Source organism: Tiliqua scincoides, chromosome 6 (genome assembly GCF_035046505.1).
Source record: "Tiliqua scincoides isolate rTilSci1 chromosome 6, rTilSci1.hap2, whole genome shotgun sequence".
Lineage (NCBI taxonomy): Eukaryota > Metazoa > Chordata > Lepidosauria > Squamata > Scincidae > Tiliqua > Tiliqua scincoides.
The window spans coordinates 10,056,289-10,128,132 of record NC_089826.1 but is presented as its reverse complement, the minus strand read 5'-3'; the positions used below and the strand labels follow the sequence as shown (position 1 = coordinate 10,128,132).

Here is a 71,844-nt window from a genome sequence, read left to right as displayed (position 1 = left end):
CTACACAGCATATGCTTTAAATACTCCATAAATTACACAGCCATAACTTTCATATAGCCACAATTTATTCAGAATTTGGAACATATTAGGCACAATAATAATTAGTCAACTTTTTATTAACTCTCTAAGTGGCCTCGTCTGTAGATGTTTGCAACTGATAATATTACCCTCCATGCTGTGCAAGGTGTCACTCTGCGATTTCTGCAGGTCGAGTTGCTGTTCATGTCACAGAAGCAAGCCAGTTAATATTTCTAGTACGTTGGCAACCTCTAGAAGCATTTAGCTAATGATCGTGTAGCCCAGTGCCAAGCTCAAAATGATGCCCAAGAAGTAACGTCACACCTGGGCTTTTAAAAAAGTGAAAATTGGGGGGGAAACCTGCCTCCCCCCCCAGTAGCTTACCACCCACTTGATCTGCCACCTCCCCCCCCCAACCAGTGGCATAGTTAAGGCATCTATCTGCTACCTGGGGGTCAAAGAAGATTTTGTAGCCCCCCCCCCACAACAAAATAAAATGCACTTAATTAAGCAAATAAATAAAAAGTGTGTCCCTTATTGGTTAGAGACAGTGTGCTGGGGTGAAGAGGAATGGTTATTCTCCCCGTTAAATATAAGAGGAGCACCACTTGAAAAAGTGTGTCTTTACTCAGTTAGCAGGGGTAATTCTATTATGATACATGGAAATCCGAACGGATTCATAGTAACACCTTATTGGTTCCATGTTGTACCATCTCATTGACTCTCAGAACAATCAATCTCATAGGTCAGTTTTGAGTTAAGAAATTCCACATTTTGTTCCATAAGTCAGTTAACTTATGTTCCTTAACTTTTGAATAGATATTCCAGTGTGGTTTGTTTCCTTGCATTCTGCATTAAATTACCTTTCCAATGATATATAACATGATGGTATTATCCGTACATATCAAGGTTTTCGGTTTTGGCCACTAGTGTCACGCTTAGCTTGTTGCTCCCCTAAAGCTTGTTGCCTGGTGCAATTTCTACCCACCACACCCCCTTAGCTACACCACTGATTTATGTAGATTACTGCAGGTATGCTCACTCTGTCCTAGAAGACATAAGCAAAGAACAATAGACTACAAGGCAAGTCCCCTCTCCCTACCATAACAATTCCATCTTTTTGTGGGTCTTGCTTTTTTCCTTTATCTTTTCAAAAGCTTCAGTTTTCGCTGCTGTGACATAGATAGACCTCCTCTCATTCTGGGGAAGGGGAATGCAGCTACTCCCCCGTTGTCTCCGATTCGATGACATGGCATGAGAACGGCCTATCATGCAACAGGTGCTAAACTCAGAAAACTGTAGGACAAGAACCAACACAAAAATAAACCCTAATGCAGAGCTACAAGCAATGAACTGCAGTTCCATATGTGCAGACTCATTAGTCAGTCCGACTGAATTCCAACCTTGTTTAATTGGTAGATTAATCAACTGAACTTTCAGGTGATTAATTGACAGGGTCAATATTAATTTACTCCTTCCACACGTGTAGCCATGTTAATCTGTATTAGAAAACACTTTACTCTTTGTTCATTTTACTTTAATCATTTATTTTGTTAATTAATTACCCTACTTTTCTTCCCAAGAGAAGCTCAAGTATTTTCACACTCTGAGCCAGTGATTTTCAACCTTTTTCGTCTCAACCCACACTGAGAAGGTACTAAAATTGTCAAGGCACTCCATCAGTCTTTGGCAATTGACAAGGCCCACTGTACTGCTAGCAGGGGGTTCACATCCCCCAATGTCCCTACTAATAAATGACCCTCCCCCAAACTCCTGCAGCACACCTGCAAACATTTGCGGCACATCAGTGTGCCATGGCACAGTGGTTAAAAATGGCTGCTTTGAGCACAGTATTAATAAATGATTATTATTATTATTATTAACAGTATTTATATACCGCTTTTCAACTAAAAGTTCACAAAGCGGTTTACAGAGAAAAATCAAATAACTATAATATTATAGTAAATAAATAATAATAATAATAATAAATAATTATAACAAATAATAATATTGTAGATGGGGTGCAAAGCACTACGATTTACAGGGACCCTCACCGCAGCGTGCAAACAGCCCCTCTTCCTCCCCTTCGGAGCCAGGCGTTCGCCTCCGTTTTGCTCCCACCGCCCAGAATGGCTCCGAAGGGGAGAGGGAGGGGCCGCTTGCATGCTGCGGTGAGGCTCCCTGCAAACCATAGTGCTTTGCCCCCCTTCTAGCTATGCCATTGCCTATTGCGACCTCTGCTGAAACAGATTTTGCAAGGGTTTCAACCAATATAAGACGTGCCAAACCTGTTTGCCAGAGGCAAATGTATGATGAGCACACACATTGCAAGCAGGCTGCCTAAAAATCTCTTAAAATATTACCAATCTCTAGCTTAATTTAAGTGTGATTGATTGATTAAAAGGCATTTAAAAAACTGTCCATTCAGAGGGGGGAAATACACCTTTTTCCCCTACCAAGTAGAAGAATAGTTTAGACCAGTAATTAAAATCTAGGCTGGCATTTTCCTTCCTCTGCTTCTTAAGCCATCAATTTATTTTTGCCTGTCCCTTTTCCATTTATCCTGGCTTGAAGGATGTTGTCATTTTCCCTTTCAACAAGAAGAGATTCAAATTGGCCTCAAGAATGATGTTCGTATCAGAGAGGGATATTTCACAATGAGGGAAGAGCGTGCTTTGGAAAGCTTGGCAGGTCTTAATATCCCATCTGTGTGTGTGTGTGTGTGTGTTTCCAGTGGCGTAGCTAGGTCACTTGACACCTGGGGCCCATAAATTTTTGTCACCCCCTGTATATCATAATTATTAATAAATTTAATTAATAATTAGTTAATTAATTTCTCACACTTTTATACCATTCTTCCTCCTGGGGTACCATTCTTACTCCTGGGGTAAGTCTTTGCGGAGTAAGTCCTCTAAGCTCCTTACGACTGACTGAAGCTCTTTCCACACTCCTGGCACTTGTAGGGTTTGTCCCCTGTGTGGGTTCTCACATGCCGCTTAAGATCACCACTCCAACTGAAGCTCTTTCTACAGTCTTGGCACTTATAGGGTTTCTCTCCTGTGTGGGTTCTCTCATGGACCTTAAGATTATGACTCCGACTGAAGCTCTTTCCACACTCCTGACTCTTACAGGGTTTCTCCCCTGTGTGGGTTCTCACATGGAGTTTAAGATTACGACTGACTGAAGCTCTTTCCACACTCCTGACACTTACAGGGTTTCTCCCCTGTGTGGGTTCTCACATAGAGTTTAAGATTACGACTGACTGAAATTCTTTCCACACTCCTGGCACTTGTAGGGTTTGTCCCCTGTGTGGGTTCTATGATGGATTATAAGAATTCCACTCTTATATGATGGATTATAAGAATTCCACTCCAACTGAAGCTCTTTCCACACTCTTGGCACTTATAGGGTTTGTCCCCTGTGTGGGTTCTCACATGGAGCTTAAGATCACCACTCCGACTGAAGCTCTTTCTACAGTCTTGTTACTTATAGGCTTTCTCCCCTGTGTGGGTTCTCTCATGGACCTTAAGATTATGACTCCGACTGAAGCTCTTTCCACACTCCTGACACTTATAGGGTTTTTCCCCTGTGTGGGTTCTCTCATGGAGCTTCAGATTATGACTCCGACTGAAGCTCTTTCCACACTCCTGACACTTATAGGCTTTCTCCGCTGTGTGGGTTCTCTCATGGAGCTTCAGATTATGACTCCGACTGAAGCTCTTTCCACACTCCTGACACTTATAGGGTTTTTCCCCTGTGTGGGTTCTCTCATAGAATTTAAGATCACCACCCCAACCGAAGCTCTTTCCACACTCCTGATGCTTATAAGGTTTCTCCCTTGTGAGGGCTGTTCGCTGTGAAGAATTAGTCTGCTCTTTCTTTCTTCCAGTCTCGTCCCAAACTGATTCTGTTGTAATAAGAAAATGAATGCAGTAAGAGACCAAAGGAAGAAAATGCAGCTAGTTGGGAAACCACAAACAGCATTTTTTGTTTGACCAGAACTGGGGCCCAGAAAAGCCACAGTAACCTTTAACTGCAAGTGGCTTCATCAATATTATGTTTTGCTTATTTAGAATGAAAGGAATCTCAGAGAAATAAAGGCCACAGCTAGAGAGGAGGAATAAGCAATAGTAGAAGAGCAAAGCAAGAATGTGTTTAGTTCAGTGGTTCCCAAAATTTTAGCACTGGGAGCCACTGGAAAAGAAACTTTCACTTTACCAGTCGCTCAAGCCTCTGTGTCTATAATGGTGATTGGGCAGGAGTGCTCCCCACAAGTGGCAGGTTGTTGACCCTTGATGCGCATAGCCTAATCTGCCCAAGTTCCACAAACCACCGAAAATTGGGTTGTGACCCACTGATAGGCCACGGACCCACAGTTTGGGAACCGCTGCTCGAGTTGAGCATGAAATTTCAGATTTAGGATGATAGGAAATTGTCTCCTATCAAGCTGAACGATGTCACAGCTGAAAGGGTGCAGCAGATGAACCATACAAAAATGTATGCAGAATATGGATGATACCTGGCTTTCTGGAGGAACCTGAGCCTAAAAACATGCCAAGGCTGTGCAATGGTTCCTTCAGAGGCAGGGCAATCTCATCTATAAAAGGACAAACATCTCCTCCCAGATGGCTCTCCAGAGAAAAAGGTCCTCTGCACTGTCTTGATTAAGTTTCCGCTCGTTAGTTCCATATCTAGTCCACCGCTATCTCTTCCCAGCAGTGCTACAGACCGTTACCAGGTGTCCTTTCAGGCACACGTTAACATGCACACAGAAGGGAAATTCCTTTGGTATCTTAGGTAGGACTCTGTGCAGTGGCCAATGGCACAGCTCAATGTTCAGAAGGAAGAGGGAAGGGAGGAAGGCATGGGTGAAGGTGTAGCAAACAAACTTTTACTGTGACAATCATGTTGCAAAAGCAGAGAAAGGGAATCAAAATCAAAAACTAATTCTATGTTTCTTCGCTGTTTGTATTGCTAAGCCCTAAACGTAAGTGGTTCCTAACTAAATAGGAAAAGAGAGAGACAGAAAAGGCACAAGCATGGAGGCTGAATAGAAGGGGGCGAGAAGGAGGCAGGAGAATTCGAAGGTTTATCCAGGGGAAGCTGGGGAACAAAAACCCTGATTAGTGGGAAGGGACAGGAAAAGAGATTGGTGCTTAATGAGGTACCAGTGGGTCAAATGAAAGATCACAGTGACAGCAAGGCAGACAGATGAGCAAAGGAGAAAAGAACAGAAGACAAAAGAGTCTGATAACTCAGAGTTATATACCGTCTTCTCTCATAGGATACTGTTAATGCACATGCTCTGGAGACACATGCGCTCATGAGGGATACATGACTGGTACCAGTTCTTTGGTCACACGCTTGTGCAATGCCAGATCATGGGAATCCACTAGTGATTGCCAGTGCATTCTCCACCAATCTGTTCATCTACATGCTTTGGAGACATGTGCATATCACATTTATGCCAAAAACACGCATGTCTTGCAGTCTTTGGTTGTGAGGCACTCATCCACAAACGGCCACCAGAAGAATAAAAGGTCATCACTCGGAGGCCATCCAGTTCCAAATAACTAATTCATTGAGACTGATACTGGCCCACCTCACCCCAGCAGTGCCTTTTCTAGTCGCTGTCTGCTGGTGTTGCATCTTTTTAGATTGTGAGCCCTTTTGGGACAGGGAGCCATTAGTTTGATTTTTTTCTGTAAACCGCTTTGTGAACTTTTTGTTGAAAAGTGGTATATAAAGACTGTTAATAATAATAATAATAATAATAATAATAATAATAATAATAATAATAATAATAATAATAATAATAATAATAATAAATACTGTGGTTAATTAATACTGTGGCACTCTTTCCTCAATTGTATCTGGTCACTCTGTGAATACTGAATAAGGAGTTCATTCTGCCCTGGGGCAACTATCAGACACATTCTGGGTGGCCAATTTAGAGGCAAATTAGATCTCGCTATAACTGTTTTCTGGTTGCTTTTGGCAGATGGATGCAGAGCTTTAAAAGGTCAAGAGGGCCAATGCTCAGAGCATACAGCCTGCTTTCACAGGGACACCCAACTCTCAGCCAAGGTCTTCCAGCTAATTTATGACGTGTCCCCAGGTTGCGGCTACCCTACTCATAAAGAGACCCAGATCTGGGCTGGCCAGAAGGAGAGGATGTGGAGCCATCAGGCATACCAGGAGCCACGCCCAGGTTAAGCAGCCTGGCCACCAACTCCCCTCGACAATATCCATTGGAGCAGAGGTTCCTACCCAGCGCACCTATCAATGAAGGGCCAAAGGATCCTCCTTACCTACAAAGATCACATTTTCATAATTCTCTATCATGATTGCTTCATAGAATTGCCTTTGGTATGGAGTCAGCAGAGCCCACTCTTCACTGCTGAAATAAAGAGCTATCTCCTTGAATGAAATTGGGCTCTGAAAGAGAAAGGAGAAATGTCCTATTAGCAAGTCAGCCTAGACCAGGCTGGCAATCCAAAGGGAGAAGTGCATTCCGGTTTCCATTTAAAGAAACCTCTCTAAATTTGAAACACATTCTTACGCATAATCGCTCTGAACCTTTCATGTCATTTCCAGCTGCAATAAAGATTCCCACATTTATTGAAAGGAGACTCAGATAATTCTTTCCTTCCATTCCAGTCCCAAATTAACACCACAATCATATGCATGGAAGCCCAGAAATGAGCCCCACTGCCTCCAACAGGGTATATTCCCAGGAAAGCAGACCCAGGACTGAGAACCTTGTGCATTGTTTAGTGCTTTCATGCACTATGCCAGGGGTGCCCAAACCCTGGCCCTGGGGCCACTTGCGGCCCTCAAGGTCTCTCAGTGCGGCCCTCAGGGAGCCCCCAGTCTTCAATGAGCCTCTGGCCCTCCGGAGATTTGTTAGAGCCCGCTCTGGCCTGACGCAACTGATCTGAGCATGAGGGCACCTGTTTGACCTCTCGCGTTAGCTGTGGGGTGAGGGCTCCCTCCACTGCTTGCTATTTCACGTCTGTGATGCAGTAGCGGCAGCAAAGGAAAGGCCAGCCTTACTTTGTGCAAGGTTTTTTATAGGCCTTGAGCTATCGCAAGACTTTTATTCAACAACAACCCAAAACCCAGAGCCTCTGTGATCCAGCCTCAGTATTCTCAGTGGAAGAAATGGACACAAACACCCAGTGAACAGTTGATTACCAGCAGGAACAGGGGTATCAAACACAAGGCCAGCAGGCCAATATGTGGAAGCAATTTAGCTGGCCCCGGTTATAACTGGGTTCTCCCAGCTTGATAATTGGGCTCTCTCATATCTTGAAAATACAATCTAGATTTGCACATTTTCTCATCTGTCATTTGCAGCTAATGAGTTTTCATGTGAGAACAAAGTGCTAATTTCTGGCCATCGTATGCTTAATGATTTCCGGCCCTCAGTGGGCACTGTGAATGCTAACTTCGGCCCTCTGTACATCCCTTTGTACAGGGTGTTCGACACTTTGTCAAGGGTGTTTGACATCCCTTGGCTAGAACATTTATTTAACCAACAGGAGGGGTAAATGGGCATAGACCAGGGATGTGTGGTGGGTGGGGAGGCAGGTGAGGCAGAGCCTCACCTCTGGAGTCCTTTGAAAAGCGTCGCCACCTTGTGAGGGTGCCTCACATGGCGGCAGCACTTTTTGAAGGACTCCAGTGGAGAGGTTCTCTCACCTGCCCTCCCCCCCATCCCATCACACGTCCCTGGCATAGATAGGGGTAGGTAACACAAAGGTACAGGATTCATCAAGGCACATCTAAAAGGTCTCTACCAGTCCCTCTCCACTATTCTCTTCGAATGGCCGTATTGCCTTTCCTAGGGCAAACGCCCCTTTCTTAAAAAGCAGGTGATGGAATATCTTTCTTAGACCAGCAAATAAATCCTTAGAGGAGCAGGTTGAAGGACCCCGGCAGAAGAGAGCCCCCGTTCTGATGAGGCAGGCTGCTTTTATAGAGCTCCCTCAGGTGTTTCTAGAAGCAGAATTCCCCTATAAGTAAACTGACAGCACAAGTTCTCATTCTGGTCCACCTCAGACTCAGCAACTGCCTTTCTGGCCACCGACAGTCTTGTGGGGAAGTTAGACAGGGGTTTAAATAAGAACTCTGAGTGAAAGTGGAGTAGAAACTTTCAAACCACACTCAGAATATGTTTCAAGTGCTTTCTTTTATTTATTTATTTTTAATGCTGGGAAAGGGATCTTGGACTTTGCTGCCAGGCACAGAATTCTTTTCCAGTAATATCTCCATTTATACTGAATTCATAAGAACATATGAAGAACCCTGGGGGCTGGGGATAAGAATATGCCCCTAGTTTGGCTGTACTTGTCGTAAGAGGCGACTAAACAGCCACTGGGTAGATGGGACTCGTCAGCCTGGGAAGGCAGCTCATCTGAGAGAAGGAAAACTCTGATCCCAAACCTCCACTGCCTTGTGGCTTCATCCAGTTACGGAAAAGGCTTCAGGAGTCAACCTTGAGGCAAAATCCGGAGCCGGAGTCCCTGAGGCAGTTCATGGCTGAACACAGTCACGTTCTGGCAACTCCTGCGACGCCGCTGGAACCAACCGTATTGGCCTCTGCCTTTCCATTGGACCATTTCAGCGACGTGGAGAGGGGGGATTTGCTGCATGGGTAACAGCCTATCCTCCATACCTACTTTACCCAGGCTTCACCCACTGGAGAGGGCACTGTTCCAGAACCACCATTCAGAGCGTGACACCATAGTCTTCTGAGACTGAAGGATGCCAACAATGAAGAACCCTGCTGAATCAGACCAAAGGCCCATCTAGTCCTGTTTCTCATAGTGGCGCACCAGATGCCTCAGGGAGTACGCAAGACAATAAGAGACCTGCATCCTGGTGCCCTCCCTTGCATCTGGCATTCTGCGGCAGCCTACTTCTAAAATCAGGACATTGCACATACCCATCATGGCTTGTAACCTGTGATGAACTTTTCCTCCAGAAATTTGTCCAATCCCCTTTTAAAGGTATCTAGGCCAGATGCAATCACCACATCATGTGGCAAGGACTTCCACAAACTAATTACATGCTGGGTCAAGAAATATTTTCTTTTGTCTGTTCTAATTCTCATGACACTCAATGTTAGTGGCTGTCCCCTGTTCTCGTATTGTGCAAGAGGGAAAAGAACACCCCCCCCCATTCACTATCCATCCCCTGCATAATTTTGTATGTCTTAATCATGTCCCCCCTCAGTTTTTCCAGCTCTGATGTCCCTGATTACAACTGGAAATGAAGGGCTTAGTTTTTAATGTCCACGAAGGCCTCAACAAGAATGAATAACAGGCTAAACATATTTAATTTTGGCTGTCTGTAAACCATTGGAAAGTGATTAGCATTGAAAACTCATCTTCAGCACACATATCTGCCCCCCCCCCCACTGTCCCCTCCATTTTACTCCTCCTGTAAGATGCCATTATTTTTGCTCCAGAGTTCCCTTAGCATTTTTCAGCGGCAAATACTGGATTTTAGAAGGCTACTGGTAACAGTTGTAAGCTTTCTCTGCTAACAGACCTGCTGCCGTCTGGCTATTAAGCCAGAGGCTTCCTTAGCAGTGATATTCTGCAAAGGCAAATGAACTGTGCAAGCATTCTCCATGTGTTGAATCAGCCCCTGGCAGCAATTTATCTTACAGGTTTGAGATTTTTTTTTTTTTTAGTTAAAAAGGAGCCTCAGACAAGTACTAACTGCAAAAACAAAATGTAAATAATGTTCATTATTAATATGCAGTGAATGACTTTGAGATGTCTTGATCCACGGTGGCCTCCCATTCTCCCTATTTTACTATAATCTTAGCTTCTGCTGAGAGCAATAATCATGCACTATGAAAGTGATGATTGCAGAAGTTCAGTGTGCTGACCAGTGGCATAGCTAGAGGGGGTGCAAAGCAATAAGTGCACAACTTGCACAACTGGACTGGGTTTTGGGATGGGGTGGGCTATATATTTAAATTGGCTGCTAGTGACAAATAGTTGTTCAGTTTGGTGGTGTAGCTAGAAGGGGTGCAAAGCACTAAGTTTTGCAGGGAGCCTCATTGTGGCATGCAAGCAGCCCCTCTCTATTTCGGAGCCGTTCTGGCATACATCTCCGTTTTGCTCCCCCCGCCCTGAATGGCCCTGAAGGGCAGGGGCCACTTGCGTGCCATGGTGAGGCTCTCTGCAAAACTTAGTGCTTTGCACCCCCTCTAGCTACACCACAGATGCTGAACAGTGTGCTGTTGCTTTAGTTAGCGACAAAGGAACTTGATGCAGGGCACCACAAGCACCTGCTGCATACGCATCAATGGTCCCAACCTGATTTCCAGGGACCAACCTGATTTCCACCCTATTGGGGCACCTGCAATAGTAAACCAGTGTCTCTATTTTTGCGGAGACCTTTGAAAAAATGGTGTGCACTGTATACATATTCAATAGGACCAAATTAGACATTACAAGGGGACAGCTTGCAACAGTCTCCCAATGGCGTTGTTAAAAAGAGAATTAGCCAAGAGAGGAAGCAGGAGGAGCAATCTGAAAATTGCCCAGGGAGGCTGCTTAACCCTTCTCTCTGTCTCCCCAGCTATTGCAATATCCTCTCCTCCATTGGCACAAAAGTTGTTGTGGAAGGGAATTAAAGTGGAAAAAAATGACTGAAAGGAAAAGGGTTGAAGGCTTGTGGGTTGCTCTCTCTTACTTTTACAACATCTTTCTTTGGTCCCCTCCTCCCCATCTTCTTGTTGGGATGGACACAGTGATGGAGGAATGTTCTTTTCCTTCTCTCACAGCACCGAGAACCAGAGGACATCCACTAAAATTGTCGGGAGAGCTAGAACAAACAAAAGAATTTATTTACCTGGCACATAATTCATCTGTGAAACCTCTTGCCAAAGGATGTGGTGATGGCATCTGGTCCAGATGCCTTAGTTTAAAGGGAGATTGGATACATTTCTGGAGGAGAGTCCATCACAGATTATAAACCATGATTGGTATGTGCAACCTGCTGGTTTTAGAAGTAGGCAACCCCAGAATGCCAGGTGTTAGGGAGTGGCAACAGGATGCAGGTCTCTTGTTGTCTTGTGTGCTCCCTTCCTGGACCAGATGGGCCATTGGCCTGATCCAGCTGGGTTCTTCTTATGTTGTTTTCAGCCAGACAAAGGCTTCAGTTTTCCCTTTGTCCCAGTAAAGCTCTTAACAAAGTCAGTTTTGCTGTGAAGCAACTGCTTAGTTCCTTCAGGTTAGTTAGCAAAATCTCTGTTGGTGGTGGCATGGAGAGACAATTCAGCAAAGCACTCTGCTTCCAAAGCCAGTGCAAGTTATGCTATTGCAATGTTTAGCAAGTAGGAAAAATTTTTAAAGCAAGGCAAGTGAGACTGTAGCTGCTCAAGCCATAGTAGTTGAGTGCTGGGACTGTGGTGATAAAGCACATGCTTTGCCTGCTAAAAAGTCCTCCTAAGTTCAAACCTTGGCAGCATCTCCAGAACGCTGGGATAAGAACCTCTGCCAATCAGTGCAGACAGTTCTGAATTAGATGGACCAATGGTTAGGGCTTGGGAACCAGCCAGGCAGGTCCGCATGGTTGGATGGGGATGCTCAGTCAGTGATTCTTGGATTAAATGAGAGATGCTACAAATACACAGGAGAGTCCCGTTTTTTCATCTATGAAATGTTGGAGGCTATACTTGTCTGCCAGCTGCAGAGCCAATCTTCATGATGCCACTTGGAATATGATCTGTCTTCTGAAACAGAGACATCTGCGTTGGCTCGGTCATGTCGTGAGAATGGATGATGGCCGGATACCAAAGGATCTCCTCTATGGAGAACTCGTGCAAGGAAAGCGCCCTACAGGTAGACCACAGCTGCGATACAAGGACATCTGCAAGAGGGATCTGAAGGCCTTAGGAGTGGACCTCAACAGGTGGGAAACCCTGGCCTCTGACCGGACCGCTTGGAGGCAGACTGTGCAGCATGGCCTTTCCCAGTTTGAAGAGACACTTGGCCAACAGTCTGAGGCTAAGAGGCAAAGAAGGAAGGCCCATAGCCAGGGAGACAGACCAGGGACAGACTGCACTTGCTCCCAGTGTGGAAGGGATTGTCACTCCCGAATTGGCCTTTTCATCCACAGTAGACGCTGTTCCAGAACCACTTTTCAGAGCGCAATACCAGAGTCTTTCGAGACTGAAGGTTGCCAACTAGGAACTGGGATGATCTGTCTTACACAGGGCACACTTTCAGGTTTCTTCTTCTTTTTTTTAAATTTAAATGAATGCAGCCAAATTATTTTAAGTGTGCACCTGAAGGTGTGACATATGGACAGCAGGTGGGGCAGTTGTGTTGGCAGATATGTGCACAAAATCTAATGTGTGGAAAGACTTTCGGTTGATCTGATTGTGGTGAGGGTTGCCGCTGGTTTAGCTGAAATTTAGGGTCAGAGTGGCAGTATGTTCAAGACAGATACAAAACGCAATTAATTAACTCTCATAATTCAGGGTCACAAGATGCGATCATGACCACTAGCTCTGATGCTTAAAAAAAAGAAAAAGATTTTGGACAAATTTAGAAAGACAGGTCTTTCAGTAGCTTTTAGTCATGATCAGTTGCATAGCTAGGAGGGTGCAAAGTACTAAGTTTTGCAGGGAGCCTCACCGCAGCGTGCAAACGGCCCCTCCCCCTCCCCTTTGGAACCATCCCAGGTGGTGGGAGGCATTTGCCTCTGTCTTGCTCCTACTGCCCGAAATGACTGTGAAGGGGAGGGAGAGAGGCCCCTTGCACATTGTGGTAAGGCTCCCTGCAAAACTTAGTGCTTTGCACCCCCTCTACCTATGCCACTGACCATGATGACAAGATAGTGAGTGCCTCTATGTTCAGAGGTAGTCCATGTTGGCAACCTTCAGTCTTGAAAGACTATGGTGTCGCGCGTGATCTGAATGGTGGTTCTGGAACAGCATCTAGTGTGGCTGAAAAGGCCGATTCGGGAGTGACAATCCCTTCCACACTGGAAGCAAGTGCAGTCTGTCCCTGGTCTGTCTCCCTGGCTATGGGCCTTCCTTCTTTGCTTCTTTGCCTCAGTCCGTTGGCCAAGTGTCTCTTCAAACTGGGAAAGGCCATGCTGCACAGCCTGCCTCCAAGCAGGCCGCTCAGAGGCCAGGGTTTCCCACTTGTTGAGGTCCACTCCTAAGGCCTTCAGATCCCTCTTGCAGATGTCCTTGTATCGCAGCTGTGGTCTACCAGTAGGGTGCTTTCCTTGCACAAGTTCTCCATAGAGGAGATCCTTTGGGATCCGGCCATCATCCATTCTCACGACATGACCGAGCCAACGCAGGCGTCTCTGTTTCAGCAGTGCATACATGCTAGGGATTCCAGCTCGTTCCAGGACAGTGTTGTTAGGAGCTTTGTCCTGCCAGGTGATGCTGAGGATGCATCGGAGGCAGCGCATGTGGAAAGTGTTCAGTTTCCTCTCCTGTTGTGAGCGAAGAGTCCATGACTCGCTGCAGTACAGAAGTGTACTCAGGACGCAAGCTCTGTAGACCTGGATTTTGGTATGTTCCGTCAGCTTCTTGTTGGACCAGACTCTCTTTGTGAGTCTGGAAAACGTGGTAGTGTTTCCCTGATTATCCAATGCAAACAACAAAGGAGCTCTTTATTGTTCTACACAGAATGGTAGGCAGGATTGATTTTTACTATAAACTGGCTAATGTTCTTAGGCTGCAGTCCTACACACTTCCCCAGAAGGAAATGTCATTGGACTTGCTTTTCAGAAGACGTGCACAGGATTGGGTTTCTAGGTAGCCTATTTGATATCCAGCAAAGATCCAGCAAGATCTTTGCTATAGGCTTGTTTGATGGGAGATCCTGTACCAGAATGCATCTTTAAAGAAACGACCAGGTGAATCTTCACTGGAAAGTAATACAAGTCTCCTGTGGTATCCCCCCGCCCTCCCAAACACACATTTCCCTTGTCAAGTGCTTGGTGATTGCTCTCTTACTGCCAGTACATGCATGTCAGCTTCATCGTTTTGATAGGAAGATGCTTCTTTAGAGATACGTCATCTGATGTCACGTGTAAGAGTAACTCAAATGGATTCCACCTAATTTGTTTTAGATCTTATTGTACAGCTGCGAAAGAAAAAGCTGCCCTTTCTGAACATTTTCATTTTGCATGGAAGCATTCCAGAGAAATCCATTCTCGTGCAATTGTGGGCATGGTGATGCACCATTGCCCCCCACTGGTTTTTTTGCTATAACATTTGCTAGAATAGAGATATTTCAACATGGTTTGTTTCATTGCATTCCGCATGAAATTACGCATCAAGTGATATGTAACATGATGGTTTTATTTGAAAATATCAAGATTTTAAATATTGTGGTGGTGTCACCCCCCCGTTGCACATCACCCGGTGCAACCGGCACCCCCCTCACCTCCCTAGCGATGCCACTGCTGTACAGTCCCAACAGTTAACATAGAAACTAGTGCTGCTGTGAAAACTACACTCTTCGCTCACAACAGGAGAGGAAACTGAGCGCTTTCCACATGCGCTGCCTCCGACGCATCCTCGGCATCACCTGGCAGGACAAAGTTCCAAACAACACAGTCCTGGAGCGTGCTGGAATCCCTAGCATGTATTCACTGCTGAAACAGAGACGCCTGCGTTGGCTTGGTCATGTCGTGAGAATGGATGATGGCCGGATCCCAAAGGATCTCCTCTATGGAGAACTCGTGCAAGGAAAGCACCCTACAGGTAGACCACAGCTGCGATACAAGGACATCTGCAAGAGGGATCTGAAGGCCTTAGGGATGGACCTCAACAAGTGGGAAACCCTGTCCTCTGAGCGGCCTGCTTGGAGGCAGGCTGTGCAGCATGGCCTTTCCCAGTTTGAAGAGACACTTTGCCAACAGTCTGAGGCTAAGAGGCAAAGAAGGAAGGCCCATAGCCAGGGAGACAGACCAGGGACAGACTGCACTTGCTCCCGGTGTGGAAGGGATTGTCACTCCCGGATTGGCCTTTTCAGCCACACTAGACGCTGTGCCAGAACCACCTTTCAGAGCGCGATACCATAGTCTTTCGAGACTGAAGGTTGCCAATACAAGATGTGAAAACTAAGTGGGGGAAAATGGTCAGTGGAGGAATTAGCGTTGGGGACACTGTTTTGGTGCCACAGTACATATGCAGAGTACTAGAATTTCCTGGGATTTCTGTGTTTTAGAGAATAACAGAGCAAGCTGATGAAGATGTGAACTGACTCCCATGGAAAGACTTGTGTCTGAAGTGATGTCAAAGTTTTGTCTTTAGTATACATATTACCTGTGATGGTCCATTCAAACATATAAGCTATCATGATGTTGCTGTCATCAAGTGGTGAATATGCATCTGTGAACTGGCCCACTTTCCCTAGCAAATCAGGGTTGGTTGTGGTTCCTGCCCAGTACTTTCAGAGCAAACCCAAGCTTGCTTCTGCTTACAGGATAAAAAATACCTAACTATATAAATGAACATGGGAGGAGGGGTAAAAAGAACATGGAGCCAACCCAGAACAAGGTTGGGAGTTGTTGACCAGGGCAGATTTTTATAGGCTTGGCCATAATTTCATCCTTATGTCTGGCTGATGGAGCAGAAAGATGTGAGCGTTTGTTCCTGGCATGCGTGCATGCTCTTGATAAAGCTTTTTTTTTTTTTTAAAAAAATGAACAGATTAGAGCATTTTGAATCTTGACAACCCATGCTGCAATTAATTAGATCACAGATGCTTCATTGTCATTTACTATTGCTAACATGGTTACTCTGAAATCCATTGTTACTGCTGTTCCACAAACTGTTAAGTGTGCACAGGGCAAAACTATTTCCAGGTGCATCTACCATGGGAAGGGACTGATATTGGTCATGGCTCACTGTAAGCATGTACCTCTTCCTCCAAGAGTGGTCTAGCTGGCCAAGTGAGTCTAATCATGGAGACCTGAATTCAAAACTGGGTTGACCAGGCTAATGTGCTAGCAATCGCATGAACATTACACCAGGTACTGGACAGCCTCATTCCTAACATGTCAGATTGGTCATGAAAACTGGCACCCGACCTTAGTTCCCCAACTGTAAAAACTGGAATATTAGTTATCAAACTTGCAGAGTTTTTTTTTGTGATGAACTCTATCGAACTACTTTTTAACCTTCAGGGAAATTTTCCACATCTTAAACCCTTTGCTTCCATCATAGTCTCAATTCAGATCCCCCCCATTACTATTTGCCCAGGTAGGAAAGTATCAAAGCCAAGCATGTCAGCCTGGCCCTTGGAGAGGATGCCTTTGTAACAGGGAATCCCAGTGTTCCCCAGAACTGTTTCAAAGCCACTAAAGTGTGTGCACGCTAACAGCGCTATAGGAAGAAGAAGAATGGGCTAGGTGAGGGGTCTTTGTGGGAGTAGTAAAAGCCACAGATCCACTTTCCCTGCTTCTTTTGAACAATACTAAATCATTCTTATCATCAAGGGAATGTCTCTTAAGGTTCTAGGGCAGTCCAAGAAATTGGGGGGGAAGGGGGGAAACATCCAGTTCTCTTCAACAGTGATATCTGTCCATTCCACAAACTGTTGAGGCATATCTGTGGTTCGTGATTTAACAGTGAAGTCTCACTCGGCGACACTAAATTGCAAATGAGTCACGACGTGCCCGTAATTATTCCTTTGATGGAAATGCAGAATCGAGACTTTTCCTAGCACCATAATAAACCCCTCCTGGCTGGCACGCTGAGCCTTTCATTAACCTTTCCACTTGGGCGGCAGGATTTATCTTAATTATCAAAACGACTTTTCTCTTCCGCTGTGTCTGTAGGAAAGAGATAGATCCTTTTGTGCACATTTTCACTGATGTATTTTGTTCAGGCAAAATCCTGGTGGGCCGTCAACGCCAGTTAACTTAGGACCTACCGGAGAGAATTGCGCCACCTTTGGGCTCGTTGATGTTTAGCCATTTGGGCTTATTTTTTTTTCATTTTAAGATCATAGTGGCAGATTTTGGAAGCCCCTGCCAGGAAAGCAGCAGCATTGAAGCAACAAAAAGAGTTGGGGTCACTTCAGAGACTGGTTGGCTTTGGATGTTTGGAGAATAGACAGCAGAATCTCCTCATGCTTCCTGTTCCACCTTCTTCTTGTAACATCAGGACTGGAATCGGAATTTCCTTGTACGATGAGATGTTCAAGTTGTTCCTACGTAGGTAGTGTTGGAAAGGTTTTCAGATTCTTTTCACTGACGCAGTGCTAAACAGTCACAGACTTTATGAAAAGGGTTTCAAGGCTTTATTTACAGCTATTTAGTAAGTTGTACAAGCCAATTGATTCAGTTTGGATACAAATGTTCACCCTTCGCTTCCCATCTTGTCTCTCAAAGAACCACACCCAGAAAATCATATAAAATAACCTGAAACAAACAAGTTCCCCATGTGACACTGTATGTCACTTCCACCTCCTTATTGGGCATATTATGACAGGTTTGGTGCATGGTCCCAGCTTTAATTAGGAGGTCATTCTGCCCTGCATCTAAAATGTTTCTGGCCCACAACTCTGGTTACACAAGATCCTGGAATTTTCCTTTTGGGAAAGTTATTATCTACATGTTCTGCCAATCATGATCTCTTTAGGGCACTTTGACATAATGACTTCTCCTATCCTGTTTTTGAGGGAAACAATAGTCATTTTCTTGGCTCCAATTTCAGTTATTTTTCTCAAACAAGAGAAGATAAATTAACCCTCTAAAATCTCTATCAGTAGCCCCCACATCTCACTGTGAGGGGGAGAGGGGAAGGTGTACTTCAACACTGTGGAGAAGCAATGTGCGAGGTAGTTGTGCTTTATGTACCCCCTCCATTTCAGAAGCTCTAAATCTAACTATCAAGATGTGTCTGCATCAACTGTCTTTAATTTTCAAAGGATAGCTCTTGGGGTCTATTGTATTTGTTTCTTTTAAAAATGTACAGGCTGTTCTGCATGATAAAGATTCCCACAGCATCGAGACTGGTGCCAGACAAGTGTGCCAGAAAGTGTTCCCCAGACAGAAGGCACTTTACCCCAGTCACCACCCTCGGTCAGTTGTTCTTCTGCAATGGAACTCAAGGCAGTGTGCATGGAGTTCCTAGGTGGTGACCCATCCAGACCTGAGCATGCTTAGGTTCTGCTAGGTGGCTGCGTCACATGTCCTCAGACCATGCTTGGGACCAACTTGGATTCCTCCTCAGGCAGAACATCTGGGGAATTTCTAAGGGAAGCCAAAAGAGAGGGTATAAGTTGAGCCACATTCCCATGACAACTCCACAATCCTATCCAAATTTCCAGCACTGATGCAGCCATGCCAATGGGGTGTGTGTTGCATTCTGCGGTGGGGAGTCATGGAGGCCTCCTCAAGGTTAGGGAATGTTTGTTCCCTTACCTTGGGGCAGCATTGCAGCTGCACTGGTGCTGGAAAGTTGGTTAGGATTGCATTCTTAGTGCTATAGACATGAAACTGGAATTATTTTATCTTGCAAGAACGCTGATGTAATTGCAGCCTGCAGGACATCAAGCCTTCTGTTGCAGAGCAGCATGGTGTTTTCTGTCTGTAGTGTCCACTGCTTGACCTGCTTCCAATTCCATTCAGGAATGGAATGTGTGTTGAGCTGGCGGCCAGCACATTTGGGCTAAGCATAGAATGGGCTCTGCTGGCAACACCATCCTTCCCAGGTTTTTATTTCAAAGATGGCAAGCTTGCTTTTTGCTGGAAGCATGCCTCATGCCCGGAAGCCTCGGCAATCATTCAACAGTATCCTTTGTCAGTGTATTTCTAACATTCCTACGCAAAACAGCACACTGGGATTCCTATGTAAAGAAAGCACAAGCTTGATGATGAGCTCCAACTCATTTGTCACAACACAGACTGGAATCAACACTTTCAGTCTCCCCTGTTCCTATGGGTTCCTATGGGAAGCTATTCAAAAATCAGATACTGCAAACCACTAACTGCCCTGCAAGGCACTGAGCTTCTGCAATTTGCAAGTACGTGTAAATATAGGGAGAGAGCTCGCTATATATATATAGGGAAGCTCCCTATATATATAGGGAACTCAGTGGAATTTATTTCTGAGTGGGCATGCCTAGGACTGGGCTGTGGGTGATGTTGGGCCAACCACCACTTAGTCTTTCTCACAGGGTTGTTACGTGGATAAAGGGGGGGAGGGAGAACAATGTGTGTTCCCCTGAGCAATTTGGAGGAACAGCAAAGTATAAATGCATAAATACTGCAATTACTCATCCAAGTGGAATTAAAACAGGACTTGAATGAATTGCCTCTGCCATCAGGTGTGGTACACCCCGGAATGGCCTGATGGCATCTTGGGCCTGCCATCCTTACTGTACACTCCCAAACCTTTACTGTGCTCCTTGAATGCTGCCCTCAAAGCTGGAAGCACGCTTCTGGGTTTGACAAGAGCATGCAAAGAGCACGGTAAGGAGGGCAATGATTGAGTGAGAAGCAAATCCTTGTGGGTTACATTGGCAGCAAGTTGTGGGGATGCAGCAGCAGTGACAGGCCCGGGGTGAAAGACACTTCAAATTGGCCACCCCTTCAGACCCCTCGCAGACTTCTGTTGATGCAAACAACACAGTCCTGGAACGAGCTGAACTGCTGAAACAGTGACGCCTGTGTTGGCTCGATCATGTCATGAGAATGGGCGATGGCCGGATCCCAAAGGATCTCCTCTATGGAGAACTCGTGCAAGGAAAGCGCCCTACAGGTAGATCACAGCTGCAATACATCTGCAAGAGGGAGCTGAAGGCCTTAGGAGTGGACCTCAACAGGTGGGAAACCCTGGCCTCTTTGGAGGCGGGCTGTGAAGCATGGCCTCTCCCAGTTTGAAGAGACACTTGGCCAACAGACTGAGGCAAAGAGGCAAAGAAGGAAGGCCCATAGCCAGGGAGACAGACCAGGGACAGACTGCACTTGCTCCCAGTGTGGAAGGAATTGTCACTCCCGAATTGGCTTTTTCAGCCACACTAGACGCTGTTCCAGAACCACCATTCAGAGCGCAATACCAGAGTCTTTCGAGACTGAAGGTTGCCAACTACTAACCCACATCAGCTGATTTCATGGACGACCCAGCCCTGTCAGTCATGGTCCCTTGGAATTCTTACTTTCCACTCCCCTTTTCTATGTGCCTATGTGCCTATGTGCCAGATGGCTACAGCGATACCATTTTACGAATATAAATAGCGTTCAAAACCGCCACCTTGAAGGGATTGCTAGAGATTGGTGTTCTCAGCTTTTATTTCCTAAACCCCATTATTCTGCAACGTGGCACTTTTATGTTAGGAAATGGAGCTGGCACTGCCTGGCCATCACCTGTCCATTTTCACTGACCTTTAACTGTATACTAGCAAAGAACCTTTCATTGGAGAACTCCACTGACATTTAAATGGCACCATCTATGCGATGGCCTGTAAAACAAAATACAAAGCAATCTCACAATTGGGCTTCAAAAGGCAGATATCTCTGTAGACCTGCCTCTGCAGGGGAGCTGCATTCAAAGGGAAAACGAGAAACAGCGAATTTTCGACATTTCAGCCATTGCTTCCTTGATCTTTCCATGTAACGCTTTAAAAAAAAAGTTCCTTAATATCCACAGCTCTTGTTCTAGAACAGGGGTGTCCAAAGTTTTTGGCAGGAGGGCCACATCAGCTCTCTGACACTGTGTCAGGGGCCAGGAAAAAATGAATTAATTTACATTTAAAATTTGAATAAATTTACATCAATGAATTTATTAGAGATGGAACTTATATGAGTGAATGAAGGTCTTGTAATAGCTCATGGCCTATAAAAAACCTTGCACAAAGCAAGGCCAGCCTTTCCTTCGCTGCCACTGCTGCATCACAGACGTGGAACAGCAAGTAGTGGAGGGAGCTCTTGTCCCACAGCTCAGGTGAGAGGTCGAACAGTTGTTCTCATTCTGACAGCAGTTGCATCGAGCCAGCATGGGCTCCAGCAAGTCTCTGGAGGGCCAGAGGCTCATTGGAGACTGGGAGCTCCCCGAGGGCCGCAAGTGGCCCCTGGGCCGGGGTTTGGGCACCCCTGTTCTCGCCAATGAAACTGTTCTCCCATTCTCTCTCAGAAATGTGACCCACAGAGCGAGGAAAAGACTACAGCCGCAGTTCAGTCATCTGGGGATGGGACTCCACAGTTCCCTTATGTAGCTATTGCTTTCTTTTCCTTCCACTGGAAAAAGAAATGAAAGTGGTCCATAGAATACAATGGAGAAATCCAGAATTCTAGCAAAAGTGTGCTTGACTGGCAATGTTGGCTCAACGCCGCCGCCCCCAGTAGTGGCAAAGAAAGGAACTTATTCTGTTTCCAATTCCCATCTCATTTAAAAGTGAGATATGCCTGCTTGCAGGTCAGTGGAGCGCAAGGCTTCTGCATGCAACTGAATGCTAGGTTTGGTCTGAGAAGGAGTGTGAGGAGACAATTTAAGTAGGTTTGCTTATGATCTTTGCTGCAACCTGAAGGTGTTCTGTTGGATATTTAAGTTTTTGGTTGGATATTTAAACCAGCCTTGGCCCTAACTCAGTCCTGCAATATGAACAAAGTATCACATTGCAGAATATCATAACCCTCTCTCTCTTAACACAGGCTTCCCAGCCTGTAATAGGGGGAAAGGAACTGTACTGGCATTCCCAATATAATGGCAATTTTAAAATGATTTTTAAAAGAAACACAAAAAAGTTGGAAGGTGCATTAACTCCTTTTTTTTCTTTCTTTTTTTTTTGCTGCTGGCTTGCAAGGAGGAGATCTGCTCCCCAATTGCTAAAATACAATATTTTTTTCAATTATATTCTCCAGCATCTCTTACTTCTGCTGCAGGGAAGAAACAAAAAAAGTGTTACAAGCAAGGAGTCCTGTCTTTGTTTATAAGGTTTGGTGAGGGGAAGGCTTCAAAAGAAACTGGGAAGTCTCCTCATGTCTCAGGAATGGTTTCTGTACCAGTGCAGACCATTCCCCACCCCTGATACACATTTCCAGGGGCATGGAGAAGATCTCCTGACTTATGTGGCATATCAATGGCTTGCCCTGGCAGTTTTCCAAATTCAGCAATTTAAACTAGGGCTGCCTGCACCAAATATTTGCCTGTTGGGATTAGAACTAATAATCCCAGCAGAGTAGACATTTTCCCAATATACTTTGGATTTGTGCAAATACTGACCTGTTATTCATACCGCCTTGTGACATACTTTCCTCTAGTAGCGGCTGCCTCTTTTAACTGGAATTACTTGCGTAGGGGTCCCTTCAATCAGGAATCATGCGTAGGAACATGAGGGGTGATGTTTGATGGAATGACACCAGTGATTGGTAAATTACAGGGTAAATGAGGGCAATAAGCAAGGAAGGATTTCCAAAAAGGGGAACTTTGTGGCATTGTTGAACATTCACTATGTGGTTGTTTTTGGTGCCCTATCCTATCCAACTTTGTAGTGCCTATGAAGCTGCAATGAAGCCCCAAGGTTAGGGAACAAATGTGACTGCCCCTGTGCAGGGGCATGTAGAGCTGGATATAGGCCCAGACCAGATGGAAAATTGGGTTATCTTCTAAATATTTCAATAAGCGATTAACCAGTATTAAACTCATCTTACAGCACAATCCTACCTTGCCCTGGAATAGGCAGGCCAGAAGGCCTGCGCTGTATCCAGTACAAGATTAGGACCAGAAGTGGCTCAGCTGGAGACAAGTGGAAGCTCTTCCCCTTACCCCCAGGTAAGCCACCATAGTCCCAATGGGTCTCCTCAAACTTAAGAACATAAGAACATAAGAACAGCCCCACTGGATCAGGCCATAGGCCCATCTAGTCCAGCTTCCTGTATCTCACAGCGGCCCACCAAATGCCCCAGGGAGCACAACAGATAACAAGAGACCTCATCCTGGTGCCCTCCCTTGCTCCAGAGGTGCTCTGGAGGGAACGGGGTTGGGATCTGGCATGACAGTCAGATTCCAGCCCTGCTTTCCGCTCCCCACCCACCTGCTTCAGGACCGCCCTCCCCCTGTCCTGGAACGTCTCCCTCCCACTTCCTCCCCGCCCTCCCCAGACCCCTGTGTTGGCTGAGCTCGGCTGACACAACCCTCCCTTCCCAAGTTGGCGTGGAGGCTGGATGCAGCCTCAGCGGGCTGGCGCGCATCCCTGCGTCGGCCCAGCCAACTCTCGAGAAGGCTTAAATGTGCTTTACGGCACGTTTGCGACCCTCCTGGGCCTCCAAGGGACTTGTGCCAACCTATGGCGCAGTCAGGATTGCGCCCTTAGTTAAACTCATCTTAATACTGTGGGGATCTCCACACTCTAAGGACTTTCTGATCGTCCAACATTGCAATTCATAAACACCATTAAAGGCAGAAACATCCAAATATTCAATACCAAACATAACATCAAAAATTTTCTGTACCCCCTTGTTTTTCATGAATTGTCACTTAAATTTAGCACAGAGTTGGTTTTTGTTATCAGCATTTATTTGTTTATATATTATCTGTATTAATCTTATTTCAAATTTTAATATTTAGAGCTAAAGGATGCCTCTTAACTCTCTTGGAGTAGGCCCCTTTAAAATTGTAGGCCCATGCCAATTGGCCCCACTGACCCCCCTCTATTCCGCCCTGCCATCGTGACTGCCCCCCCCCCCCCCACTGCAGGACACTTCATTGGCATGCCTGCATTGGCACTGGAAAATTGGACAGGATTGGGTGCTTGGTTGAGGCTTGTCTTGAAATCTGTATGCAACATTGGTTGCTTAATGAATCCTGACTCTCTGTTTGGAAGGTAGTCTCCATGCTACTATAGCTAGTACATAACAATGCAAGCCACTAATCGAATACTAAACAGCATCGCTGCATGTCAGCTATCAGGCAAAGGTTAAATGCCTTAGCAAATGGAGGATAAAGCACATACAAAATGCGTTTGCTCGTCAGCTATCACATTCTCTCAGGTACAGAATATTCAAATAAATAAAATATATGTTGACATCTGCAAAGCAGAAGAGAATTTTGAGGAGAAATTCTGAAAGCAGAAATTCTCATGAAGAATATTTAACTGGGTGCAGGTTTATGTTACACGCGGTGGTGTAGCTAGAAGGGGGTGCGAAGGGAGCTTCACCTCAGTATGCAAGGGGCCCCTCCCCTTCCACTTTGGAACCAAGCATACGCCTCTGTTTTGCTCCTGCTGTCTGAAATGGCTCCGAAGGGGGGGCGTCCCTTGCGCGCTGCAGTGAAGCTCCCTGCAAAACAAAGTACTTTGCACCCCTTGTAGCTACACGACTGGTTACATGGCACTGCCTTAAACTCACCTGAGCTGGTAATGAGTGGCTATCAAAGATCTTCAGATCTTTACCAGTCCTACTACCTGAAACTTGTCAGGTAGAGACCCCAAGGACTGAGCCTGAGATATTATGTCTATATAAACCATGCACGTTCTTGTCACTGGGCTACGATCCTTGAATTGCAGCCAAACGGTTTAGCACTTCACAGACATTTCATGCCTTGGCCGGAAGAGGGTTAGAGAGTATTTGTACTGATCCAGAAGCCCACTGTGAGCAGAAGATCTAAGCACAGCAGATGAAAACAAAGACATGCTCGACTCTCTTTGTTGTCCTGGAATGATGGCTGACAGGTGGGCAATGACACCACGTTTTTCGTCCCCTTGTGCTGGCTTTGCCAGAAGGTCTGTGCACCCCCTGCAGTAATGAATCTTGACAGCACCAGCTGTCAGTCAGGAATAAAGATGTCCCAAATGCTTCGGTGCCTGCCACTTCTTCCCTTGCATCAAAGAATTGGACAAACACCAGATGATGACAGGGAGGCCAGACTGACAGCAAGGGCGCTGGAAAACTTCCACCCTAGCTATATATATTTTAAAGTCCCTGCCTCCTGTTTGTATGAGGACGAAACTTCTTGATAGGCTGCCTGGAACAATTAGCAGTCTTCTCATCAGTTTGGGATTAACCTCTTACAGGCATGCCAAGGAGGTAGCAGGCAACAGCTTTAAAGGAAGGGGCCTTACACCCCCCCCCCCCCCCGGATAAGGAAGCAAGACAGTTTCTGAATTGGCTCCCTCCCTGCTTCAAGTCTCCCAGAAGCCAAGCCATGCAGTGATCTCTCCTGGCAAGTGTCCAGCAAAGCCATTTCAGATCTCACAAAGGAACAAGGGGAAAAAAAAAATGGGAGAGCGGGAAGAGCTTCTTGTATGCATAACATAACATAAGAACAGCCCCACTGGATCAGGCCATAGGCCCATCTAGTCCAGCTTCCTGTATCTAGAATATTTTAAGGAGCTGGTTGTGGTTATGCTCTTTTGAATACCTTCAAAATAGCCCTGACACTAATTCCCATGCTGTGTCTGGGCTGTCTCGTGTGCCACAAGAAAATGGCCAGCGGAGGAGGAACTGGACAGTGCTTAACCGACATACTAACCATGGCAGGTGCCAATATTGGAAATACAAATGGGGGTTGGTTGATAATCCTAATTGTGACTGCAGAATGTTCCGCAAACTGTACATCACATTGCAATGGAATGCCCCCTTAGAAGGTATACTGGCTCCCTGCAGGAACTATGTCAACTTGAGGGTACTGCTGTCCAATGGTTAAATGATTTAGGGCGCAATCCTAACCCCTTAGGTCAGTGTTTTCCAGCACTGGCATAGCAGTGCCAATGGGACATGTGCAGCTTCCTGCAGTTGGGTGGTACTCACGGGGGCCTCCTCAAAGTAAGGGAATATTTGTTCCCTTACCTCAGAACTGCATTGCCCTTAAGTCATTGCTGAAAAGCACTGACATAAGGGGTTAGGATTGCACCCTTAGTTATACAGCGATAGGTTGAGACACTTAGTTACTGCATATATATAACGGGTAGATGGGACTCCTTAGCCTGGGAAGGCAGCTCATCTGAGAGAAGGAAAACTCTGATCCCAAACCTCCACTGCCTTGTGGCTACATCCAGTTATGGAAAAGGCTTCAGGAGTCAACCTCGAGGCAAAATCCGGAGCCGGAGTCCCTGAGGCAGTTCATGGCTGAACACAGTCACGTTCTGGCAACTCCTGCGACGCCGCTGGAACCAACCGTATTGGCCTTTGCCTTTCCATTGGACCATTTCAGCGACGTGGAGAGGGGGGGATTTGCTGCATGGGTAACAGCCTATCCTCCATACCTACTTTACCCAGGCTTCGCGCACTGGAGAGGACACTGTTCCAGAACCACCATTCAGAGCGACACCATAGTCTTCCAAGACTGAAGGATGCCAACAATATATAACATATAATGTAATTTTATTCTTGATTTTATTCATCTGTTGGGAACGGCAACTCCCTGTTGTGTGTTTGCATCAGATATAGTTGGGTCATTCAACCACTTTCAAATCCAGAGACAGTGTAACTATCTGCCCTCAGAGCAAGCATACCCCAAAACAGTGATGACTCATGCAGAAATACAGCAGGTAGACTGCTCCGAGAACTGGTGGTACTTCCTGTCTCACCTTTGAAACATAAACCTTTCAGGTGTAAGAATGCAATGGGCCATCAATTTTGATTCTGAAAATATGTCTCTGTACTTGGTACTTACTTGCTACACTCGTATTGTTTTATAATTTATGGTTAAATCATATTTTGGAAAAGGAAAAAAATGTATCCCTTTCCTGTTAAAAGTTTTGGAAACTGAACTATGGCAAAGTTATCCCTGAAAGCCAGTCAGTCTCTCTCAAACAGCACATGTATGAGGAGGCCAGCGGAGGCCAGCACATGTATGAGGAGGCCAGCGGAGGAGGAACTGGACAGTGCTTAACCGACGTACTAACCATGGCGCCGGCTTAACCGACATCCTATACATGTTTACTCCAAAGTAAGTCTCACTGTGTTCAAAGGGGCATACATCCGGGCAGTGGAGTAGCTAGAGGGGGTGCAAAGCACTAAGTTTTGCAGGTGCCTGAATGCGCCATGCAAGCGGCCCCTCCCCTTCGGAGCCATTCTGGGCAGCGGGAGCAACAGTTTTCTCCCAGAACCCGGAATGGCTTTGAAGGGGAGGCAGAAGGGGCCGTATTCAGGTGCTTGCAAAACTTAGTGCTTTGCACCCCCTCTAGCTACACCACTGCATCCAAGTAAGTTTGCATAGATACGCACTCACAGAACATTTCTGAAAGCCAAAGGGTGTGTGCATTCGGCATGCAATCCCTGATAGATAAAACTGTGAATCGCTTGACATGACATAGTGGACTGATGAGTTGGCCAGAGGTATAGGTGCGTGCTCCTGAGGAATAATCTCATGTGGATTGAATGTCTGACCCTAGGTATAAGCTTGCCTGTGGTTCTCTGTCTCTTCCCCTTTTTAATATCCTTACAGAGTTGCAACTAAGCCCTACTTCTTACCAGGATCTCCTTGTCTTTAGCTCTTGTAATTCCCGCTGAGCCAAATCTTAGTCTTATTATAGCGTATGCTGAGAATTGTTCCATAAAGGCTTGCGCTGAGATTGTGGAAGCCCCAAGGGTTATAACAGGAATTTTTTGCCAGCTCTTAGAAAAATATTTGCCCTGCAGAATCTTTAATAGTATTCACCGGAAAGGGAGCGATCTTTCTTTGTGATTGTTCCCAAAGCACAAATAAGGAGCTCGTTTGGGGAAAAAAATACTGATTTCTGAATATCATTATTTTCCCTGCAATGTTATATTTTGGTGAACTTTCCTTTATTTTCTTTGCATTCTTCTATCTCTTCTGTACAGCACTATACTGTGCAGCCATCAAAGCTTATGCCACAGTAACTGTTCGTCTGTGTGTCACAGAACTCTTTGTAGTTTTTGGTACAATAGACTAGTTCAGGAGTGGGGGGGGGGATCCTGATACTATTGGTAAGGATATAAGCAGTTGCTCAGTGATGAGGGGGAGACATTTGTCCCATGCTCACAACAGGACATTGCTGTTGTTATTTTACATGGTCTGGGGCTGAATAGCTTTGATGTCTTTCCTGGCAGGGTTGTTGTGCCCAGTAGATGCAGCAGGCAACAAACTGAAGTTCAACAGGTGTGTGAAGGTGCAGAGTGAGGAATCAGCTACCTGTTGGATTTCTGTCCTCCCAGGACAAAAAAAGGAACAGTCCTATGGCTGAGCAGTCCAATGGAACTAGGTTCTGGGCACATTTCCTGGCCTTGGTTGAAGCAAGCCCTGCACAGTGTTTTATTCACTTATCCACACCTTCCTTTCCTGCACATAGAGAGGTCCTGCAGCACCTGTGGAGCTGTTAGGAGGAAAAGGTTTGGTTATTATAGCTGTCCACTAAGTAGAGTCTTTTAACCAATGTTTTTGGGGTGCTTTGACTAGGGGAAAAAATACATTAACAAAGAATTCTGCTGCTAAAACTTGACACTTGAAAGAATTGGCCTTTGCTGTCAGATCGTCTTCTAGTCCCGTGTTTGATTGCTCTTTTGAAAGAGGATACAACCGATTCCCACGGTCTCAAAATTCAATAAACAGCTGTTGAGAGTCTGCTTGGGCCCTATCTGTTAGTTTAATGGACCACCTTCTGTTAAGGAGAATGAAGCGGGAGGGGGGGAAGCCTATAGAAAGGGTTTCTTCTTACTTGCTTTGTTGCCACTCTCAAGGACACGCACAGACACACGGTAGGCTGCAAATCCGTTTTTCAGATGGCACTGTGTGACACTGTGGCTAAGTGATGATTTTCCATTTGTGTACGGTGGGCTTTATGTTAAATATACACATGGCAGGACAATAATGTCAATCTACCCTACAATGCAGACAGAGAGATGGTGTAGATGTATGATTAATGCTTGTTGTTTTCTTATCTCCCTTTCTCTAGGGCAGGGGTGTCCAAACTTTTTGGCTGGAGGGCCACATCATCTTTCTGATACTGTGTTGGGGGCCGGGGAAAAAAAAAAAGAATTAGTTTACATTTCAAATTTGAATAAATTTACACAAATGAATATATTAGAGATGGAACTTATGTGAATGAATGAAGGTCTTGCACTAGCTCAAGGCCTATAAAAGGCCGTGCACAAAGCAAGACTGGCCTTTCCTTCGTTGCCGCTGCTGCATCACAGACGTGAAGCAGCAAGCAGTAGGGGGAGTCCTCATTCCGCAGCTCACTTGGGAGGTTGAAGAGTTGGCCGTCATGCTGAGAGTAGTTGCATTGGGCTAGTGCAGGCTCCAGCAAGTCTCTGGAGGGCCAGAGGCTCATTGGAGACTGGGGGCTCCCTGAGGGCCAGGTTGGGAGTGCCTGAGGGCCCCAAGTGGCCCTAGGGCCAGGGTTTGGGCACCCCTGCTCTAGGGTTACCAAATACAAAGGGGGACAGAGTGCCTATGCCTTTTACCATTGTATATAAGAGGGAATTTTGGCAGGTGCAGCTTTTTAAACACTTCTATGTTGAGCGGCACCTGCCAAAATTCTATACAATGGTTAAAGGTGCAGGTACTCTGTCCCACTTTGTATCTGGTCACCCCATCTTTCTCTACCACATAGACCTAAGGCAGGTGATACACACGTGAAACAGATTCAGCATGAATATAATAGTAAAATAATCTGAAGGCCTTAGGCGTGGACCTCAACAGGTAGGAAACCCTGGCCTCTGAGCGGCCCGCTTGGAGGCAGGCTGTGCAGCATGGCCTTTCCCAGTTTGAAGAGACACTTGGCCAACAGACTGAGGCAAAGAGGCAAAGAAGGAAGGCCCATAGCCAGGGAGACAGACCAGGGACAGACTGCACTTGCTCCCGGTGTGGAAGGGACTGTCACTCCCGAATCAGCCTTTTCAGCCACACTAGACGCTGTTCCAGAACCACCTTTCAGAGCGTGATACCATAGTCTTTCGAGACTGAAGGTTGCCAACAAAATTGTTCAGTTCTTTGCAATTTCCTGAGCAGTAGAAGGTTTCAGGGATAGCCCTGAAGTTTCTTTCTGGATGAGAGATTTTTACAGTGCAACCCCTTTGTAGGTCTCAACGGGATTTCAGGAAGACTTACTGCCGAGTAAGTGTGCATATGAGATTGTAACTATAGGCTGCCTATGTATAATTTCTTTATTTACACGTTGCGCATGAAGGAGTGGGCAGCTGTGCTTGCAGGTTCTCTCCAAACACAGACAGTTGTGTCTGCCTGCACCGTTCACAGGGAAGAACCAAATGTGCATACACTTGAATGTGTGCAGGGTCTTGCCCTGTGCATGTGGTCCAGGATCCTCCCTTTTCTTTACCATATTGCATGTAGAGGAGCCTACACACCTTCATATGATGCATGGCAGGAAAAAGAACAGTATGTTGGGAAAGAAAGAGGAAAGACTTTGTGAGGAGGCAAACACTGACATTTTCTGTTTCCCACCACTGCGCCAGTGCAAAGGTACTAAGCAAAACCTGAGTATTTCAAGGGCCTTGGTCAATGACACTTGGATATAGAAGGTAACCTGATCAAGCAAACATGACAGATTGCTGCTGTTCTTGATTTCTGTTCTTTTGGAACGTATTAGAGCAGGGATGTCCAAAGTTTTTGGCTAGAGGGCCACATCATCTCTCTGACACTGTGTTGGGGGCCGGGAAAAAAAAATTTACATTTAAAATTTGAATAAATTTGCATACGTTTGCATAAATGAACATATTAAAAATAAACATATGAATAAATGAAGGTCTTGCAATAGCTCAAGGCCTATAAAAGGTCTTGCACCAAGCAAGGCTGGCTTTTCCTTTTCTGCCTCTGCTGCATTACAGACATGAAACAGCAAGCAGTGGAGGGAGCCCTCATCCCAGAGCTCATGCAAGAGGTCAAACAGTCACCCTCACGCTGAGAGCAGTTTCGTCAGGCCAGTGTGGGCTCCAACAAATCTCCGGAGGGCCAGAGGCTCATTGGAGACTGGGGGCTCCCTGAGGGCCGCATTGAGAAGCCTCAAGGGCCGCATGTGGCCCCAGGGCCGGGGTTTGGGCACCCCTGTATTAGAGGACTGGGATGAAGCCCAGGCAGGAAAAAGCCAACAGAGAAAACAGAGCTGAGGAGCTGCCATCTTATGTTCCCCATCAGACAACAGCCCAGGCTAGACAACCAGAAACTTTAACTTTAACCAGAGTATTTTGCCCACCAGGCAACAGCTGGTTCACGGGCAAACTCATAAACGTGGGTTGTCTCTTAGTACACCTTAGCAAGCCACATGGGCTCACAACCTGTGGTTTCTTCACCTTTTCAATGCACACATAATGGCAAAGGGGGACTTTGTTAGGTGTTTGCAATTGTAGAGTAGGAAATCAGGAAGTGGTCATGATTCTAGATGTGTGGGACCTGTGTGACGGAATGGGATTTGTGTACAAAAGGCTTTTGTCTCCTACCAACTCACTCGGAATTGAGTTGGAGGAGACAGAGCGTTTTATTGCAATTTGCCAGGTATTCTTTCCTCCTTTATACCTCCTCCCTGCGATTTTGCTCCTGGCCAAAATGAGGATTGCGGTGTTTGAGTCTTCTTTACTCAGAAGAGAAACACTCCTTTGGAAAGATAATCTTTACCTGAGGAGACCAGGGGTTGTCGGGAGCACTGGCGTTGTGGCATCATCCTAGCAAGGTAGTGGTAGCCTCGGGGCATCTACTAATTACTGGAACTTCACCCTACTGCTTGAGGGACTGCTTTGAAGTCAGACGCTGGCTTGTGCAAGTGAAACTGGGCCTCTCAGTCAAGACTGGGAGGAGTGATCTGGTGCCAAAGGATCTTGCTGCGTATTGTTTTCTTACAGCTGTGTCAGCCAAGGGATGAGGATTAAAGTGCAACAGGGAAAAAGGAATCTTCCTTTTATAATCCTACTATAATTTATACCTGCCCATTATCTCCATCTGTGGTGCTTTAAAAAGCACAATACACGTGTTTTTGTGATTCTCCATCAGTGTCAACTTCTCTTCCCCACATTGCACTCCCTGTGAGACATGGAGGAGATATGGAAGGAGCCACCATCCTTTCCTCAGCCCTAAACCCAAACCAATTTTTGGTGGGTTACGGGGTTGGCACACCACAAGGAGAATACCTCATTGTACACAATGAGTGGGACACAATGACATTGGTGGGTTACGGGTCTGGAAGCCACAAGGAGTATGTTTACACTGGGCACAGTGGGCCTTCCATTTTCAGTAGACGTGCATAGGCTTGTACAGTAAATCTGAGTTTTCAGAGAACTGGTTACCATTTTAGCAGACTACCTAGCGTTCAGAGGGTAGAGGATATTTTTTGTGAGGTTGGAACAGTGGAGCAAAATGGTCATGAAATATTGTACTTTGCATATGAAAATTCTGTGTAAAGATGGCAGTGGTTATGTACTACTCAGGTTGTTAACTGCTTTGACAGTAAGGGAAATATTAGAAGGGGCACTGCTCTAATGAGTGGTGTTGCTGAAAGAGCAGCCCTTGTGATAATTGGGTTCTCCCACATCTTGAACATAGAATCAAAATTTGCATATTTTCATTTGCAGCTAATAAGTTCCTAGGTAAAAACAAAGTGTTTATTTTGGGGCTATCGCCTGCTTAATGACATCACTTCCTGCTTAATGACATCACTTCTGGCCCACAACAGATGCCATGAATGCTAACTTCAACCTACTGTATGAAATGAGTTTGATACCCCTGATCGATTGCAATGTTACCACCTTCTGACTGGTGTTGGTGCTCCAAGATCCCAGGCAAGGATCCTCCTCAGCCTTGCTATCTGTGGTCTTTTTTTAAGTTGGAGGTGTAGGGAGCTGATCCGGAACCTTCTGCATACAGGGCATGTGATCTACAACTGAGCTATGCCCCTTGCACCCCCTCCCCAGCCTTAGTTCATTTCTCACCTCAACCACAAACTCAGTAGGTTGCATGAAGCATTCTCTCTCTCTCTGCCCACCTGCAACAGAAGGCAATACTGCTCTTCTTCAAGGATCAGTGGCATTTCAAGGGTTTGCATCACCAAGTGCAGGAGGCCAGTATGTCACCCCTATGATAGACCTCCTTCCATGCAGTGGGTGGGGCAATGTCCTGGTTGGGGGGGGGCGTGGTGATGCGCAATTGCCCTGCCCCCACTTGCTTTTTTCGGCTATTCCTTTTGATAGAATAGAGATATTTCAATGTTGTTTGTTTCATTGTATTCTTCATGAAATCACGCATCGATTGGTGTTACTGAATGACATTGGATGACAAAACATGATGGACTTATTTGAAAATACCAAGACTTTAAAACTTTTGGTCAGTAGTGGTGTCACTCTCTCATGCACGTCACATGATGCAGCCTGCACCTCCCACACCCTCTAATGGCACTACTGTGAAGGATCACAGATAATATATGTGAAGTATTTCCAATGCTCAAACGATGCCTTATAAATGCTATTCTCTTATTATTACTGCTAAGCAGTACCTCGTTCCCACATCAATACCAGTCCGCAGTCTTTCTTTAAGTCGACGTATAACATTGGGATTTCCTGCCATCTGAGTCTATTTAGATGATGCAAAATGATATCATCTGCTTTACGTGGGCAGCAAATCTCATAATTGTGCAGCGTGCATTGAAATTCTGAACATCTCAGTATTTAGGACTGAAATGCGTGCCAGTGAAGATGTCAAAATGGATGTCTGCTAAATTTTTAAATGCAGCCTGTTGGGAAACATATATTTGAAATAAATATGTTAAAATGTGTTTGGCAAGACACACTGCAAGACGTGCTTCACCCCCTCCCCAGTACAGATGTGGCTTGCTGCCTGCTGTGAATCTTTGGCTCCCTTGCAATCTGAAGCTTTGACAAAAAAAGCTTTGAGTTTGATTCCACTCAAACAACTACAAACTAACAGTCCAATCCTATCCACACTTTCCTGGGAGTAAGCCCCATTGACTCTAATGGGACTTACTTCTGAGTAGACATGCATAGAATTGGGCTGTAAATTGGTGCTTCTGGTTGCAGGCTTATACAGGGTAACTCCCCCCCCCCCAAAAAAAAACAACAACAAAAAAAAAACAGAACCCATACAAATTTTATTAAATCCTACAAAGGTCCAGTAAATTTCAAGAAACTTTTCCTTGGTTGACCAAGTCATATTGGGGAAGAATATTGTTCCAATATTTCATGCACAAAGTCAACTTGTATACCCTGACAGAAAAAAGGAGAAAAATTAAAATTAGCAGTTTTATTCAAAGATTTGTGGGTTCTGTTTTTTTTTGGGGGGGTCACCCTGCACCTAGGGATGTATTGAGCCCCTATTGCTACATTTTGCTGCTACTGTAGACTGTATAAAGGGATCACATGTTTGAAATCCTCCTGCAAGTTACAAAAACAACAAATGATTGCTCCAAAAACAATTGCTAATGCTCAGGCTTTCACTGTGTTCTTTCCCCCACCTCACTTTCTCACTCTTTGGGAGGGGGATGTCATAATGAAGTGGGATAAATGAGGACCCCCATAGACAGGAAGGAGGCAAAGACTTGCCTGGGCCTCTTTGTAGCTCCTGAAGGGCAGCAGCTATTTTTTCTGTCCCCTTAGCTTTAAGTGAAAGAATTGCCAGCAGCTGAGCTACAGTGGACCACCTTACAAGTAAGAACTGCCCAGAACTGCCTAGAACAGCTTCTGTTTTGCTCCCCCCCCCCATGGCTATGAAGAGGAGGGGCTGTTTGCATGCTGTGGTGAGACTCCCAGCCAAACTTAGTGCTTTGTACCCCCTCTAGCTACGCCACTGCTCAGAATGGTTGATAGTCAGGAGAGTGCGCACTCTGTGTTTTTCACAAAAGCAGGAAGGCGCAAACTACCGAACATGGTATTAGGTACTTACTCCAGCTTCCAAAAGATGTTGGCTTTAATTTTTTAAAATGTTCTAGTGATGATATATGCAGGAAATAACAGTGTCCTGACAGCGTAAGGTCCTTTATAGCAGCACGAAAGCCAGGCTCCTGTCACATGCTGCTGTCACATGCTGCTGCAAACGGCTAGAGGTGTGGCACATGTGGCAGAAGCTCTGAGAGGCTCAATTGGTTCCAGTAAGTTGGTGACAGAGGTGGGACATGGGTGGAGAGGGGAACTACTGGGGCATGTTGGGGAAGAATGGGAGGGTATCTGGGGTGGATCCTGCAGCAGTTTGGGCAGCCTATGGGGGTGGGGGGTAAGTAAAATATTTTTACTAACCTTTTGAAGGCTATCCAACTCCCCCCCACCCACCACCACCATACCATGCAACACAACCTCTTTTTGCTTGGCTGCATGCTGTAACATGGCAAGGGATAGGTCTGGGCAGCTAGCCAAGTATTGCTGGTTTTGATTGGCAGTGGCTGTCCTAGGCTTTTAGCAGAGAAAAGCCTTTCCTGGGATTGCAGCACGAATAGATAGTCCTGCAGGTAACAAAGCCCCAAAGGATGTTTTTGCTAAGGAAAAATAGCTTTGGGAGCATCTGACCAGTGAGTGGAATTGCGGCATGGCAGGATGCACAAAATGGCCACCAAAGGAGCGTGCAGCAGCCAGTTTACAACAGCAGAAGTTGCCTTCTCTGTCATAATACCTCTGCACAACAGCCCAATCCTCAGTAAGATTTAGGCCAGTGGTTCCCAACCTTTAGGAGCCCGCGGACCACTGAGGCAAACATTGGAATTGTCGTGGACCACCTGCAACCCCCTCCATCCCCAACACACACACAAAAATGCAATTCAATTTGGTAGCCCATGGGGGCATGCTTGGCGAGACACTGGAAAGCCAGCTGTGGAGGGGGGTCCATTCTCTCTGGTGGTCCATGAGGAAGCATCTCGTTGAGTGATGCTTCCTCCACAGAATCCCATAAAGGGTAGAGAATTGACCCTCCCACAGCTGGCAGTTCAGCAGACACTGTTCCATCAGAGAGGGCGGAGACTGGACTACCTACAGCCACAGCAGACTGTGGTCCGTGGGTGAGGCACTGGAAGTGATCAAAGATAATTTTTTTAATTCCTGAGACCTCGCGGACCACTTCTCAGGGTCTCACAGACCACCTGTGGTCCCTGGACCACAGGTTGGGAACCACTGATTTAGGCTATAAGAGCTGTTTTTTTCTGAGTTTGACTACTGGTTCATTGAGTGCTGTATTATCTACTCTGAGCCACAGTGCCCTTTCAGTCCTTCCCAGCCTTGCTATCTGAGACCCTTTCTGTAGAGCTGCCAGACCCTCTTGTTGATGCAAACGACACGTTGTACTCCATTGCTTTGAAAATAGACTTTGATGGGTTTGTCAGTAAAAACTAGAGTTGCATGGCAACTGTTTCCTTACAGCAGAGGGAATCCATTGCCTAAGAATGCCTTCCTCTGTGCTGCCTTGTGTTGTCAACATGTTTTTCTGGGAATAATAGTCATGCCTATCATCAGGTCCAACTAGAGACGTATTTTGATGCACAAACACTGGAGGAAGGCATTGCTCAGAAAGATAGAGACGGGACACAAGAGCAGTATGTTGCTGGCATATCCTTTGTGTAATTGGGAGGGTGCTTCTTACGAAATACCACTGGTCTTTTCAAAACTCCTTTGGCTTCCCTTCAACCCAGTAGCGTAGCTAGAGGGGGTGCAGAGCACTAAGTTTTTCAGGGAGCCTCACTGCATTGTACAAGCGGCCCCTCCCCTTCGGAGCCATTCCAGGCTGCTAGAGCAAAATGGAGGCGTATGCTCTGTATGGTTCCGAAGGGGAGGGGCGGCTTGCACAGCACGGTGAGGCTCCCTGCAAAACTTAGTGCTCTGCACCCCCTCTAGCTATGCTACTGCTTCAACCTCCAAGTTTACGTCAAAGTTCACTTTGGCATAATCTGGGCCAGGGTAAAGAGGCGATGAACTCTCTAAGGAAGTGATTGAAGCCCCCTTAGAAATGTTGCTTGCCTTATCAGAATTCCCCTGTCTTCACTCAGAATTCTTCAGATACGCCCCTTAATTCTCTTTGAAATTTTCTTTAAGCAAAATTTCAGCAGTAACTCAGAAGTGACACAAAGTAATCTGTTGAGACAGTGGGTTCCAGAGGCAGCACCAATTTCTTGCCTCCAACATTTTTGTGTCTTCAAGAAAATGAACCATGTGTCTGTTTCACAGCAACTTTGAAGTTTGTATGGTAGGCAAGAAAACACTGTTTGTGCAGTGAACATACAATGCTGTCTCCTGCTGGGTCAGGCCATTGGTCCATCTAGCTCAGAATTGACTTTTCTGAATGGTGGCAACTCTCCAAGGTTTCAGGCAGAGAAGGGTCTTTTTCAGCCATTCCTGGAAATGCCAAGCGCTCTGTCTCTGAGCTATTATTTGTCCCTTGACTCACTGCTGAACAATCAGCTTCTGTCCCAGAGCACTGCTGCATGGCAGAGGGGGGTGCAGTGCTCTTATGGCAGGGTGTTTCAAGGTGGTGAAGGAATGGGGGCAGATATGCAGGTGTACAGGTGCTGCGTAAGTGGTAACCTCTGAACTTTTGCCACCGACTTGTGTCATGATGCTCTCTAGTAAGGATGCTGTGGAGTCCATGCAGTGAAGTTCAGTGGCAGATGTCTACCAGCAAACCACCATTTGAACGACCGCTGCTTGTGAGTCAAGGTGGTGGTTTTATTTTTCACTGGTCCTGATCCAGAGATAGCTAGCTGCATCTCGCTCCTGTTGAAATTGACAAGCTGTGTTAGAACGGCAAATAGCTGAAGTTTATGGGTTTTGTTTATAACTTTAATGAATTGGTCATTGCCTACCAAAGCAGCAGAGGTTCTCTGCAGACAGGCAGAGGCAATTGTTTATATTTCTGAAGCTGATCGATCCACATGTGGATGTCTGAGGATGAGAACAGCGTGCTGATGGTTTGAGCCGGACTGTACCACTTGACTTGCTACAGTGCTGCAAGTCTGAAAGTGACCTTTTTTTAAATCTCAGGAGGCTTTGCATTGGACCCTTGATATATCTCCAGTTTAAACCAATTCATTGATGCCTTAATCCTATCCCCTGCTACTTGCACCTTTGCAACAGCGCCATGGAGATATGGTGGAAGGGTGATCAGGAGGCCTCCTTGAAATACTCTCCCCCCTGTTGCCCTATGGGTCTATTTGGATCTGCACCAGCTCTTTGGCTGGCAGAAATCTAGATGGTCCCAAAGGGGCATGGCAAGACATGGCTGGGGGATAGGAACCTTTCCTGTAGATCAGGGGTGCCCAAACCCCGGCCCGGGGGCCACTTGTGGCCCTCGAGGCCTCTCAATGCGACCGTCAGGGAGCCCCAAGTCTCTAATGAGCCTCTGGCCCTCCAGAGATTTGTTGGAGCCCACACTGGCCTGATGCAACTGCTGTCAGCGTGAGGGCAACTGTTTGACCTCTCGCGTGAGCTGTGGGATGAGGGCTTCCTCCACTGCTTGCTGTTTCACATCAGTGATGCAGTAGTGGCAGCAAAGGAAAGGCCAGCCTTGCTTTGTGCAAGGCCTTTTATAGGCCTTGAGCTATTGCAAGACCTTCATTCATTCATATAAGTTCATCTTTAATATATTCATTTATGTATACATGTAAATTTATTCAAATTTTAAATGTAAATTAATTCTTTTTTTCCCCCGGCCCCCGACACAGTGTCAGAGAGATGATGTGGCCCTCCTGCCAAAAACTGTGGACACCCCTGCTGTAGATAATGGCCCCCTGCCTGCCCCAACATACTCCCGATAGTCGGATCCACATCCCAATTCTCCCCTAACTGTTACTCCCTTCTTTGCCCCCACCCCCTGCACCTACTTACCAGCTAGACAAGTCATTGCCATATGGCCGGTGCTACTCACTGTTTGCAGTAATGTATGACAGCAAATCACATTTGGCCCCAACCACGCTGGACTGCTGGAACATAAGTTCTGGCAGCTCAGATCACGGATGGGATTGGACAGTAAGTAGCAGTGAAGAATTTGGGTAGTTTCATTGGGGCTAGTAATTAGCCGATGTGTAGAAAACTCTACACTTTCAAGTGTATGCAACTCTATGGTTGCAGAGAAAATGACTTTCTGGGAATGGAAAATGAGAATCTGTGCTCAGAAAAGCATGTCAACTTGCACTTATTGTAATGACTGCTTTCAAAGCACTTCAGACAACAGGGCTAAGAATGGTTAGCTGTTTAGAACTGGAACAGGGTGTATAATGGACAACCGTGAGAATGGCCACTTTCTTATTCTTGCCGACATCCTGTTCACTAGATCATTCATCTTGTCACCTGGGGCAAGGAAGAATCCTGTCCATACAATCACAAAGAAGTTTTGCAAAAATTAGTTTGCAGAACAGATGTATGTTTGCAGAACTAGTGAAAAGTGTTGCATCTGTTGTGGATTCATTTGCAAAACCGATTTCTCAAGAGGCTTGGGGGTCAATGTGTCCCCTCCCAACCTTGTAACAACTCTTGAGATTGGTTACTGCCATTCCTGTTTTACAGAGGGGAAACCAAGGGGTAGTTCACACCAAGCAAAGTAGTGAAAGCAGCTTTAACTGGTGCAGTGTAATGGCTAACCACATGAGTTTGGAAGTCCTCCAGTCAAATCTCACCCTAGCCAAGACCTCACTCAGCAGCCTCAGGGCTAAAACAGATGTGAGGTGAGAGTTCTGTGTTCAGAACTCCAATGTTGATCAGATAAAAATTGATCACATTATTGATCAAATTGCACTGAGGGAGAGGGCAACTTCTCCTCCCCGAGCCATTTCCCCAATGTGAATCACTCCGTCTCAAAGCTGCTGTAAGTTCCACCTTTAGCCTTGTGATATGCGTGCCTACTTAAATTTTCCCCACTGGAGCTAAGAGCAGCTTGGGGTGTATTTGGATAGATGAAAATGATATGGAGAGAAGGGTTCCCCGACTCTCCTTCTTCAAGCAAAATCAGAACCCCATGCAGCTGCTTTGAATTAATTTTTTTTTTCCAGCCTCAGGAAGTCTCATCACAGGTCTCTAGCATGACATCCGTTTGGCCCTGGTGCAAGCTTAGACCTCTGTATGTCGTAGGAACTGTAAGTGTGGCCTCTAAGTGTGGAGTCGGAGTATGATGTCAGGTACTTTGCTTTGGACAATCAAGCACAATTATATAAATGGGAAGAATTTTTATTCTTTAACTCAGGAAGCAGTGCGGCAGCAATCAAGGGAATGGTAAAGAGCCTGTGCTCTCTGGCAGGAGAGAGGAAGAAGAATTTCCTGTCCTGTTCCGTTCCAACCACACCAGCAAAACAAAAGAGACAAACAGAGCGCATGGCTTTGCACCTGTGGGGTGAAATCTCTACATTCCATCTGATAGTCTTTTGTTTTTGATGCTGTTGCCCATTCACGGACAACACCTGAAGACCTGCAGTTGCCAGTGTTCTCCTAGTCTCCAGTGGCTTCTGATTGTATTGTTAAAACAAATTTTAACAAAACAATTTAAGTTTTTTAAAAAGTGCAGGAAGTCAGTTTGATTTGAAATTCCCTCGCCAAAAGTCAACTGAAAGGCGGAGCAGCTAATTCGTTCAAAGGTGTACATAAAGGCAAGCTTCTAGCCCAGGGAGTGTCAAACCCGTTTCATATAGTGGGCCAAATAGCATTCATGTTGCCTGCTGAGCACCACAAGAGGCATCATTAAGCAGGAAGTGATGTCATTAACTCCCCTGGGGGCTGGGGATAAGAATAGGCCCTCAGTTTGGCTGTACTTGTCGTAAGAGGCGACTAAACAGCCACCGGGTAGGTGGGACTCGTCAGCCTGGGAAGGCAGCTCATCTGAGAGAAGGAAAACTCTGATCCCAAACCTCCACTGCCTTGTGGCTACATCCAGTTATGGAAAAGGCTTCAGGAGTCAACCTCGAGGCAAAATCCGGAGCCGGAGTCCCTGAGGCAGTTCATGGCTGAACACAGTCACGTTCTGGCAACTCCTGCGACGCCGCTGGAACCAACCGTATTGGCCTCTGCCTTTTCATTGGACCATTTCAGTGACGTGGAGAGGGGGGATTTGCTGCATGGGTAACAGCCTATCCTCCATACCTACTTTACCCAGGCTTCGCGTACTGGAGAGGACACTGTTCCAGAGCCACCATTCAGAGCGCGATACCATAGTCTTCTGAGACTAAAGGATGCCAACATTGTTGTAACATTGATGTCATTAAGCAGAGGATGGCCAGAAAGAAGCACTTTGCTCTTACACAGAAACTCTTTTAGTGGCAAATGAAAGAAGAGAAAATGTGCAAAGCTTGATCATGCTTTCAAGATATGGAAGTGCCCAATTATCACACAGGCTGCCCTTTCATCAGCAGCTCACTGTCAGTTTGCAGCAGCTGAGAGGGGGTCAGGAAAATGACAGCGGTGGTGTGGTGTGGCGGTGCTGAAAGGGTGACTCTGGGAGAGAAGTGGCAGTGCTGTAAGGGTGGCTTCTGGGAGGCACAACAGGTGCTATGAGACCACCACAAAGGTGAAGACTGGAACTTCAGTTGTACTCAAAAGCAGATGGGAGGCCAACTAAGATCAAGTAAAATGGACATAATATGTTCCATGTAGCAGCAGGATTTTGTACCAGTTAAGGCTATGGCTTATTTCCAAGGGCAAGCCTATGCCTCCCTATGAACATCTGCAGTAAAGGTCTTGTGGCACCTGTACTGGCCTCTGACCTTGCCTAGGACTGTGGGGGCTTGCTGGCCAGCTGATTCAGAACCATTTGTCTTGGCCCAAACACAATCAATTCTTGCCATTTAGGACAGGTCTGTACAACTTAGGGACCGCCATCCATAGCCAATGGGTTGCATTTCCTTGGTTGCTCAGGCCTGTTACAGGATAAAGCTGAAAGTACTGCAGGGTGAATAAATGGTGTCTGTTCCACAACAATGACTTACAAATTGCTTAATGGGTTCTACCAGTTTTGCTGTCTTCCTGAGAAGACAAATGAGCTCCCTGCTAAAAGAAAACCACCACTCAATCAGCCTTCTTTCTTTCTCTGTGCAGTCTGATTTACAGCTGTGCTTTGGGGGTACTGTGAACGGAAAGTTTATCATAATGGTATAAGTGAATTTTTGGACACATACCCCCCGGGTGTAAAGAGTGCCTTGCTATCAGCTGAAGCTATCAGTTTGGCTTCAGCAGGACTCCATGTGGATGTAAGAGAACCTTCTGTGACAAAAATTATGCAGATTCACAGACACACTGTACAGAGACAGGAAGGAACAGCAGGGTGAATGAGAGATGGAGGGAGAAAAATGAACGCAAAGGAACTGGAGCTATAGAGATGTAAATTGTTTAGCAGGCAGACTTAGTGTTGCCAACAGACAGGATTTTACCAGGCCAATCAGTAAAACAGTATTCTTTTAAGTAACCAGTATTGGTTTAAGAAGCAATCTCAGTTCTGTCCTCCCACAATCCAATCATCACTGCTTGGCCTCCACCTCCGATTTTCCGGGTTCCGCACTGCACCCCTCCTGCCATAAGGGCAGGAGGTCTGGTCTAGAGGGTAGAGCCTCCGTTCGCCCGAAGATAACATCAGAAGGTTGCCAGTTGGAGGACACCAGCAGCTCCCTGAACAGCTGAGAATGGCGAGACCTTGAAGCAGCTGACAAGCCCAGCTGAGTGATTCCACCTGCTCTTGGTGTGAGCAAGAAGCGTCTTGGCTGCCCTCCATGTGAGAGATGGAGCTGCTTGTCAGCCTGCGTGGGAGAACTGGAGGCCAGAAGTGAGACCAAACCAGGAAGATCCATTCTGAAATGTTGGTTCTTGAAAGAGAGAACCTCTATGATTGTAAAAATTCCCTTGAGGGATTTAGAAACACCTGCCTATGTAAACTGCCTTGAATAAAGTCAGAGGAGTAATCCGATGACCAGAAAGGCGGTATATAAATACCTTGTTGTTGTTGTTATAAATTAAATCAAGAGAATACTGGTAATTTATGGTGATGCTGTAAGAATCTATGTTTTTGCAAACAGGTTGAGTTGGTGTCATGAGGGTGTAGAAACAAGCACACTGATAGCTCCAGATTCACACCAGAACAGCCCACTCCCTGCTTTGTACATGTCTGGATCTCATGCACATATTTTTCTCTCTTTAATCCCTGGTTGTGTTTGGTTTTGTACCAATCAAACCATGCCTAATCGGTAGTTCAGCAATTTTCATCCTTTTTCATCGCACGGCACAGTGACAAGAACACTTAAAATTGTGTCTTAAACACTTAAAACACACCACCAGGTTTTTCATAATTGACAAGGCACACCATGCTGCCCGTGGGGGGGGGGGGCTCACATGCCCCATTGGCCCTACTAATAAATGATCTTCCCCCAAATTCCTGTGGCACACCTGTGGCTCTCTTGTGGCTTTTGCGGAGGCAGAGCGGATCTCTCCACTCTCCCTTTCCCTGACCTGGGGCGCTCTGCAGGTGCTCATGCAGGGCTCCCCGCACACAGGGATGGCTGCTGCAGGGACTGGTGAGTGCATCCCAGTCCCTGCAGCCCCCTGAGCGACGCGATCCTGGGGATCATATCGCTGCCTTGCCCCTGCCCCTGCTGCCTCCCCACTGCCCCCACAAAGACTTACTGCAGGTTTCAAACTCCAGGAGAGTTTGAAAACCACAGCCTTAGGGGGACTTGACTCCTGTCATCCTTTGACTTAACATTAGTGCCTAAAGTTTTTTGCATTCTCCTTGCCTGTCTTTTGATGCTTACACACACACACACACACACACACACACACACACACACACACACACACACACACACACCTTCCTTATGAAGGAAAGGCTACTTGGGCCTCTTCAGCCTAGAAAAGAGACGCCTAGGGGGGGACATGATTGAGACATACAAAATTATGCAGGGGATGGACAGAATGGATAGGGAGATGCTCTTTACACTCTCACATAACACCAGAACCAGGGGACATCCACTCAAATTGAGTGTTGGGAGAGTTAGAACAGACAAGAGAAAATATTTCTTTACTCAGCATGTGGTTGGTCTGTGGAACTCCTTGCCACAGGATGTGGTGATGGCGACTGGCCTGGACGCCTTTAAAAGGGGATTGGACAAGTTTCTGGAGGAAAAATCCATTACGGGGTACAAGCCATGATGTGTATGCGCAACCTCCTGATTTTAGAAATGGGCTATGTCAGAATGCCAGATGCAAGGGAGGGCACCAGGATGCAGGTCTCTTGTTATCTGGTGTGCTCCTTGGGGCATTTGGTGGGCCGCTGTGAGATACAGGAAGCTGGACTAGATGGGCCTATGGCCTCATCCAGTGGGGCTGTTCTTATGTTCTTATGTTCTTACACACACACAAACACACACACAGAGTTTGCCATTAGCTTGGGGGATGGGGAGAACATCAAGTGCGGAGACACAGAAACAGTTCAACTGCTAGGAGGACTGGGAATTGGTTGCTAATTATTGTGGCGCCGAACTGTACTCTTGCATAGTTACTTCTTGTGTCCCCATCTAAGAGGGCCTTGTCTTCGCGTAGAGTTTCATGCCTGTCATTTCAGTATCCCACTAAACTGAAAAGCAACTTGCAGTGTGCTAACAAGGCTAGGGTCTTATTTCTTAATAACTGCATTTAAAATGGCCTCCGCCTTATTGTGTCATAAACTCAGCCCATTAAAAAAATAATAGCTCCCCCCATAACCTGTCGACCTCGTACAATGTCCATGTTTTCAGGACAGAATTTCTGGTACCTTTGTGGTTGTTATAGGTTGTTGTAAAATTCATTGTAAAATTCAAAATCTTGTTCATTAAGCATTCTAAAGAATATTACACAGCAGTACTTTGCAATGGGAAACTAACAGACCATCTCAAGAACATAAGAACATAAGAAGAGCCCTGCTGGATCAGGCCAAAGGTCCAGCTTCCTGTATCTCACAGTGGCCCACCAAATGCTTCAGGGAACACACTAGACAACAGACACAACCTGAGTCCTTGTGCCCTCCCCTGCAGCCTACCTGATAGCCTACCTGATACCCAGATAGCCTACCTATCAATCTACCTCAACCTATCTTGGAATATTTTCTGCTTCTGTTGCTTACTTTCTGGAAAGAGAAGTCTCCAGGCTCCACCCTGTTTGAGGCATGTGCCCTCTAAGGGCCACACTACTCTGTGATCATAATTTGCCTCCTTCTGATGGGCTTGGTTGTGCTTTGCTTAACAGCAGTTCCAGAAATTGCTGCACAAGCACAATCAGTGCTTACACACACTGAATGTCACATGCGTATGATGTATTCCAAGTTACACCCATCTGTGGGCATCTGGTGGCATCTGGACAAGTGGGTGCGGAAGGAAAGTATGCTCTTCCTGTCCACCTCACATAAGCATATGTATGGTCTGATCCAGCCCAGAGAAGGCTGTGGAGTAGTCGAGCATATTTCAAGCTGGGTAGGAAATTATGCAAGAGGGATACCAGGGGTGAGAAAACGAGGTGATGATGAGATCTGTTACAGAAAGGCACATGCTCCCAAGAGGATAGGTGGAAACTTCATTGCTCAAGGCCTCTGAATCCGTAAAAGCAGCCCTGCCCTGGCAGCAACAGATCGGCTGGCTCATTTGCTATTCCATTGCCACAGACTTCTGGCAGACTGTTTTAGGCTGTAGACTGATCAGAATGGAAGGGACGCCGGTGCCAGAATTGAGGAATGGAAGGAAATATTTTTTTTGGCACAATGAGGAGCAAGGATGAAGAAGAGGCTGAAACTGGTGGCACTGGCCATAACAGTACGAATGCCAGGACCGTTCGGAAACACAGGAAGCAGAGATATCACTAAAAATTGGGCTGCGGGGAAAACACCTGTCCCCGGCAAATGCTGACTTTACTGAGACAAGGCAAAGCTGGAACCATTGGTGTGAATGGTGAACAAATGGCTGCACCCTAATCTTATCCACCTGTTCTGGTAGTTCCAACACAAGCAAAGGTCACAGCAGCTGAAGTGGTCAGAGTGGAAGAGCTGAACAACTATTAGACAGCAACTGTTACCCTGCACATGCCTGATCTGGTCTGATCTCGGAAGCTAAGCAGGGTCAGGCCTGGTTAGTACTTGGATGGGAGACCGCCTGGGAATACCGGGTGCTGTAGGCTTATACCATAATCTTTCGAGACTGAAGGTTGCCAACCAACCATTTGTCATAGCAGCCCATTTCAATGTATAGTCCACCCCATCCCAAAGCCCAGTACAGTTGTGCAGGTTGTGCACTCCACAAAGGCACTGCCTTGAAGGGCAGGAGGAAGAATGCCAGCAGAATGTCACTTCTGGCGGGGAGGAAGGGGCACCTTTTTCTACAGCACACAAAGGTGCCTTTTACAAATGCACACAAAGGTGCCATATGGGCTAGGGGTGGCCCTGCCAAAGGCTCAGGCGTAATCAGTATCTCCAGCAAAATAGGGTATCAAGACAGCATTTAATGCCTCCCCCTTTCTGCTGACTTGGGGTCAAATCCTAAAGTTTGCAGGCTCCAGCACCGGTGGAATGGGCTAGTGCTGGGCTAGTGCTGGTGGAGCACCGGAGTCTGCCGCTCGGCAGTTGCGCAGACTGCTGGGCAACTGAGAGGGAGGTGGAGGCGTGGGGAGGAGGTGGGGAGGTGTTCCAGGGTGGGGGGAGGCAAAAGAAGGGCAGGGAGGAGGTGTGCCAAGGAATAGATTGGGGTAGGAAGGAGGTGGGACCAATGGAGCTTTGCTCCACCAGATCCTGAACCTCCATGTCGGGCCATTCACCCGACACGGAGGCTCTAAATTCTACGCCGGGGGTCCCCAAACTTTTTGGCCAGAGGGCCGCATCAAATATCGGGCATGGTGTTGAGGGCCGGAAAAAAAATTTAAATATAAAATTTAAATAAATAAATTAGAGATGGAACTTAGATGAGTAAATAAATGAATGAATGGGCTCATTCATTCAACCTCTCTGGCCCTCAGAACACCCTCCAGACACAATCAGAGCACAGTTCTGGTCATGTTCAGTTGAGTGGGCCAGAGGCTTTTAGGGGACAAGAGGTTGGCCGCGGGCCAGAAAGAGGCTTGCTGCGGGCTGCATCTGGCCCCCAGGTCGGGGTTTGGAGACCCCTGTTCTACACCTTGGGTTGCCACAGACTCAAGTAGGTCCATTGTGGAGGCTTACCCAGGGGAAGGGGACAAAGATCCTCTTCTCCCGAGGAGGTGGCAGTGGCTGCCTGGGTTGTGCTGGTTGCAGCAGCAGCCATTTTCAGTGCCTCTGCAGCCCCACACACTGGGCAGCTCAGGATTGGCCTGTTAATTCTGCAGGCAAAAAGCCAGTTCACACAGCTTTCAAAAGGTACTCAGGCTTTGACTTGGGTAGCCATTTTTCCCTTTCTATCTGAAACTGTAAGATGGTACCTTGCTGGATCTCAGAGTCAATAGGCCATATAGAATGGGCAGTTCCTAGGTATATGCCAACTAAAGCCAATTGGGGCGTAATGAGTTAACAGCAGCCTCAAATATGAACAGAAAAGAACAGGGAGTTAGTGCAGATTTGAGAAAACACATATACTGTGTTTGTCAGACTGTAGTTGCCAACTGATCACAAACAGACATGTCTAACCTGCTCTTGCTCTTATAATGCAGATTGATTTCCAGCAATCTGCAGATAGAGCTTTTCACATTTTGGAGATAAACATCACCAGCTAATATCTGCAGATTCAGCTGATGTTAAAGGCACAGCTGTACGGATTAGCTGAAAAATTTCCAGTTGGCCTGCCCAATCCCCTATCCAACGCTGGTGCAGCATGGCTTCTCCTTCAGCTTACCAGGAGCCAGGTCTAACACTGGGGATAAGCCATAGGTCAGTGATTGAGCACATACTGGACCTTACATGCAGAAGATCACTGGTACAAGATATCTAGGTAGTGCAGGAAAAGGCCCATCTTGATCTCTGGAGACCTTCCTGAGCTGTATGAACTGAGGACCTGATCCAGTGGAAGGCACCTTCATATGGAACGCACTAATGCTGTTCCTGGCCAATGCAAAATTTTGCCAGTGGAAGGAGTTCAAGCCAATAGACTCGGGCAGGAGGTCTGGTCTAGAGGGTAGAGCCTCCATCTGCCTGAAGATAACATCCACAAGGTTGCCAGTTTGAGGCCACCGGCACCGTGCAACCTTGGAGCAGCTGACAAGCTGAAGCCGAGCAATTCCATCTGCTCTGAGCGTGGGAGGATGGAGGCCAGAATGTGAAGCCAGATTGGAATGAAACACCTTCAATGTAGTCGTTCTTGAAAGAAAGAACCTTCTTTGAAATTGTAAAAATCCCTATTTAATAGGGATTTAATAAAGCCTGCCTATGTAAACCGCCTTGAATAAAGTCTTGAATAAAGACCAAGAAAGGCGGTATATAAATACCTGTTGTTGTTGTTGTTGTTGTTGTTGTTGTTGTTGTTGTTGTTGTTGTTGTTGTTGTTATTAGACCCTCTAGAAGTGGTATACAAGGCTGATTGTGTACCCATCCAGCTTCTGTACTTTTTCCATTGGAAAAAGCCTCTTTTGTGGTGTCCCTGTGTTCATACAGAGTCAAGATAATCAGGCTAGCAGTAGCTGATACCTTGATGCACAAGGACAGTTTCGGATGAAGTCTACTTATCTTATTGTGTCTCACATTGGGCAACAGTGAATTTGTGAGTGGAGCATATTGTATGTACAAATCATGTCACTGTGAGATTGGTTTCAGCTTAGAATGCCATTAACATGCAGATCGGAAGTGTGGATAAAGCAATTTCACTTTTTATTATGGATTTTATACTGTGCCCTATTTATGGACTTACAGTTGAGTGCCTTTTACAGTTTGTTTATCCATCAGACTGTTATGAAAACCCAGCAATATTTCCTTTTCCAAGTTCCATAGGAGTAGCCTTATTCATCTGATGTAGCAAAACTGCCACTGAATCCTGTGATCCCTTAAAGCAGTGGTTCCCAAACCATTTTGACTGGTGGCTCACTTGACCTACTGGGCCATTGGCTGCGGCTCGCCATCAGGGCCACAATTCTATACATTGTATAGGGCGGTGGGTTTTTTGTAAGGATTCTGTGGCTCCCCTGGCTGGTTTCCACAGCTCACAGTTTGGGAATCACTGCCTTGAAGACTCAGCCTAATTTTATTGGGCACTGGGATCACTCCCAGATGCCCTGCACCTGTGGTTTCATTAAAGGGTTATGTTACAATAAAGGGTTATGTTACAATAAACAACTGTTACCCTGCACATGCCTGATCTCATCTCGGAAGCTAAGCAGGGTCAGGCCTGGTTAGTACTTGGATGGGAGACCGCCTGGGAATACCGGGTGCTTTAGGCTTATACCATAGTCTTTCGAGACTGAAGGTTGCCAACCACCAAAGGGTTCACATGAAAGAGAAATGAGGTAAGGAACAGAGGTTGCTGCCTCCGGATTGCTTGCTAAAAGTAAGTCGGAAGTGGACTGCAGTGTCTCCATCCACAGCAGGCTAGAGGGAGGTGGCAGCAGCAATCTTGGAGTTAAAGGCATCCAGACTCTCCTACATTCTGTTTGCCTCTCTCTGCAATCTGCTGCTGCATGGGATCCGCTTCGTTCACCTCATCAGTGGGTTGGCCCTGCCTTCAATCTTTGGCAGCTCAGAGGCTAGTAGAAAAGAAACACCACATTCTTAAGTGGCATTAAGTATTGCCAGATGACTTTGATTTGCAATTTCCAAATGATGTGCCATGAACAATAATGACATCATTAAGGTTCTCTGAGTCCCAGAGTACTTACCCACAGAGAAGACTGCCCTGCGGTGCCTCTGACTGAGTGGCTGCTCTGGCCTGGCTCCATTCCAGCCAGCTGTTGCTAGAGTTGGCTAGCAGTGTCCTGTCTCCACGTTGGATATGTTTAAATGCTCTGATCCAGTACAGAAGCACTGCAGAAGAACCTGCCCTCATTAGAGGCCGCCTGTTGCTTCCCTGCATGAGTCACTGCTTTGGGCTGCCTCCTTAGAGGCACTCTAAGACCACTGATTGATGCTGGAACACAGGAGGCAAACAGTTCTTACACCCTCTTAAAATGAAACCTTTTGGCTTGTAAAGTGCAGTGTGCCTTAACTTTCAGGAGACGAGCAGCTCAGTCCTAACTTGCACTGGAACAGGCAGGCCAGAGGGCCTGCACTGTATCCAGCGCAAGTTTGGGCCTGACTGCAGGCCAGCCCAGGGCAAGGAGGAAAAAATTCCCCTTGCCCCAGGTAACACTGCAGCAGCCTCAGTGGGGCTACTTGGATCCACACCACCTAAAGCAGTGGCGCAAATCTGAACAGCCCAGGGCTGGCCCAGACTGGGAACAGGGCTAAGATCCAGCAAAAGTGCCGGATCCTGGCCCCACCTCCTGCTCCTTGCCTGCCTGCCTGCCCATGGTCCCGCCTGCCCTCTCCATCCTGGAACACCTCCTTCCTGCCTCCTCCTTGTCTTCCCTACCCCCCCAACACCTGCACCAGCCGAGCTCAGCCGTGCAAACTCACCTGCTCCAGGGCCCACGTCAGCGCAGGAAGGCCAGTGCATGTCTGTACACTGGCCTATCTCCCCAAGAGTAGCACAAAAGTGCGTTATGGCATTTTTTTTGACACTCATCAGCTTTATGGCATTTTTTTTGACACTTTTTTGACAAGGGACTTGCACCAGCTGGGCAGGTGCTTTGGATTCCACCTTTAGAAACATGGTTTAAATAAATACCAGTTTTCCTTTGCAAAGGAACTTCCTTAATTCTTTATGGAGGCTCTGAGTTAGCTCCATATCCTCAGACCAGATGCGAGAAGGTATAAAAGTCATCCAGAGGCCATCAGCATTTTTGTTGCCAACTACAATATAGAGGAAGAGGCCAGTAAGAAAATGTGACTCAGCGCAGGAAATTTTGCTCCAAGGTGCCTGCAAGGGTCACAGTGGAAAGACATCTGCTCTTGTTCTGTCTTTCTGACACCACACAGTGTGTATACTAAGCACAGAACCTTTCACGAACGTAACCACTGGAGCAGACTTTCAAAGCTCTTTTACAGCTAGGTTGTCACTGCCGCTTACAAAATATTATTGTTAAATTTGGATGCTAACCAATCTTCCAGCACTGAGGTAGGGCAATGCAACTCCAAGGTAGGGCAGGAGGTCTGGTCTAGAGGATTGAGCCTCCATTTGCCTAAAGATAACATCCACAAGGTTGCCAGTTCGAGGCCACCGGCACCGTGCGACCTTGAAGCAGCTGACAAGCTGAGCCGAGCTATTCCATCTGCTCTGAACGTGGGAGGATGGAGGTCAGAATGTGCAGCCAGAACAAGAAAGAAACATCTGATTGTTGTGGTTTCTTGAAAGATAGAACCTCTCAAATTGTAAAAATCCCTACGGGGATTTAAATTGCCTGCCTATGTAAGCCGCCTTGAATAAAGTCCGAGGAGAAATCTGAGGACCTAGAAAGGCGGTATAGAAATACCTGTATTATTATTATTATTATTATTATTATTATTATTATTATTATTATTATTATTATAAAAGGTAAGGGAACATTGACTTGCCTTGAGCAGGCCTTTGTGACTGCCCCCCAACTGCAGGATGCAGCCCATGCCCTACTCACAGGTATGCCAGTGGTGCAAAGTTGGTTAGGATTGTGCCCTTAGATCAAATTTGTTGCATCACATTTTGTTACAGGCTAATGTGATATGGAAAATGTAAATGTATTTTATTCACCCTGACAAGGCTGCCAATAGTCACTTGTCAAGTTGCCTAGGGGCCAAGTCGTATCCAACTTTTCAGCCCTTGTGTAGCAATGCCAATGGCGTGTCCCATCTTGTGATGGGAGGGTAGTTATGGAGGCCTCCACAAGGTAACGGAACATTTGTTCCCTTGCCTTGGGGCTGCACTGCAGCTGCACTGGAAATTTGGATGGGATTGGGCCCTAGGGCAGGTAAGAATTGCTTCCAGATGCCCAGGCAAAGGAACTTTACTGAAGTAGAGTTTTTTTTCTTTTTTAGAATACAAAATCCTAAAACAGTGCATGCCCACTCAGAAGTTGCATGGTCTTCAGTGGGCTTACTCCCCGTGGGGGCTGTGACTGAGAAGGCCTGGGGGGGGTAAAGGGGGTAATTTGCACAGGTAAGCCTGCGTGGGAGAACTGGAGGCCAGAAGTGAGACCAAACCAGGAAGGTCCATTCTGAAATGTTGTCGGTTCTTGAAAGAGAGAACCTCTGTGATTGTAAAAATCCCCTTGAGGGATTTAGAAACGCCTGCCTGTGTAAACCGCCTTGAATAAAGTTAGAGGAGTAATCCGATGACCAGAAAGGCAGTATATAAATACTTAAAAAAAAAAAAAAATTGTACCCAGGCCCAGGGTCAAAAAGGGAACCCAGGAACCAAAGGAGGGGCCCCAGAAATTTCCTGGGATCTTACATTTTCCTATCTACTCAGACTTATTGCCTGCATGGGATGCCGGGGACACTACCACAAGTATGTGTCTGCAGGTACTGGCAAGCCATATATGCTGGGCCAAGGAATGCATTCATGCCACTCCTTGACTCAGTGTCAAATCTGGGAGGAAACTGGCTGGCTACAGTAGCTCTTTGGCTTATGGGTCCTCTAACCATGAAGGAGTGTGTAGGAGCTCAGGGACACAGCTGTGGGACTACAGCTGCTGCAGAAGCAAGTTTTGGTATGCACAGGACACTTTCCATTCTACTGTGAACCTAAATATGATGATGCTAATTTTCTGCATGATTTTTTATATTTAAAAGATTTTAAAGAGACATAAGGAGTGTGTTTGGTTTTCTGTATTACTGTATCTAGCTGACAATGGCAGATGGGTGGGTAGACCTGAGCTCCAGCTGTCTCCCCCCACCCTGTTTTGCCCCTCTCTCTGCCCTCATTCTGCTTCCCCATCTCCACTTTCCCCAGCTCTATTTCACCCCTCCCTTTTTGCAAAGGGACCCAAAAGAAACTTTGTACCCCCCTGATAAAATTCCTCTAGGAGGCCCTGGCTTGTGGGAACCAACACAGCTGACCTGTGTGATTTCTCCTGCACTTACCTATCATGCCTGCTCAACCTGTATATTTACAGATAAAGTCACTGTTACTTTCCTTGCCCTTTTCTCCAAAGGAGATGCACTCTGCACAGGCCGGCCTGATGTTCCCATTACTGGAAAGAAAGGAAGCCTGGAACACTTTGTGACAGATAAATATAGAAACAAACAAACCGCACTTAGGAATTTCCAGACATTTTAGAACCATGCAAAGCTTGTGCATGCCTGCAATCATTTAAATGTTATTGCAAGCTATCAGCCCCTAGGGAAGAATATATTTTAAAATATTTCTACCAGAAGCCTCCTCTTTTATTTATAGAAAAAATATGACTCATCTGAACTGTAAGACCTTTTAAAGGATAACCACTTCCTTGCCACAGGAGAGCTTCATTTGCACAGTTAAGCCTCTTGGATTTTCACTTATGAGTCTTAAAGTGATTCCTGCCTGAGGTCCCGATCCAATTCAACTTTCCAGTGCAGATGCAGTTGCCATGCAGCCATGAGGTAAGGGAACAAATGTGCCCTTACCTTGAAGAGGCCTTCATTGCTGTCCCTCCACAACAGGAAGCACTGGCTTGATCGCTCAACCCTTGAAGTTGGACAACTAAATGTGTGAACGGACTCAGCTGAAAAGCTTGAGGTTGTGTGCAGTTATATGAAATGTTCATCTCTGGTGCTTGAGCTTGAGCTCACATGAATAAGTCGTCACCTTGACACTGCAGTCGGTAAGTGATGGATGTGTGCACCTGTCTTTAGAGTCCTGTTGTATCCTGTTTAATACGGACTAATTTAAAAAAAATTGAAATATCTTTCTGAACAAAAAGCCTTGCAGGTGGTAGAAAATTAACAGTGAGAGGACCTCAAGTGGGAGGAAATCCCGGCGCTTGCAGTCCCTTCGACCTCTGCAGCTGCAGTGACTGAGCTGGAGGAGCCACTGCCGGTGAGCGAGGAGGCCCCGTCCCGGTATCAGAGCTCCAGCAGCCGCCCTTGTACCATCCAACTCAGCAGCCTGCAACCATGTTCGCCTGCGTCAAGCTCACCGCTGGCTCCCCTGCACTGGTGCGTGCTGGATCAAACCTCTTACACAGACCAATTTCTGCAGCGCTGTTGTCGAGGCCAGAAGTCAGGACTGGCGAGGGCAACACAACTTTCCTTACTGGACCACAGAACACTCGCAGTCAACTAGCACTAAAGGAATTTCAAACTAGTGCTGTCAGCAGGGACATTGATACAGCTGCCAAATTTATTGGTGCGGGTGCTGCCACGGTAGGAGTGGCTGGTTCTGGTGCTGGTATCGGAACAGTCTTTGGGAGTCTGATCATTGGTTATGCCAGAAATCCTTCTCTGAAGCAGCAGTTGTTCTCGTATGCTATTCTGGGATTTGCCCTGTCTGAAGCCATGGGTCTCTTCTGTCTGATGGTTGCTTTCTTGATCCTGTTTGCCATGTGACGAGATCTATACGTAACTTTGGCACTAATGAACTACAATGGGATTCTGTGAACTTGTCAGATGTCAATAATGGAAATGTATGCTACTTCCAAAGCAGTCTAATTAAAGATGGGAGGAAATCCCATAACCCGGGGTGCTGTGACTGAGAAGGCCCTGTCATGTGTTTCCCCCAATGAATCTTGCCTTGGTTGCCCCTAAGAAGGGGCCTCCTGTGTGAAGGCAACCAGAAGTTACTCCACAGCCTTTAAACCTGAACCTTACCAAGGTGATGCACATCACCTTGGACTGATGAAGAAAAATATCCAGCCTCAGAAGCTTGGCATATTGTTCTTGGAAAGTAACTCCGCATCATGGCCTGTGGAGAAAAGGGTTAAGGATTGTGATCCAAGCTTCAGAGGGCTGGACTGACTGTATTTGTTTTCTCTGTGCCCAGCTACTGTTTTTGCAGACAGTTAAATTGCAGCCTAGCCCTGAAGGATAAATGGCCTTTCTCCTCCTCATGTGTGGTTTGGCAGCAAGACATGATTTGCTTGGAGTTCAAGCTCTTGTTTTCAAGCTGGTGTTTTTATGCTGTTTCTCTGTTTTCATTCTTTCTGCATATTTTTTAAACAGAAGAGATGGGGAGGGCAGGAACCTTGAATCCTCTAAGCAGGAGGCTCTTGGATAACTGTTTGGTTTACTGCTAGACACAGAAGAACCTGTGATGAACCAATCTGGACGCTGTCCCCTTCCTTCTACTTCCTTGTGCCGTCACCTCTTAGTGTTTCTAAGTGATCCATGATCAGGATCAAAACACGTGGAGGCAGTGGCCACCTTCTTGGCTGGGCCTTATGTACACCCCCTCATGTGACACTCCAGCGTGACACTCAATGCATCCTGCCCCCACCCCCTTGCTACACCACTGCAACTTGGAGAGACTTCTAATAAAATGTCAATAATGATAATAAAATAAATATTTCATTTTATGGGCATGAAATAAGAATCCAGAAGTATTTTGAAATCTGGGATCTTGTTTGTTTGCTCCAAGTCCACCGCATCCTGGTGGAGGGGGAATGGAAAGATATAAATGCAGTGCTTGAAATATGGGGGCAAAACTAGGAAGGCCCTTACTGAAATCTCAGGAATCTTCTGATTCCTCCCAGTTTTAGCCAAATCACAGCCCAGTCCTAAACCCAGTCCTTCCTATGGGCAGGAGGTCTGGTCTAGAGCAGGGGTGTCCAAAGTTTTTGGCAGGAGGGCCACATCATCTTTCTGACACTGCGTCGGGGGGTGGGCCGGGGAAAGAAAGAATTAATTTACATTTAAAATTTGAATAAATTTACATAAGTTTACATAAATGGGTATATTAAAGATGAACTTATATGAATGAATGAAGGTCTTGCAATAGCTCAAGGCTTATAAAAGGCCTTGCACAAAGCAAGGCTGGCCTTTCCTTTGCTGCCACTACTGCATCACAGACATGAAACAGCAAGCAGTGGAGGAAGCCCTTATCCCACAGCTCACACAAAGAGGTCAAACAGTTGTCTTCACGCTGAAAGCAGTTGTGTTGGGCCAGTGCAGGCTGCAACAAATCTCTGGAGGGCCAGAGGCTCATTGGAGACTGGGGGCTCCCTGAGGGCTGCATTGAGAGGCCTCGAGGGCCGCATGTGGCCCCAGGGCCGGGGTTTGGGCACCCCTGGTCTAGAGGGTAGAGCCTCCGTTTGCCTGAAGATAACATACACAGGTCGCCAGTTCGAGGCCACCGGCACCGTGCGACCTTGAAGCAGCTGACAAGCTGAGCCGAGTTATTCCATCTGCTCTGAGCGTGGGAGGATGGAGGCCAAAATGTGAAGCCAGATCACAGAGAAACATCTGGAATGTTGTGGTTCTTGAGAGATAGAACCTTCTTTCAATTGTAAAAATCCCTACGGGGATTTAAATAGCCTGCCTTTGTAAACCGCCTTGAATAAAGTCTGAGGAGAAATCTGACGACCAGGAAAGGCGGTATATAAATTATTATTATTATTATTATTATTATTATTATTATTATTATTATTAATAATAATAATAATAATAATAATAATAATAAACTTCCCGGCACCCACTGGAGCAGCAGCGCCTAAACAGCGACTGCTGCCTCCAGCAGGATCCAGAAAGCAGCCAGAGGTCTCCCTGGGGGAAGAGGACTTTTGTTCCCTTTCTCCAAGGAAAGCCCCAAGCCCTGCAGTGGGGCTTCTCTGGTCTGTGCTGGCTGTTTTGCTGGCGCAGGCTTGAGAAACTCTGTGTTGAGTTGCAAGTCCTGACATGGATTTCTGGATCCAGAGAAGCTCTGCTCTGCGGGTCCCGTACCCCTCCTGCCCCACCCTCTCCCCACCCTGCCCTCCCAACAGCTTCCCCCCACCCTCCCCCAACCTGGGAATGCCTCTTCCCCACCCTGATAAACCTCTCGGCCACCTGGCACTCGTCCTTAGCTCCTTATGGCAGGTTTGCGACACCCAGCGCTGGCATAAGGCCGGTGTGACGAGCTCAGGATTGGGCTCTCAAGCTCCCATATTCTGTAGCCTAGTGCGGGAGGGGGCAGCATATAAGATAAGGGGGTCGGGCCCCTTCTTTCCCCCTGTAATTTGAACAGTGTGAAAATGGGATAGTGCAGCCATCCTTCTTGCATGGACATCTGTTGTATCAAGGAGACCCCACTGCACTCTGTACAAAACCTAGACTGTATTTGTCAACTCTGTAAGATGTTTTAAATCTACAGACATACATTTACATACATGTCAATTGTTTTAAACTGCCGTAGCTATTTTTATGACTCCTTTATAGCTGTGGTGGGCTGGTGATGTGAAGTCCGCGTCAATGTTTTGTACTTCTTATGTGCTTTGTGGCTGTGTTTGTTTTGTGCAATGAACTCTAAGCCACCTTGAGTGCAATTTAATTGTAGAAATGTGGGTTATAAATCCTAGTAATGAACACATGAACAACACATCTATTATAAGCATAACTGTGGCCCGTTCAGTTACTGAAGCTAGGCAAGTCTAGCCCCTGTAGGCTGCCTACAAGAGAGATCAACTCAGAACCATATATATTTCAAATATTTGTATATCACTTTCTTTGAAATAATCAAGGCAGTGAAGAGTCCGATCAAAAGCAAAAACAAAACGTGCTCCAAATAAAATAGTGACAGAAACAAGAAAATAAGAATTACTGTTTTAGCAATTCAAAATTCCGTTCATCGTATAAAAATAACACCTGTCAAAGGTCATCTTAAGTGTCAGCACCGAAAAATGCCCACAAGAAACTGAGCACCTTCAAGTGCCCACTGGGTTACCTTTCCTGCCCAGCAAAGGCAAGAATGGGGCCAAGTGGAAGAACATTTCAGAGTCTCAGCATACCAAGAGAAAAGGCCCTGTCTTTCTCCTGACTCTGATGGTGAGGAAGGGGAAACCTGGAGCAGGCCCAAATTAATTCTACTCTTGAGAGCAGAGCATAAGTAAGCCGGTAGATTTAGGGCACAATCCTAACTGACTTTCCAGCAGCGACATAAGGGCAATGTAGCTCCTAGATAAGGAAACAAACATCCCCTTACATTGAGGAGACCTCCATGAGTGCCCCCCAACTGCAGGATGCAGCACATGTCCCATTGGCACAGCTATGCCAGTGCTGGAAAGTGGGTTAGTTGGGCCTCAGAATGTTTTCATATGTGAAGCCTGCATTCCTATACAGGTAGGACCTTGATATCCATTCCTGGACACACACCCCCATAGATACTCAACCTGTGGAAAACAAGATTTGTGGGGGGTTCCTTAGAGGACCTCTGGACCAGACCAGAAATGACTTCAGGTCACGTCCAGAGGTATTCTAAGGTGCGGGGAGGCTGTATGCAACCACCACTCACCTCAGCATACCTCCTGGACATGTCCAGAAGTGTCCAGGAGGTTCGTTTAGGGCCCTCCAGCCATGGGCTCGGAACCTGAAGTAAGTAAAATCTGCGCATTCTGGACTTGTGGATGAAGAGGGTCCACTGTACACATTTTCCTGGAAGTGACCCCTATTGAACCCAATGGAACTTACTTCTGAGTAGACACACATAGGATTGTGATGACGGTCACGTAAAACTGCTCATTGTTCCATCGGGTTTGTAACGCAAGTGTAAGAGCTCCTAGACTTTAGGGAATGTGCCGGAGCAACAGCCCCAACATCTCACTCAAGAGCAGGGCCGGCCCAAGACCACCTTGTGCCTAAGGCAGCATGCCAAACACTGCCATCTTGACCGGGTGATGTGCCAGCCTTGACTGTTCCCCGTCCCTGAATTGGAAAAGAGGGGGATGGAGCAGAAGAGGGAGGAGATTATTCCTCTTATTCCTCCACCCAAGCTGCTGCAGCTTCCTCTTTGCAAAAATCAACACTCCCAGGATACACATTCCCCCTCTGTCATCTGCTGCAATTCAGCCTCTGCCACCACCCTTGACCTCAACATATGCCCCTCATCCTTCTCCTCTCCCTGGTGGCTTCCTCCTGTCATTCACTCTCGACCCAGAACAAGTCCCAGTCCCATTGCTCCAGCAATGACTTAGGCCTGCCAGACTTCAGCAAAATCTCCTGCCCTTTCCTTCCTGCAGACGCTTAATGCAGTCACCCTTCCTGATTCAGTGCATTGGGCCCTCTTGTTTCCTTCTGGCTTGACCCCTCTCCCTTTTCTGTGTTTGTTTTACTAACCAGTAAAGTTGCTAACTGGTCCACTCCCTGAGACAGACACAGGGAACTGGCTTAGCGACTTTGAAAAAGGGTGCCAGCTTCACAGAGGTCAGGTCTTGCAACTTCCAGGTTTTAGAGGTAGCCTGTTTCTGAGTGCCAGATGTATCTAACAGGATACAGGTCTCCTGTTGTCTCATGTGCTCCCAGAAGCATCTGGTGAGCCACTATGAGATACAGAAAGCCGGACTAGATGGGCCCTTGGTTTGATCGAGCAAGACTCTTGTTATGTTTATATTTATTTCATTCTTAAGCTACCTTTCTCCTAAGGAGCTCAGGATGGTGTTCACCCTGCCCCTTTTTATCCTCATTCCTTCCTGTAAGAAGGATGCGATGGAGAGAGTGGCTTGCTCAAGGTCACCCAGTGAGCTTCATAACTGAGCAGGAGTTGAACCCAGATCTCTGTGGTCTAAGTCCAACATGCAGACTACCACCTGAGTGGATAGTGGATCCACTACTATAGTGGATATGGGGCAGGGTAAACAACAAGGGATGGAAATGAGGTTTCTGCCCTGCTTTTGGCTTGTGACCTGCTGCCCTACGTGTTCTGTATGCTTACACAATACATTTAGCTTGCTGCTGCTGGACCTGGAATGCTAGACTAGATGGACCTTGGTCTGATGATCTGATCCAATCTGGCAAGACAAGTCTTGTGTTGTTGCATCTCAGAAGCCAGTTTCTTTACCTGCCGAAGCAAAGAAGAAGGAACAAAGCGGCTTTGAAATCATTTACAGGCCTGAGACAGTCGCAGACAGCAGGTGTTTGTTGATTTATGTTCTTCCTCTGATATTCCTCTCCCACCCTGAGGGCAGGTTGGTTTTGGAGCAGTCCTGGCTTGCTCAGGCATCCCTACCCCCTGCCTGTGATCCATCCCGTGGCTGCTGTGATCTTTTCCCCCTTGGCCAGCTGCTTGGTGCCTGCTGTTTGGATCTGAGTGTAGTTACGCACACTGGTAACTGCCCCCAGCGTTCTGGCATCCCAGTAAACTGACAAAGGAGCGTGGGCTGAATTAACAAGGAAATAAAACCTTGCAGGGAAAAGACTCTGGGCAGGAGAGGTGACAGAGTCTGTCTGTTCACAGTGCCATCTGGACTGCCAGGCAATATGTGTAGCTTGCTCCTGGCCAAGGAGACACATGGAGAGGGGCTATATAGCTTCGTGGCACTGTACATCCATCGTGTGCAGATTCCATCTCTGGCATGTTCAATTAACAAAGATCTCAAGTAGTGACAGTCTGAGAAAGACTGCCCCCCCCCCAGGCCCTGGGATGTAGAGGCCAGAAGCAGTGAGAAGGCAGCAGGAGGTTGACTCAGAATAAGACAGCTTTTTATATTTGTCTGGATTTGAAACTGCAAAAGAAGAGCATTGCTTATTATTAACTCCTTTTCTATACTTCCAGCTCTTCTGTTTTCTCCATTGTTCTCTTTCCTTTTATTATTTACCTGTTATAGAAATTTATATCTCACCTTTACATTAAAATTATTATTAACAGTATTTAAATGCTCAAGGCACACCCTCCTCTTCCTCAGTTTCCTACCATCTTGGGTGGTCTTGTCCTAGAGAAGGGTTCAAATGTGCAGCCCCTCCTCAGTTCTGGCTCTTAGCTTGTAGGCAAAACAGCAGCTCTGGTCAACAAGCAGTTTTACAGGAGAGCCACTCTGAACATAAGAACAGCCCCACTGGATCAGGCCATAGGCCCATCTAGTCCAGCTTCCTGTATCTCACAGCGGCCCACCAAATGCCCCAGGGAGCACACCAGATAACAAGAGACCTCATTCTGGTGCCGTCCCTTGCATCTGGCATTCTGACATAGCCCATTTCTAAAATCAGGAGGTTGCGCATACACATCATGGCTTGTGCCCCGTAATTGATTTTTCCTCCAGAAACTTGTCCAATCCCCTTTTAAAGGCATCCTGTGGCAAGGGGTTCCACAGACCAACCACACGTTGAGTAAAGAAATATTTTCTCTTGTCTGTTCTAACTCTCCCAACACTCAATTTTAGTGGATGTCCCCTGGTTCTGGTGTTATGTGAGAGTGTAAAGAGCATCTCTCTATCCACTCTGTCCATCCCCTGCATAATTTTGTATGTCTCAATCATGTCCCCCCTCAGGCGTCTCTTTTCTAGGCTGAAGAGGCCCAAAAACTGTAGCCTTTCCTCATAAGCAGATGGGATGGCTGGTGGTAAGCTAGTCCCCCACCTAAGCCTGCAAAGTGGACTGCCACTGCCAACAGATCCTATTGCCCCAGTCATCACCAGTGCCTTTACATGCTTCTCTTGTCTCTGAATTTGTAGCTGTGAAGCCAATACTCCCCAAGGGCCTGGTTTCAGCCTTAAGGTCCTGCCCTTGACATTGGACTTCAGAATGTACTTGCATTTAGTTTGGCTTCAATGACTGTTTTAGGCTGCATTCAAGCATACGTTAATGTATGTGGTTGGACCACTGTGGAAGTGCACACATTGCATTACAGACTTACCTGTTCAGTCCATAATCTGTTCAGATAATCTGTTCCTGCCACTTTGCCGCAGAACCTGGCTGTGCACCACGGTAATTGGCTGACAGCTGGGATGCCGTCAGGATGGTTTTGCAACTTCTATTTTTTTTTTTTTTTTAATTAAGCAACAAATGAAAATTTATATGAATACAAGTTCAGGTGGGTACCTGTTTACATTCATGCAGACAAACCTGCCTGAAGCATGGAGATGACTCGGTCTGTGCTCAGAGTGTTGTTAGGTATACCTGTCTGATGCGTACCTGTCTGATAGGTATACCTGCCTGATGGAGGGAGGAATTGGACTGACTGCAGAAATGCAGAAAACTCTGTTTAAAATTACCTTTGTATGTATCTTTATGTTCCTTGCTTTGAAATTATTACCCAGTCTGAGATCTTGCTAAATACGTCCACGTGATGTTTCCATAGGCACTCATAAAATGACTAAAAGCTGCTGAGGATTGTGTAGGGCAAATCTTTATGTTGGTACAGATAGTATTTTTGGTACTTAAATCATCCCTGCAGACTGAATTGTGCATATTCTGAGTTTATGTCAGGTTTCATAACAGGCCATGATATCTGGACCTATTCTGGGAGGAACATCTAGCTTCAACTGGGGGCCTTTGTCATCTCAGATTAATTCACAATGTGCCCTGCATTGCCCCCACTGCATTTGTTGTTAGCACTGAAACCAATTCAGGGCAGCAGTAGGGAGCCAGGATTTTGACAAAACGAGCATTGCACCCAATGTGATTAGCCCCCCAATATCCAGCACAGACACCTTTACCTTTACCGTTAAAGTTCTCCACAGGCGTGCCCCTATCCTATTTTTCCAACTTTATTTCTCTCTATTACTGTTGACTCCAAAGCTCCCTTGTCCCTGAATTATTTTTGTCCTTTCTCTCTTAGAATCACAGGGTTAGAAGGGACCTACAAGCAGGAATGGGAACTTGGCACTGCGGAGAGACTCGAGTCAAGTCCCAAGACTCTGCCCCCGCAACTCGACTTGTGCACTCTTCGCTGACTCTCCCCCCTCCCCCAAATTCCCAAGTCATTTTGACTTGAGTCAGAGTCTTTTGGGTCAGGCATGGACCAAAAGAGACAGGGAGGTATCCAAGCCCAGCAAGGCAAGAGGGGGTGAGACAGACAGTGGGAAGGAACAGAAACAGCAAGTGGAAGAAGGGTCGGGCAGCAGCAGCCGGGAGGCTTACATTAAGAATACATCCCAATCCTTTGCAGCTGTGCTCAAAAGTAGTCCCATTGCCTGTCATTCAATGAGGCAGTTTCTTCCTCCCAGGTAACAACTGCTCCCAAGAAACCGCTTCCTGGCTCCCCTGCCTCCTTTTCCCCACTCCAGCCAATCCTAAAGCAAGAACCCCCCCTTGGGTTCCTCCTTCTGTCCTCCCTTGTTCAGAGGGGGAAAAAAGACCACCCATCCTTTGTCCAGTGATCATCAGTTCCTTCAGTGATGGACTCCCACCTTTCTCCCCTGGCCTCCTGCTTGATGCAAAACATTAACCCTTCCCTGCCTCCTGACTGGAACTTCCCTGCTGCTCGCCCAGTCTGAATTATGGCCCCACAAGGTGTTTCACGTGCCGAAAAAAGTAAGCAAGCACAGCTAGACATAGTCTGCACACATGGGGGCTCATTTCTGAGTCAGTGGCTCAAACGAGTTAGTGCCCGAGTGAGTGACACGACTTGGACTCAAGTCACCTGTCTCAAATTACTAACCCTGTCTACAAGATCATCAATCCTGCCTCCATTGATAGAGTCGCTTGCCGTCCTTTCAAGACTCCCTCCCAGGACACTTATTTTTCCTCTCTCCCCCCCATAAAATCTTCAAAGCCCATTGCTTCCACAAAGCTTTGGCTTAGGGGTACCTCACTGCCATTCTTTCTTACAATGAAACCTGAATACATGTAACTGCATCCTTTCTTTGTCTTTTCCTATCCTATTCCTTCCCTCTTCCTTCACCTCTGTGTAGTTTCCTCCATGGTTGAAGTTTAGATTGGGCAACCTTCTTTGGCTCTGTAGAGTGCTATGGACAGACAGGACTAAGACAGGTGTGTACACCATCAACAAAAGACTCACAGTGCTGTGAAGATGCTTTGAGATAATGTCTTAATGGCTGTTTGGTTGCAGCAAATTATTATTATTGTTATTGTTGTTGTTGTTGTTATTATTATTATTAACAGTATTTATATACCGCTTTTCAACAAAAAGTTCACAAAGCGGTTTACAGGAAAAAAATCGAATAACTCATGGCTCCCTGTCCCAAAAGGGCTCACAATCTGAAAAGATGCAATACCAGCAGACAACCACTAGAAAAGACACTGCTGGGGTGAGGTGGGCCAGTTACTCTCCCCCTGCTAAATAAGAGAAGAGCACCCACTTGAAAAAGTGCCTCTTAACCAGTTAGCGGGGGTGTTAAGAGAAAACAAACTGAAAACAGTAGTGCTACAGCCACTTCTTGACTGGCTGCTCTGAAATGACAGGAGGTTACAGCTGTGGGGTAGCTTGTTCCCCAGCTGCAGGGAGAGGCAGCATCAACAGCAGTGGTACCAAGTGGGCAAGCAAGCCATGAACGCCCTTGTGTGATCCTTCCTCCCCTGTGTCCTGCATTTACTGCTTCTTTCCAACTCAGGCAAGTAGCTGAGCCTACTTTTTACCCCATACCTTTCTCCTTCTTTGCGGTCCTAATGAAACAGGAAGTGCAGAACCTCCTGTTTTCTTTAAAGGGACTGCAAAGAAGGTCTCCTTAAACAAGCAGGTTAAATCTCTGTGCTTAAGGAAACCGGGATAGCATGATCACAACAAGCTTATTTACTATTTGTACATGAAAGGCAATGTGTGTGTGGTTCCTCTACTGTAAAATGTGCGGCACATGCAGAAGAATGAAAAATAGCACAATAAGGACATAGGACCCTGTGAGGGTAGGCTATACCAGTTCAGAGTGCAGATGCATTTTTGAGTGCTCTCCCCTGTAAAAATATCCCTGTATGTAGAAATCTAGCATATCAGGAAGATGGTAGCTCATCCCAGCAGCATGAGTTTTTTGCTTGCATAAAATAGAAACGTTAAGAACACAGAGAAGCATTTTTAATGTAGGGAAGCATTCACAAATGTGATCCTTCACCTGCAGCCTGAAGGGTTATACAGCCCACTCAACCATCTCGCAGTCTTCTACTACCTCATTCGGCTGTCTCCATAGATCCTCATCTAGCCTGAAATGTAACCTAAACGTACACATTAAGCAACCATATTACTGTAAAACACATTTGATGATAGAACAAGAATTCTCCTTGAAGTTTTGTTTTTTTCAGGAATTACTCAAGCTCCATTGCAGTTTGTGCAGACTCAGCAGAATCACGAGGAATTACAAGGCAAGCTGTAGGACTGTATTACCAGTTAGCCTCATTATAATATTGTGAGTGTCCAGGGACAGCAAAAAAAAAAAAAAAAAAAGCAATCTCAAGATTAAAAACTCAGTCCATCACCTTTTATAGTAAGAGTCTGGCTTCAATTTTTATTTTGAAATGTCCAATTAACTTCTTATACACTTGTAAAAACAGAAGATTTCTCCAGGGAGGAATTGGTGGAGGGATTGAATCTTTATGCATGGAATTGTGATTCATCAGTAGCTCTGATGGTGATGAGTTTCTCATATATATTATTTTAATTATCTGGACCAGATATAGAAGGTAGGGACATGGAGGTGGGGTGCATTTGATACCATCTCCATTTGGACTCTAACCACATTTACTCAAAAGATAAATCCTGCTGAAGGAATGTTGGGGTGCCATTCCTACAAGGAAAGGTGTTTCAGTGGTGGGGGATGTGAGGCTTTCGTTTAGAAAAAAGGCTAAAGGGGGATTTGAGTGAGATTTATACAGTGGTGGAGCTTGTGTTCGGCTGCAGTTGATGCTCTGTCTCATTCTCGGTGGGAAAGGAACTTGAGTGCAATGCCCATGATCCCCAATGAAAAATGATGAGCAAAGTGAATCATTTACAGCCAAGGAGTGGAGCTCTCCTGCCTTTCGCTCCCAATGTATGGCTTTTTTTTCTTGGGGGATGGGGGAATGAGAAGGAACCGAGTGACTTTTTCTGCTTCTGTGTTGTTGTTTTTTTCAAAGTTTCCAGATGAAGCTCTCCTTTTGACTCCTGCCCTCTTTTTAATTTATTTCTTTTTCCAGGGGTTGGGGGTGAGCATCTGCAGTGAAACCAATGCACACCTAGATGTGCTTCTTGTGAGCAGAATACCAGCTGCTGTGATCCTGGAGCTGCTGAAGGCCAGCCCACCCGGGATTTTATGAAGCATGAAAATTGCCTTTCAAGTCAATAGCACTTTGTGCAGTCAAGAAACGCAAAGCGAATATGCCTCAGAAATTTAGCTTTCTTTGAGCCTGAAGAATCCATTCTTCAGCAACATGTAAATTTGCCCTTTTCTTTCACTTAACGTCAGCGCCAGTCCCCACGATGACATGTGAAGCATTAGTGCCATCACTGCCTTTGTCACTTCTTTCCCCTGGACATTGTTGTCCCTGCCTGACATTTTGTTTTATTTGACAAATAGTGCATTGGTGTGAGGAAAATTCAAGACTTCTAGATAACCCAGATGTGGACACATGAATGCACAAGCTACCATATTTATGTAGCATTTATTTATGCACAAGCTACCATATGTATATGGCTACCATATATATATGGTACTTCTTCATAGTAATAGCCTGGGTAGGTAGTTCAGTAGAAGAGTCCAGGATTAGGGCCCAATCCTATGCTTCCCTAGCACTCAGGGCTACAGCAGTGCCGAAATGGCTACTGCTGTATCCTATGAGGCCAGAGAAGTGGCCTGAGTTCTCCTTGGGGCAAGGAAACAAACATTCCCTTACCCCATGTCAAAAATGTTGGCCCTAACAGGTACCCTCAGATCTGCAGCTGCTATTGAGTGGGCACAGAACCATTTCAGGTTTCTTGACTCTGGAGGGAGCATTGGATTATCCAGCCCCCTCCCAGACCCGGTCTGCCCTGCAGTCTGCCCTCCCTCCATCCCGTTCCACCTGTCCCCGCCTTTCTCTGCCTCCCCCCCGCCCCCCCAAATTTTTGCCAGCCCTTGGTAGAAAACTTACTGCTATGCACTCTAGTGACGTGGTATTCTAGTGCTGAAACCCAGTGCCGACCGCAACCCAGCACCCCTATTGTTGGTGCCGGAGTGCCTTACAGCACATTTTGTGATACCCGGAGCTGGTGGTAAGTCTGAAGTGCACAGGGACAACTCAATAGGATTGGACTGCTCAAGAGTTGGATAGTGTCCTTAATATCTCTCTGGCTACTGATCATCCTTTCTTTGTTAGAGAGGGCATGTTAATGGTTGGTTAGTTCATCTTTCTTCAATAGGAGCTTATGGTTGGAAGTTAGCTGGAGATCTACATAGATCCTAGAACATCAGATGAGCTGTGCTGGACTGGACCAAAAGTTCATGAAGTTCTAGCATTTTCCTGCAGTGCCCAACCAGATGTCTCTGAGAAACCTATAAGCAAGTGGTAGGTTTGTTGGCTTGCTGTTGGTTCCCAGTTTCTCAACTTCCCATTTTTTTCATTGTGGTTGCCACTTTTTAACCCACATTGCCCCACAATGCCTCTGTATTCTGTGGCATATGGGTAACAGTAATGGCTACCACCGAAAGGCTTCTGCATAGAACTTTTGGAGAGGGTGTCACTTAAAGCAGAAAAGTGCTTATTATTATTATTATTATTATTATTATTATTATTATTATTATTGTTGTTGTTGTTGTTGTTGTTGTTGTTGTTGTTGTTGTTGTTGTTGTTGCAACCTTCAGTCTCGAAAGACTATGGTATCGCGCTCTGAAAGATGGTTCTGGAACAGCGTCTAGTGTGGCTGAAAAGGCCAATTTGAGAGTGACAATCCCTTTCACACTGGGAACAAGTGCAGTCTGTCCCTGGTCTGTCTCCCTGGCTATGGGCCTTCCTTCTTTGCCTCAGACTGTTGGCCAAGTGTCTCTTCAAGTGTCTCTTCAAACTGGGAAAGGCCATGCTGCACAGCCTGCCTCCAAGCGGCCCGCTCAGAGGCCAGGCTTTCCCACTTGTTGAGGTCCACTCCTAAGGCCTTCAGATCCCTCTTGCAGATGTCCTTGTATCGCAGCTGTGGTCTACCTGCAAGGCACTTTCCTTGCACAAGTTCTCCATAGAGGAGATCCTTTGGGATCCAGCCATCATCCATTCTCACGACATGACCGAGCCAATGCAGGCGTCTCTGTTTCAGCAGTGCATACATGCTAGGGATTCCAGCACGTTCCAGGACTGTGTTGTTTGGAACTTTGTCCTGCCAGGTGATGCCGAGAATGCATCGGAGGCAGCGCATGTGGAAAGCATTCAGTTTCCTCTCCTGTTGTGAGCGAAGAGTCCACGACCCGCTGCAGTACAGAAGTGTACTCAGGATGCAAGCTCTGTAGACCTGGATCTTGGTATGTTCAGTCAGCTTCTTGTTGGTCCAGACTCTTTTTTGTGAGAGTTATGATGATGATGATGATGATGATGATGATGATGATGATGATGATGATGATGATGATGATGATGTTACAGACCTGCAATATTTCATAATAATAAAATGAAAATGAATGGGGATGTTAAAAAAAGGACCCTATTTGTTTCATGACCCATTCATTTTGGAACCAATTAAACCAGATTGGAATGAGGCCCCATTAGTATCTGGTTCTGGTTTTTCAATTCCAAAAGCTAATATGCATACCTATAGACAACAATTTCTGGGTCACGAAGACACAACTATTTCCCTCCTGCCACACAGTTCTTCCTGCAGACACCTGGTTTTGTTAATACAGAGTTACCACATTTACCAATTTCTATAGCAAGAAATTTGATTATAATGTAGGTCTTTGGGAACCGCATATAAATTAATGGTGGTGTTTTAAGGGAATACAAAGAGATCCTTCAGAAACAGGGTTGATTTTGGAAGTTATACAATGATTGACATGAATGGCAGATTAACAACAGCCAAAGGTTTATGTTTGTTTCATTTATTTCTTGTTTTAATTTGTATTTTCCCCCTACCTTTTTCTCCTCCCCCCCCCATCAAAATACGGAATAAAAGTCAACATTGCTAGAGGAATGTCATGAAGCGACACAGATATGCTTCAGGGCCTCCCTGTGTGCTTTGACCTGAGGAGATGTTTTTTCAAGTCTTGCTGGAAAGTTCCGCTTAATGGATGGCTTGATGACCTCCTGCTGTCTCACCACCTGGCAGAAGACACTGCACTGAGAATACATTCCAAGCAAGATCTTTCAGCCATGCAGAGAAACTGCCCCTGAAGCCAGAATGGAGCAGGTAACCTTTAGATTTTGAAACGATGCAAGGATCTTGCATCGGAGGTGATGTCGGTTGATCACTCTCTAAAAAGTTGGAAACCCTTAGATGGCTGTGGCCATGTCACATCTTTTACCGGTCAAGCAAAGTGAGATCTTTGGCTTCACACGCTTGCTTGGCCTTCCTTATTTGTGATGTGACACATCTTTGAAAAGTTGAGATACTGGAATGAAGTTTGGTGCATACATTCAGCATCAAACGGAAACCCAATGTTTCAGGTTCACATGCCAGCTCAGTATCAACCAAATACGCATTCAGTGCCATGGGGAGTATTGCAAAATGATGCAATATCAGCCTTGAAGATGGCTGTACTGACATTAAAGTTAGTGTGCATGTTCTGGATACAATTCTGTTTTCAAATCCAAGACTCCGTCTTCCATCTCAGCCCTGGACCTGTTTTCAAAGATGCTGGTCTTTGCACTGGTGAACTGCAATAACTCCTGGTCTTTACTGTAATACACTGTACTGTAATAACTGTCTTCATTATGAATAGATCACAATGAAACATCTAATTAATTTGTGGAGTTCACTGCCACTGGATGTGGTGATGACCACTAGTTTATATGGCTTTAAAAGAGGGTTAGTGTGGATTAATAACAAAAGCCAACACACATTTCGCTAGGAAGGCCCATAGCCAGGGAGACAGACCAGGGACAGACTGCACTTGCTCCCGGTGTGGAAGGGATTGTCACTCCCGAATGGGCCTTTTCAGTCACACTAGACGCTGTGCCAGAATCACCATTCAGAGCGCGATACCAGAGTCTTTCGAGACTGAAGGTTGCCAACACAAAAGAGGATTAGAAAAATTGATGGAGAAGTGACTGGTCTATCCATAGCTATTAACCCTTATAGTGTTTCTCAAACTGTGGGTCTGGACCCAATAGGTGAGTCATGAGCCAATTTCAGGTGGGTCCCCATTCAATTCAATATTTTATTTTTAGTATATTAGACTTGATGCTACCATGGGATGTGACTGAATTTGGGGAAATGTTACAGACCTTTGCTTTTAACAAGCTACTATGCATATTCTTTTAACCATGATGGTCAATGGGATTTACTGCTGGGTAAGTGTGGGTAGGATTGCAGCCTAGGATTGTTAAAAATTTTCCTGCTTGATGATGTCACTTCCGGTCATGATGCCACTTGCAGTGGGTCCTGGGAGATTCTCATTCTAAAAAGTGGGTCCCGGTGCAAAATGTGTAAGAACCACTGCCTTATAACAATGTACGTGCAGAGGTGTGTGCAGACCCCTATGTGCAGAGGTCCTATGCCACTGAATACCCCTTAATGGGGTATTAGCCATGGGAGAAGGCTATTGCCCTCAAGCTCACCTTGAAGGCATCTGGTGGACCACCATTGGAATCTGGATCCTGCTGTAGATAGACCTCTGATTAGCGCCAGCAGAGTTGTTCTTGTGCGCCAACTGTGGTTTGTGATGTTTGAAGGCACTAACTAGAATCTAGCAGTCATTTATTGCGAAGCAACAACAATCTCGTACATTTATATTAGTTGGTTGGTTATAAGTTAATACTCTGACTTTTCACCCCATCAGGTGAGAGAATAACATGGTTCACAAAAATGAAATAATTGGTTCAAAACACTAACACCTCGCTCAGCCATTTTCAACCACTGTGCCATGGCACACTGGTGTGCCGTGAATGGCCTGCAGGTGTGCTGTGGGAGTTTGGGGGAGAGTCATTTATTAATAGGGCCATTGGGGGATATGAGCCCCCCATCAACAGCATAGTGTGCCTTGCCCATTGCCAAAAAACTGATGGTGTGCCTTGACAATTTTAGCACCGTGTCAGTGCACTGTGGGATGAAAATGTTTGAAAATCACTGATCTAGCTCATCCATGATGTGAATGATGATGTTTGCACTGGGTGGTAGATGGTGGGTGGGTGAGTGGGGCGTGGCAAGCAGATGACTGATACCTTCCTCCAGTATGCTGCCAACAGAACCACTGGTGTTCTTGGGATGCCTCTGTGAAGCACTCCCTCCCTCTTGCCTACAGAGCCAGTTGTGGTTGCAAAAGTAAAGCATTCTGCCCCACCTCCAGGAATACCAGTGAAGTAACCCGCTTGCCTCACTCCTCCCTCCACAAGGGCATTTTAAACAAAACAAGAAATGCAGAGCACACTGAGATAGCTCCCAGCATCCTCTACATTTCCTTCTTTGTTTAAAGTGCCTCCACAGAGCAAAGTAAGTAGGTATGATTACTACAGTCACCCTCAGTCTCTGAGTAGGCAGGATCACCCTCAGTCTCGGTGCGTGGCCATCAAGCCCACTGCTTTCTCAACTTACTCCTTCCTCCACCGAATCCTTTAGACAACATGCACTGTTCTGCTTATCCTTTAAAGGGCTCACATGGAAGATGGAGCTAGGTAAGGGGTGCATGAGTTTTATGGGGTGTAGTAACAGCAGCAGGGCAGGTAGCACAAGTGAGCAGCTGATGCTTCTCTACCATAAAAACTACGGCAAACCAAGTGGAGAAGAGGAGTGTTGAAAGCAATCAGATGGAGACTGACACTCCAGGCTCCCTGTGCAATTAAAAAGGGTCTTTATTTTATTGTTCTTCTATAAAAGTGGAGGAAAGCTAGCCGGATTTGGTAATCTTATGGGGAGGGAGTTCCAAGAATGGGTGCCCATCTAGAACAATGAAAGCTGTAGCTTAGTGGCAGAACAACAACAACAACAACAACAACAACAACAACTTTATTTTTACCCCGCCTTTCTCCCCGAAGGGACTCAAGGCGGCTTACAACAGGTTAAAACAGATTAAAAACATAATTTAAAACAGATAAAAGCATATTAACACATATCATAAAAA

General features: G+C 46.2%; 1 protein-coding gene and 2 pseudogenes across 1 annotated transcript; 2 read left to right on the top strand and 1 right to left on the bottom strand.

The window, feature by feature from the left end:
- Positions 1-2,938: 2,938 nt before the first annotated feature.
- On the bottom strand, positions 2,939-6,363 carry LOC136655686 (zinc finger protein 180-like). The gene is made up of 4 exons (XM_066632286.1): positions 6,330-6,363; positions 3,505-3,925; positions 3,275-3,334; positions 2,939-3,170 (listed from the first exon to the last, which is right to left on the bottom strand). Exons 1-4 carry the CDS (start codon positions 6,361-6,363, stop codon positions 2,939-2,941), a joined length of 747 nt encoding a protein of 248 aa, XP_066488383.1.
- A 39,546-nt stretch (positions 6,364-45,909) lies between these two features.
- Positions 45,910-46,026, top strand: LOC136656568 (5S ribosomal RNA; annotated as a pseudogene).
- Positions 46,027-53,831: 7,805 nt separating this feature from the next.
- LOC136655817 (ATP synthase F(0) complex subunit C3, mitochondrial pseudogene) lies at positions 53,832-54,445 on the top strand (annotated as a pseudogene).
- Positions 54,446-71,844: the final 17,399 nt, after the last annotated feature.

Bases quoted from the DNA above. Each gene is read 5' to 3' on its own strand.
- LOC136655686 (XM_066632286.1), bottom strand. From the start codon at position 6,363: ATGATAGAGAATTATGAAAATGTGATCTTTGTAG. The intron at 3,926-6,329 runs GTAAGGAGGATC...TTATTACAACAG, and splicing joins TGAAAATGTGATCTTTGTAG to AATCAGTTTGGGACGAGACT. The intron at 3,171-3,274 runs GTAATCTTAAAC...ACTCCATGTGAG, and splicing joins GGAAAGAATTTCAGTCAGTC to AACCCACACAGGGGAGAAAC.